The 72,089-nt window shown below is 40.4% G+C and overlaps 1 protein-coding gene across 3 annotated transcripts; it reads left to right on the top strand.

The window, feature by feature from the left end:
• The first annotated feature begins 26,455 nt into the window (after nt 1-26,455).
• Nucleotides 26,456-50,641, top strand: CD53 (CD53 molecule). 3 transcript variants are annotated; one of them, XM_017643432.3, is made up of 8 exons: nt 26,456-26,598; nt 37,486-37,565; nt 38,457-38,633; nt 40,028-40,102; nt 40,627-40,722; nt 47,306-47,380; nt 48,428-48,511; nt 49,389-50,641. In XM_017643432.3, exons 2-8 carry the CDS (start codon nt 37,503-37,505, stop codon nt 49,458-49,460), a joined length of 642 nt encoding a protein of 213 aa, XP_017498921.1. In that variant the 5' UTR covers nt 26,456-26,598; nt 37,486-37,502; the 3' UTR covers nt 49,461-50,641. The 3 variants fall into 3 exon arrangements, with proteins under 3 accessions (XP_017498921.1, XP_073090533.1, XP_017498922.1); XM_017643433.3 differs by lacking the exon at nt 26,456-26,598 and adding an exon at nt 29,297-29,366; XM_073234432.1 differs by lacking the exons at nt 26,456-26,598; nt 40,627-40,722; nt 47,306-47,380; nt 48,428-48,511; nt 49,389-50,641 and adding exons at nt 26,856-29,366; nt 40,353-40,620.
• Nucleotides 50,642-72,089: the final 21,448 nt, after the last annotated feature.

Genomic DNA, 72,089 nt, shown 5'->3' with positions numbered 1-72,089 from the left:
AGGCAGTGGCAGAAACTGGTGCTTGAGTATAGACACACCCCCTCCATAACTGTACATGTAAATGGCCCCATTTAAATTCTAGCCATGGCTCTATTCTATTGATCTCTCTTCATTGGAGGCAGTCTTCCTGAGGCTATGGCATTTCCTTATCTGCAGCCCGAGTGGACTGTGCTAAAGCCTGTGCAGAGAAACTAGGGTCTGGATCAGGACTCCCAGAGGTGTAAAGTAGGAGCACACTGGTGGTGTCCCCACTAGAGCCAGGGCTCTGAGGTGACTCTTGCTTAGTGTGGGAAGGCAAGAGAGAAATCAAGGCAAGATACAGGCCACAGTGGTAAGGAGTGGTTAAATCCAGTAGGCCTGGCAGAGGAGGTGATTGACCACTGTCACCCAGGCTCTAAGGTGAGGGGACACCCACACACAGAGAAAAGGCCAACAAGGTGTCACACATCTGTCTTTCTGTCTTCCAGGTGGGAGCTTCCTCTTTAAGTTTAAAACCAGACATGCCTCTGGCTTGCATTCTAAGGAACTGGGAGCAAATTTGATCCCCAGACCCCAAAAAAGAGCTTTATCTTCTGCACACAAGGCTAGCCTCAATACAAACTCTCTAATGTAAAGGCTTGGCCCCTGAGAGAAGTATACAATATAAGGTTATGCAGCTAAATTTATTTTAAAACAGGGGAGGAAAATAGTCAAAAGTTCCATGAACTACTACAATATGGAACTAGTTTTCTAAATTATTTTGGTAGAAATCTATTCTACTTATTGGGTTCATTATCTTCAAAAATTGGGAGGTTTTTAAACTAGACTCCCTGAAACAGAAGAAATTTATCTTCTGCAATACAGTCTGGTTTTAAATGACTGGTGCTAGAATTGTACTTGCATTTCATTTCCAGCCCCCTGGACACACACAGTCCCTATCAGTTCAGAGCCTTCATTGACCTTGTTAGTCTGGGGCCATCTAAACCTTAACCCAGTTATGTAAACTGCTCACCCGTAGAGTGTATTCTTGAAGACTGAAATACTTTTAGTCAAATAAGCTAAAAAGAAAGGCAATTGGATATCAGTAACTCAAATCTCTGTATCTTATGAAAAGTGTTGCTAACTGTAGTCATTATGTCTCAATCTGTATGTTTGTGTGTCTAAGCATGTAAACGAAAGATTTTTCTACCACTGGATGGTATTAATAAAATTGATTTAAAGACAAGCACTTGTGAAAATTTGGCATTCTAAAACTTCCAGAAAATTCTAATAGAAAATATTAAGCATTAATGCTAATTTAAGTTAAACTGAAACAGACATGTCCTTATGGTTATTAGCTGCCTAAGTTTACCTAAAGTCATTTAAATTGATGTTATCTGCTAAATCTTTGAAAAATAAAATGCTTCGAGGCTTAACTTTGTCTAATATTCAGTAAAGGTTTTGTAAGTAATCTAGCATAGTTGTTAAGAATGAGTAAACTAAGCGTAGCAAGTGAACATCTTAATAATTGTGTATTACAGTGTGTATACCTACAAACAACGTGAGAATCTTTGTAGTAACCTAAACCTAAAAGTTTTGCTAAGTTTTCTTAACTGTTAGTCTGCTCTTTGTAAGATAAATTCTAACCAAAATAAGCAGGCAATGAGAGGCAACAAAGGGCCAGGCAGTTTATTTGAGTGCAATCCTGGGTGATGTTCCCTGGTCTGGCTAGTCACAGGCCAGGGAAGTCACACTCAGCAGGGCAGGCAGTGAGTTTTTAAAGAAGGTAGGGGGAGGCAGAGCTTAGATTTACAGCAGCATGAGGATTGGCTAGCCTAAGGCACATTTTTCAGGTTGGGAGGGGACAGCAGCCAGGGACTTTGGCACGTTATCAGTGTCCAATATGCTCGCCCCTCCCTCCAGTGCCTCCAACCTTACATTCCAGCCTTTTGGTTATAATGGGTGCTGAATCAATCTGGCTACTTCTGGCTGAGGAGGGGTGGCATGGGTAGGGTTGAGGTTGGTGGGAGGCCAGAGGACGCTTGGATAAATAAGCCAAATTGGCCAAATACTTTCTCTAATGAGAAAAAATTCCTCTGACACGTTCCAGGGGCCCTCTGGAAAATATCAGAGTTAACTAGAGATAAAAGCACCTTTTTGAATTTGATTTTGGGAAGCTGTTAAAGTGTTTTTTAAGGCATTTGTTTAAATAGAAGCATAAATTTCTATGAAACAATACATATCTATTTAACTAGAATGACAATAAAAGATTTTAAAGGCAATACAGAAGGTTACACAGTTATTAGCAAAGCTTACTTTTAGTTTTTTCATATTAAGATCTCATTATCTTAAATATTCAGACAACTCATTGATATTTTAAGCATGAGAAACTGTTTTGATTAAACAATTAGAGAACTCTGCAATGTTTTAACATTAAGAATGGACTATCAGTTAAGAAAACTTTCTTTTTAACTGAAAATAAAATTCTAATTTTGCTGTGCTGTGCTCTTAAATAAATAGATTTAATTAGACCTCAAAACCATTAGGAACTTTAATTTTCAGTCAACACTGAGAAGAGGGCTATTGTAAACTATTGCACTAGCATTCTTTAGATTAATAAATTCATGAACACACTATAATTCCTGAAACCATGTGCTTTACACATAATTTCTAAGCACAAAATATGTTTACTTAAATTAGCAAAACTTTAAGATCCTAGGTCACTACAAAAATTTTCAAGCTGCAGGCAGGCACACACACTGCAATACACAATCACTAAGATGTTTACCTGCCATGCCCAGCTCACCCACTCCCAACAACCACACCAGACCACTTACAAAATGGCGGGTGTGGGGAGGGGTGTAGGGTCGGGAGAGAAAGGAGGCAGGTCTGTGCTGGGAGGAGTCTTGTATGTGGCTTCTGGAACAGGAGGGCAGGAGGAGCATGTTCCGGTGGGGGAAGAGGGCGGTGAAGGTGAAAGGAGAGGGGGAGGGGTGGTGCAGCCACCAGAAGAAGAGAGGAGCAGGAAGAAGGCATGGTTGAGAATGTAAGTCTATAAGATGGCAGCAGCACATGGGAGAACAAAGAACTTAAAGATGGTCACAGATAGGGGTGGGGGTAGTGAGCTGAGAGAGGTGAGAGACCAAGGTCCTCTGGTGGATCTGAAAAGGAAGAAGGACTGGGCAGAGTAAGAGGCTGACAATACTTAACTGGAGATTGGGCCAGGAGAACCTGGGTCATTGAACACTTAACATAAAGGTCTGGGTGGGAGTGAAAAGTCCAAAAAGCCTGCACATATGGGATTTCACCCCACTCTCTGCTCTGGTGGCAATAATTATTCAGGTTGGTGAGGAGGCCAATATCGAAAGTGCCCTCAGGGTGTCAGTGAGATTGGTTGTCCAAGGGATACTGAGGCCTGGCCTGAGAGCAAAGGAAGACCAGCTTCCATTTGTGAACTTCCTGGGACAAATATAGAGTAGCCAAATTAGAAATGAGACACTGCAGTGGGGTCTGAGCCTCTGCTTTTGAGGGCTGGTTCCTCATGTCTGCTCCACTTCCCAGCTAATCCTGCTGAGAGGAGCACCCAGCATCCCAAGTGCACCAAGTCAGGGGAGACAGCCTGGGAGCCTGGGTGAGGGCCAAAGGTGGGGTATCCCAGATGCCTGCAGCGTATGGGCTGGATGCCCAAGGGGCTAGATGCTCCAACCTGGATGTAGCTACAATTTTGGACAGACCAGGTGAAATGGAGTTAGGAAGGGAAACAGACTGGGGGAAACTGATGGACTCACCAGAAAATAGTCTACACAGCAGAGAGCAGGCTGAGGTCCCGGGTTGGAGAAGGAGGGGGCAGGGCCACCGATGGCTGGTCAGGGCCCAGCGCTCACACTCCTTCCAGGTTTTCAGCACCAAATGTAAGATAAATTCTAACCAAAATAAGCAGGCAACGAGAGGCAACAAAGGGCCAGGCAGTTTATTTGAGTGCAATCCTGGGCAATGTTCTGCAGTCTGGCTAGTCACAGGCCGGGGAAGTCACCCTCAGCAGGGCAGGCAGCGAGTTTTTAAAGAAGGTAGGGTGAGGTAGAGCTTAGATTTACAGTGGCATGAGGATTGGATAGCCTAGGGCATATTTTTCAGGTTGGGAGGTGGCAGCAGCCAGGGACTTTAGCACGTCATCAGTGTCCAATGTGCTCACCCCTTCCTCGGTGTCTCCAACCTTACACTCTTAATATGGAAAGATTGCAAAAGGTTCTCTAATTGTTTTATCAAAGCAATTTCTCATGCTTTAAGTCTCAGTGAGTTGTCAGAGTATTTAAGAAAATGAGATCTTAATATTAAAAGGACTAAAAGCTAAACTTTGCACAACTGTGTAACCTTTATTTGCCTTTGAGGTATTTTGTTGTCATTCTGGTTAAATGGATAAGTATTGCTTCATGGCAACCTATAATCCTATTTAAGCAAGTGCCAAAAGAAAAAAAGAAAAAGAAAAAAGTCAAATGCAAAAAGGTGCTTTTACCTCTAGTTAACTCTAATAATTTCCAGAGGGCCCCTAGAACATGTCAGAGGAATTTTTTCTCATTGGGGAAAGTATTTGGCTAATTTGGCTTATTTATCTGATATATAATCACCTGCTTAATTACCTGGAAAGCACTGTCAAAGGGAATGATACTAAACTTTGTTACTGAATGTTTTATGTTACAAAATATCTGAATTTCCTATGTCAACTGTCTTACAGTAAGGTCTCCTCAGATCTTTAGCCATTGTTATTTGTAAGTCTTTTGTCATTTATAGCCACTGTTTCATTACTCCTAAGCTAGTAAAGAACTAGATTGCAGCAGAACAGGTATTAGTTCATAGGATTAGATAAACTAAAGAAGATGATTTTGTGTCTTTTTGTTTCAAATGTTGCTGATAAAGTGTTTTAAGCTTGTTCTCTTAAGCTGAGAACAGTTTAGTAAATGACTATCTTTATAAGCAGAATTGAAACATTTATCTTTCTCTCTACCTGATCCCTTCAGAATTTAAAAACTCTCAGTAACTATTTTTATATTTCATGGCAGTATGTTTATTTGCATAAGTTCAATAAGAACCTGCTTTCCTTGTAAGAGGACCAATTAAAAATACAGGTTATACTACCAAGGCTTTGACTGGAATGTCATACCTGAGAGATATGCATAAACTCAAATATGAACAAGTTTAAAGAACTAAGGTTGACTTTATAAAGCCAACAAATCCCCTTGGAAGAACTTGCCTGGTACCTTGCTTACAGGGTTCCCAGCAGCCTTACCAGATGAGTAAGGAAGGTCACTTCCTAGCAGGTGCAGGAACCTCAGGATGTCTTAGGAACCTCGAGAAGAGAAGAATTCACCCAAATCTAAAGATACTGCAAGCAAAACCTGATGGCAAGTCTGGCTTGGCTGTCTGGTCTTAAAAGGCCTTTAAAAGTTCTGTTGTGCCCAAAGTTGCGAATCCCAGAAGACCACCAAGGAGCCAACACTGATGCAAAAGCGAAAAGCCTTTATTCCAGTTAGCTCGAGCGCAGTCTCTCATCTGCACCAATGCAGTGGCAAGATGCCAGAGAAAAAGAGCAAGTTTCAGAAGTACAAAGGTTTTATTGGGGATCTAGGGGTAGTTGGTGGGGTGAGAGGTGTGGCCTTGGCCGATTGGCTGGGTCTAGGGGTAATAGGTGGGGTGAGAGGTTGTGGCTCTGGTCGATTGGCAGGGTCTAAGGGTGGTTGGTGGGCTTCTTGCTGACTGGTGAGGAGAGAGTCCAAGCTCCGATTGGCTGAGGTAGGATACAGGACCTGATTGGCTGGAGTAGGATCTGGGTCCTGATTGGCTGAAGTAGGACCATTGAAATGGCAGCACTTATGCTAAGGGGGGGAGTCTAAAAATAAAATTGACTTCTGGGGGAAAAAACTAAGTCCCTTTCAGTTCAATCTGAAATTCCTTATAAAAAGTTCCAGCAAAGCATATTTAAAAGAGCCTATGTAATCAATTGCTCTTCTTGCTGCACTTATGCAAATAATAAAGACAAGTGTTAATTATTTTCTAAATCTGGTTACTTCTAATAAAAGTGAGGGTGATTTTTAGAGAAAAGTTTTGTTTCAATAATGCAGCGTTATCCATACTAAATCCTAAAACTAGTCATTAAGACATAAACTAGATCCAGAATTCTAGCTTCTTCAAAATATCTGGCTATGATTTTCCAGATGTTTCAGTTTTCTCCTATCATTTCAATTAAAGTTTTACTATCTCTAGTTCTCATATTCAACCATGCATTCTTAATCTCATCAAGTTTGTCCTTCCAGAATGGAAAATCCAACTCCAGATATTGCTACTTAACCTAATAACACAATTTGTTCTATCTTGCCTAGAAGCCATAAAACTGCAAATAGTAATAGAAATGGAACCTGGAATAAAAGTGGCCATCTTCTGAAGTGTTGGCAGCCGCGCTCAGAAAATGGCGCCCAATGCAGGGCAGCCAGAAAGCCCCGAACTTCCTAGTGACAAAACATCCCACGCCACTAAACCACATGCTAATTGCGCCTTGGCATAAGGACCAATGAGACCCACCAAATTGTTATGCTAATGAAGCGTATGGAGCCGCACCAACCAGGTCAGAGCATGAGAACTATATAAGCAAGCCTCTCCTTCCCCTCTGGGTCCTGCCCAACTCATTTGTTTCACAAAGAGCTGAAGAATAAAGCTTTCTGCAGAAGAATCCTGCTGTTGTTGCGTGCTGTTCTTGCCGGCGAGGACGGGGCGCGCGACACTGAAGACCTCTCAAATGACCACCGATAGAGACCTAGCTGCATCCTTTACTGCGCCCCTTCTCAACATGAAGCAGCCACAGTGGTCATCACCCCCTTTCCCTAGCAGTAGCTAGGGTCTCCGTCTGTAGAGGGGGGAATGAGACAGGGACTATGGGTGTAGTCAGAGTAGGGTGAGGTCCTCTGGGAAAAGCAGGGCAGAATATTTACAGTCAGAGCAATGTAACAATGGACGAAGAAGTCCCTATTAAAACTCTGTGCTAAGCATTATACAAAGTCAAAGTCACACTAATTCTCTAAAGTAAAGATATAGACATCTTCAGTGAGATCAGTTAAAGGTCAAAAGACCAGGAGCAACTTGGCCTGGAATGTTTGAGTGTTCTGCAAGGCTATCAGCATAACCCATGACTCCGCTGTCAGCCCTAACAATCAGACTGTGACCCAGCCCACCTTGAGGACAGGACAGGTGATGCAAGTCCACACGCTAAGTTTTTTCACGTTCCTGAAAAATCCTCAACTGCCTATGAAACCCCTTAGGCAACGCACCACTAAGGGCTCTCTTTTCCCCTCCTGGTGTGAGCCAGGAGCTCTATTCTCTCCTTTATCTCTAAATAAAAGCCTGTACCTTGCTCTCCTACCTTGAGTGTTTGTGAAGTTCATTCTTTAGCTTCGTGAACAACAACCCTGGCATCATAAGGCTCTGGAGTTGGAGAGAAGTTGCCTGATCTGAGAACTATTTAAGGCAACGGTATAATTTATAGGACTTGGTAGTTGATAATATATGGCAGTGTGTGAGAGAAAGAAGCCTAAAATGATGCCTGCTTTGTAAGTTGGGCCACTGAGAGGCTAGTCAAGCCATTCTTTGAGATGATGAATACCTCCTTAGGAGCAAGTTTAAGAGGGAGTGTTACCGAAAAAAAGGTAAACCTGGACTGGATCACTGACAGAAGAACCAGGTGGCACTCGGGTGTCTTGGAGGGTTGAGGTTTTATTTTACAGTGGCAGGCTCAGAGGAGAGTAAATCACCAAAGGTCTGAGCCCTGAACAAAGGCAAGGGGAGCAATTTATGTCTTTCTACTTTCACAAGCAGGCAGCAAGCAGGGTGAAAGAGAAGCCCAGAGGAGTGAAGGCCTGGGGAATGAGGATGAAAGGGACAAGGAACCATGAGTGTTTGAGTGTTTCTTTTGCTGACCTTGCCAAAGAAGAGAAGTGGAGGGAACCACCTGGACTGGATAGGTGAATTGAAAATGTTCCCTATCACTCCACCCTTTCAACACTTTGTTTTTAGGGGGTATCACCTTGATCTATGACAGACCGATAGCATTGCAGAGTGTAACTCTGGGGAGAAGAAATCTCAGGGCAAAATATCTCTAAACACTGAAATCAGTCAAAGGGAGAAATAAAGCTTAAAATCCATTTATAGCTTACAAACTGCAGTTTGGTGCCCTTTCTCTTTCCTACTTAAGCAGAAGCAAAAACCAGCCCTCCCCCTCACCTCTCAGGTAGAAATAAGCCTTCCAGTTACTCAGGTAATTATGCATTGTTATGGAGATGACTTCTCTCCACCCCTTAGAAATGATGCAAATGCTCTAAAGCCACACTTCTTTCTACCTCTTAATGCCTATTAATATGCAGATGTGCTAAAGCCAGGTGAGATACTCTGGAAATATTACAATTTTACCCACACAGAGCCAGTATATGAGTGGTGGCTCGATATGTAACCGTGTTTTCTGTGAGCTTTATGAGGGCATTTAGTGCACAGGGGCTAATAGTGATGAGGAGGAGGGGGGAGATGAGGGGCCCAGTCACTGGAAGTAAACAGAAGGACCACCAGCTAAGTCCTCACATCTCCCCTGTCTCTAATTCCTTTCTCTTTTTAATATTCTTTCTTTCAGTTCTTTGATTTTTGTGGTTACTATCCCTGATTGGTTCACATAATAACACACTCCTCCCTTAAGAACTCTAAGAATACACAGGTTCCTCCCTTTTCAGCTGTAGCTGGTCTAGGGCTCACCGGTTTTGGAGCGTGACTGCCACAAGCAAATTAATCTGACCTTGCAGGGAAAGGAGGGAGTCTGCGATCTTTTCCATGGCCTTGTTTAGTTCTTGAGAAAGTTTGCCATCCAAGTGGTGTGAGGAGCCTAAGCTAGCTGCCCCGGCTCCAATTCCTGCAAATGTTCTCACACTCAGCAAAACCATGCTTAGAGCTGCCTGCTTTTGTATCCTTGTAAAGGGGCCGAGAGCTTGCTCAACCTCTTGGTCAGACCAGACAAACATGTCGGGGATGAGGAAGACCGGCATGCATAAACCTGTCCAGATCATCTGGAGGCATTGGAAGGAGGTACTTCCACATAGGAGAAAAATTACTGGGGGAGGGCGGGCGGGTGGGGGGGGTACAGAATAAGATTTGACTGATTGATGGTGTGGTTTTTGGAATACAACCAGGTTGGGACAGAGCCATAGCTAATGCTATATGTCTTTGAGATGGTCAGGAATGTTATGCTGCCTGCGGTGGGTTGGAGCTAGATGTTGTAGGCTACTGGATTAATTAGGTCAGTCTGTTTCTGGACTTGAGTAGAGTGCCACTATGGGGGTTCCAATAGAGGCCTTGCTGGTTAAGGGTAAGCAAAGCCAGCAGGCTTGTATCTGGTTGTTGATGTTTCAAATTAACTTGTAGGCTGTTGTAATAACCCAGTTGACCTAGTGGATAGGGGCTATGGTCTGAGTTAATTGTTGGAGTCCTGAGAAGTCAATATTGAGGTAAGCTGGCCATTCATTCAGTGCCTTTAGGGCCTACTTGACATTTTCATCCCTGTCCCTCTGTGCCTGATTCTGGACTCCCCCTCATCACATTCCAATGTGGGTGAGGTAAGTCCAGCAGACAGTGGATCCTGTTCTTCCCCTAATTGCATAGTCTAGGTCCTGTTTACTTATTGTTCCAGTCCAGTACTTTTCCCTATCTTTAAGACAAAGGGCGGCCCTGTTATCATAATATTTGACAGGCATGTAGATATAGGTGCTGAACCTGGTCCCCCATTTGTCTGACTTTATGCAAACACACTGATGTTCCCTGGAAGTGAGGGGGAGGAAGGGAATGGATAGAACCTATGGCAATAGCATTATAGAGAGATACTTATAGAGAGATATGCAGGCTGAGGCTTGAGTATAATTAGGAAAGACAGGTAAGCACAGCAAAACAACCTATGATGACCCAATAGACAGTAGAAAGAGCAACTTTTTGAGGAGCAGTCCAGTCCAAGGGGGCAACAGCACAGAGTCCAATGCCCAGGACGAGAGATTCCACTCTGGCAAGGGCCAGGGTCCACTGTGTGCAGGTGTTCATTTGTCAGAGGGTAATTGTTAGATGCGGAGGTGGACAGGATTATGGAGGTCTGGTGGGTGTTCCACTGATGTATGTCTTCATCTGGATGATGGGCCCTTTTCACTCTGGAATGACAGACCCACGGAGTGATGCCTGCAACTTTGAGAGCAGTAGCAGCAGTTAGAACAACAATGTGGGGGCCAGTCCACCGAGATTTGAGGAGGTCCCTTTTCCAATCTTGTACCCACAGTGAGTCCCAAGCCTGGAAAGAATGTACTGGGGTCCCTCAGGAGGTTGGGGCTCTTTCTATGGTATACTGTTGCAGCTCACTTAGCATGGCTCCCAAGGCTTGGAGCTGTTCTCTTGCTCCCTTATCTCTTATCTGGTGTAGGTTCCCTGTGAGGCTCCCTAGACACGGGGCAGGGCATCCATACACTAATTCAGAAGGGGAAAAGCCCTGAGTCCCAGGCATGCAGTGAGCACACAGGAGAGCCTGGGGCAGTAGGTCCAGCTACAGGACGCCAGTTTCTTGACAAAATTTAGCTAGAGTTCCCTTGAGGGTGAGGTTCATTCACCTTACTTTCCCTGAACTTTGTGGCCTGTATGCAGTGTGGAGTTTCCAGGTAATGTTGAGAGATTTAGCTAAAATTTGTACTGCATCTGCTACAAATGCAGGTCCATTGTCACTGTGAATTGTAGACAGTAGACCAAACCAGGGCACAATTTCTCTGAGGAGGACTTTGGCTACCTCCTGGCTTCATTCTGTCCTGGTTGGTAAAGCTTTGACCCACCAGGAGTATGTGCACACTATTACTATGAGATATCTGAGTCTTCTGCTTGACTGGGCATCTGTGAAGTCTATCTCAAGGTCTTCAAAGGGGGCAACTCATGCTGTTGGACACCGGGTGGGGATCATAGTGCAGATCAAGCATTATTTCTGGAGCAAGTGAGACACTGCTCACTTACTACTCGGCATAATGCTGGCGACTGGCTGATGTAGTATTGTTTTTTGAGGAGGGCTTCCAGTGCAGTTTTACCAAGGTGGGTGAGCTGATGGTATTCACTGACTAAATGTCTTCCAGTTGCAGCTGGGACAAAGATACGTCTGTCAGGCAGCTCCCACCATCCTTTTTCAGTTAGGGTGGCTTCCTCAGCCATGGCGCAGTCCTTCTCCATTTCAGTGCACTTGGGTGGAGGGGCCTCCACCGGGGGTGTTGGGGCCATAGTGAAGGATGGAGCTTTACCTGTGTCCGTACTGGCTGCTGCTCTAGCCGCTTTATCTGCCAGCCGATTCCCCTGTGTTACAGGATCATTTCCCTCTTGGTGTGCCTTGCAATGTAGAATTGCTACATCTTTGGGGAGCCATACAGCCTTGAGGAGCTTTAGTACTTCTTCCTTGTTCTTGATTGATTTTCCTGCTACTTTGAGGAGAGCTCATTCCTTGTAGATTGCCCCATGTATGTGTACAGTGGCAAAGGCATATCGGGAATGGTGTAGATGTTGGCTCGTTTGCTCTCGCTGATGATGACGGCTCAAATCAAGGCATGCAGCTCAGCCCGTTGTTCTGACCATCTGGGTGGCAGGGTTTTGCTACTAAGACCTCAGTGGCAGTAGTTATTGCATAACTTCTTTCCATGTACCCTCTTGTAGGTAACTGCTGCCATCACTGAACAGTGTGAGTTCTGGCTATTGTATTGCTTGATCCCCCAAATCCAGATGACTTGCATAGACTTTGACAGTTACTTCAGAACAGTCATGATCTGGCTTTCCCCTTCAGTGGGGAGGAAAGTTGCTGGATTCAGTGTTGGTACTGTTTCAAGAGTGACTCATGGGTTATCACAGAGGAGCCCTTGATATTGTGCCAGCTACAATTTGGAGAGAAAGGGGTGTCCCTGTGCATTCATAAGGGACACAACAGCATGTGGAACATTGACATTTCTTGTCCCAGGGTATATTTATCTGCTTCCTTAATGAGTTGAACTGTGCCTGCCAGTACCCTGAGGCAGGTGGCCATACTGGTGCAACCGGTCCAGTTTCTTTGACAAGTATGTGACAGGCTGCTGCCAGGGCCCAATAGTCTGTGTGAGAATCCTGAGGGCCACCTTTCATTTTCATGTACAAAGAGATTGAAGGGCTTTTCTATATCTGGCAGGCCTAGGGCTAGTGCCTCTCCTAAAGCAGCCTTTATTTCCAGGAAGGTGGCTCTTGCCTCTTCTGTCCACACAGGGGGCTCTCGGTCTGGCTCCCCCAGGAGGCTGTAGAGGTTTCTTGCCATTGCCAAGAATCCGAGAATCCAGATTCTGCAGAACCCAGTGGTCCCAAGGAACTCTTGTATGCCTTTCTTTGTCTGGGGAAGCGATAAGGAGATAACGACCTTTTCCCTCTCTAACCCTAGTGCCCTTTCTCCCTGGGTGAGAAGGAAGCCTAAGTACCAGACTTGCTGCTGACAGATTTGTGCCTTTTTTCCATGAGGCTCAGTATCCTGAGTCTGACAGGAGTTGCAGGAGGTCTTTGTGCCTTTTGCACAATTTTCTTGGGTGTCACTTGCAAGGAGGAGGTTATCTACTTACTGCAGGAGGCTGTAGTGCGTGGCTTCCCTCAGAAACCTGGCAGGGTCTGCGGCCAATGCCTCTCCAAAGAGAGTGGTGAGTTCTTGAACCCTTGTGGAAGCCGCATCCCTGTTAAATGCATCTGCAGCCCCAGATCCAGTTCAGTCCATTTGAAGGCAAAGAGGAACTGGGTTTGTGGGGACAGCAGGAGGCAGAAAAAGGCATCTTTTATGTCTAGGCAAGTGAACCATTTGGCAGACTCCGAGATCTGGCTGAGGAGGGTGTACAGATTTATGCCGGGTGTAAAGAAACAGTCACTTTTTAATGGCTCACAGGTCTTGAAAAGGCCTGTACCGTCCTCCTTCCTCTTTGACTGGTAGAAGCAGGGTGTTCCAGGGTGATTGACACTCGATTAGAATGCCTGCCTCTTTGAGTCTGATCAGGTGTTCCTGGATGCCTGTTCTCATCTCTTCTGAGAGGGGTTACTGCCACTGTCTTTGTGGCTGGGCCCCCAAAGTCAATTGTACAATGACAGGGGCTCAGTTATGGGCAAGTCCAGGTGGGTTGTCTTCAGCCCATACTGAGGGGAAGGCAGCTCTGAATTCAGGTGGGCTACTTGAGAGGGTCTGGGCACAGAACAGCCTCCAGTCCTCTTCCCTAGGTGTGATTATTGCCAGTACAAGGGATCCTGACTCCTCCTGGCCTGGGTTTAGTTTGACGCTGGTGCATCCAGTTGGCTCAAAAGTTATTTGGGCTCTGAGCTTTGAGGGTATGTCCTGGCCAAGGAGGGGAATGGGGCACTCGGGCAGGTAGAGAAACTCATGTCGGACCTTGTGGCCTCCAAGTTCACACTGGCAGGCTTTTCAAAAGTGTTGCTGGACTGCTTTTGTCCCAGTGGCTCCGAGAATAGTTGCAGGCTTTTTACAGAGAGGGGCTACAGGGAGCGTGACCACAGAGTGTTCTGCCCCTGTGTCAACCATGAAAGTCATGTTTTGGTCCCCCACTTTCATTTTGACCGTGGGCTCATAGTTGCCAAGCATGAGAGAGACCAGTCCTGTCAGTCTGAGTCTGTCACTGCCAGACCAATGAGCCTTTCCCCCTGGGGCTCCTCCACACAGCCACAGGGCTTCGGAGCTTTGCCTCGGTTGGGACATTCGTTCTTCCCGTGCCCCTTCTCTTCACAGTAAGCACACTGATCCCTGGCTAGGGGTTCCTGGGCTTCCCCACTCTTGGTGGCTGGCTTTTCTCTGCCTTTTGGTCATCTTTCTTTCTTTTAGAGCAGCTGCCAGGAGGCTGGCCTTTTTCTTCATTCCTCTTTCAGCCTCTCTGTTGGCCTGAACTTCTCTGTTTAGATATACTTTGTTGGCGATTTCAATCAGTTGAGTGATAGTCATCCCGGCAAAGCCTTCAAGTTGTGGAGCTTTCGTCTGATGTCTCGGGTAGCTTGGACTACGAATGAAGTGTTGACCACTTGTTGGCTCTCTCGTGCTTCAGGGTCAAAAGGGATATAGATGTGATTAGCTTCACACAGCCTTTCATAATAGTCCCCAGGAGACTCTCCTGGTTGTTGAGTGACTGCAGATACTTTGGTCATGTTCATAGGCTTCTTGGACCTGGCTTTGATCCCTTGGAGGATGGTGTCCTGATATTGGAGGATCTCATGCTGTGCCTCAGGCGTGGTGAAGTCCCACTCAGGGCACTCCTCGGGGACAGCGATTTCAGCCCATGCATGCTGATCAAGGACTCTGGCTGGTGCATGTTCTTCCAGGTATTGGTGGGCCCCTTTTATAATCTGCTTCTTCTCTTCCGTGTGGGACAGGGTGCAGAGAAACTGTTGGCAGTCTTCCCATGGGTCAGCCAATGGGTTTGGAAGAGGGATTCCATAAGATCAACCAATGCTTGTGGCTTCTCCAAGTATGATGGGGTGTTGTGTTTCCAATTGAGGAGGTCAGTCATGGACAAGGGTTGACAATGAATCATGGACTGGCCTGGCTGGGTGGTCCCATCTTTATCACATCCCTCAGGCTCCCATATCTCTCACCCCAGCATATGAAGGCTGCCTGATCCCAGCTGAGGCACAGTCTGGCTGCTGGTCCAGGGGAGAGTGGGTCCACTGGCTCTGGAGCTGGTGGGGTGGCTGACAGCAGCAGGGTGTCCGGGACTGGGAAGCTGTGTGCTGATGGCCTTGGGGATGCATAAGGTGGGGGCAATATTAGCTCTCCCTCTGGGTCACCAGCAAGAATTTGTGGAGGCTCAGGCCTCTTCTGATTGTTTGTAGGCTTCTTTACTGGGGTAACTAAGACCCTACCCTGTCCCTGCCTGTTGCAAGTGAATCCCACCCAGGGGGGAAGGGTCTGGGCACTTCCTAACCAACAGTCAATATATGGAGACTGGTCAGGAAGACCTGGATCTCCAGTGATGACATGCCATGCCCGGCAGACTGTTGGGACATCTAGGGTCCCTTCTGGAGGCCACCCTACGCTAAAGGTGGGCCATTCAGATTCACACAGGGTTTTTAATCTGCTGGGAGTTCATTTTACTCTGTAGTCTCCTGAAATTCTCTTCCTGACATTTTTGATCATGGTGTCAATAACTGTGGGTTTCCCATGCCCTGACCCCTTAATGTGTCCGTGCAACTGTGCCACGACAAGGGACAAGGGAGGTGTGCCTCCTGTAGAGAGGAGACCAATCAGATGCCCGTCTGTTCATGCTCCTCTCCGAGGCTTTGATCAGCCTTGACTAAGGCACACCAGTAAATGTCCCAGGCCAGGTCAGCCGAAGCTGAGTCACCATTATGTCCTGGAGGCTGACCGTGAATATGACAAAGGACCATATTCACATTCCATAGCACAAGCCGTGGAATCACAGATTCAGTGCAGACTGAATGGCTTCAGCTGCCCTGTATGCTCACTCACACACTCAGACCAGAGTTTAAACATTCCCCTCTGGGAATGTCTACCTGTGAGACTTCTAAGAAGTCTCCGGGAGGTGATCCAGTTCCCCTTCCACCCCAAAGTGTGGGAGCTGGCTGGGTCAGGGGCCCCAGGGCCTTACCATAATCCGATATCAGAACCAGGTCCTCACCTGCCAAGCCTCCCAGAGTCCGGTGGGAACAGCGGAATGGGGCTGGCCCAGGATAACTGGGCAGAAAACTTCCAAAAGATCAGGCAGGGTGCCTCTTCTCCATTGCAATCGCCCATTCTGTCACAGCCCTGCCATTGCCCCAAACAGGTGGCAACAATGGGCCAGTGCAGTTGGGATTCCTGGTCAGGGAACCAAATGTTATGGAAAAACCTGTGAAACCTGGAGTGTATCACTGATAGAAGAACAAAGCAGCACTCGAATATCTTGGAGGGTTGAGGTTTATTTTACACTGGCAGGCTCAGAGGGGAGTAATTTCCCAAGGTCTGAGCCCTAAATAAAGGTGAAAGGAGCAATATATATCTTTCTGCTTCCATATCTGCAACATTTTCACGTGCACAACGAGCAAGGAAGGTGAAGTGAGTTTTGGTCATGAGTTCCTGGTAGAGTGGGGAGTGAAGGGGAGGGGGAAACTGGATTTTCTGATGTCTTTGCTAAAGAAGAGAAGCAGAAGGGAGCCACCTGGACCAGACTGATGACCTCGTAAATATTTCCCTATCAAATAAGCAACAATTTTTCATCTGACCAATGATATGACGATCTCCTTGAGTTAGAAATACACATCTGGGAAAATTAGCTCTGTCTTCCTTCACCCTGACATATTCAGATTCTGAAATAATCTCTGACCAGGGATGTCTCATGGGGAAAAGTAAGTTAAACAAAGAAGAAAGAGATCTTTACTGTCAAGTTTGTCAGTTCTTACTATTCTATAAGTGTAGGGTATAGTATGCAAATTTCCCAAAACTTATATGATCATGGAAATGTGTGTGTGTGTGTGTGTGTGTGTGTGTGGTGTGGGATTTTTCTCAGGAATAACTGCCCCCCACTTGGGACTGTTGTCATGATGACAAGTTCTTAAAGTGGAGGAACTAAGGAAAGACTTCTTACTTAATTCATATTTTCTGCTACCTTATTCATTCCCATGGCTTTGATTATTTTAATTCTCTCTGTCCCAAAGATTTGCAAATCTATATCTGCAACCTCATCTCTCACTGGAGCTCCACATAGGAACCTTAAATCCAGGATACAAAATTCAGCTTAGTAAACTATACATTTTCCTCATAGGGAAACATTTACAAGGTCAGCGATAAAGTCTAGGTGGCCCCCTCCACTTCTCCTCTTTGGCAAGGTCAGCAAAAGTAGCACTCAAACACTCCTGCTCCCCTGTCCCCTTCATCCTCACTCCCCAGGCCCTCACTCCTCTGGGCTTCTCTTTCACCTGACTTGCTGCCTGCTTGCTGAAGTAGAAAGACATAAATTTCTCCCCTTGCCTTTGTTCAGGGTTCAGACCTTTGGAGATTTACTCTATTTTGAGCCTGCCAGTGTAAAATAAAACCTTAACCCTCCAAGATATTCGAGTGCTGCTTTGTTCTTCTATCAGTGATACACTCCAGGTTTCACAGGTTTTTCCATAACATTTGGTTCCCTGACCAGGAATCCCAACTGCACTGGCCCATTGTTGCCACCTGTTTGGGGCAATGGCAGGGCTGTGACAGAATGGGCGATTGCAATGGAGAAGAGGCACCCTGCCTGATCTTTTGGAAGTTTTCTGCCCAGTCATCCTGGGCCAGCCCCATTCCGCTGTTCCCACCGGACTCTGGGAGGCTTGGCAGGTGAGGACCTGGTTCTGATATCGGATTATGGTAAGGCCCTGGGGCCCCTGACCCAGCCAGCTCCCACACTTTGGGGTGGAAGGGGAACTGGATCACCTCCCGGAGACTTCTTAGAAGTCTCACAGGTAGACATTCCCAGAGGGGAATGTTTAAACTCTGGTCTGAGTGTGTGAGTGAGCATACAGGGCAGCTGAAGCCATTCAGTCTGCACTGAATCTGTGATTCCACGGCTTGTGCTATGGAATGTGAATATGGTCCTTTGTCATATTCACGGTCAGCCTCCAGGACATAATGGTGACTCAGCTTCGGCTGACCTGGCCTGGGACATTTACTGGTGTGCCTTAGTCAAGGCTGATCAAAGCCTCGGAGAGGAGCATGAACAGACGGGCATCTGATTGGTCTCCTCTCTACAGGAGGCACACCTCCCTTGTCCCTTGTCGTGGCACAGTTGCACGGACACATTAAGGGGTCAGGGCATGGGAAACCCACAGTTATTGACACCATGATCAAAAATGTCAGGAAGAGAATTTCAGGAGACTACAGAGTAAAATGAACTCCCAGCAGATTAAAAACCCTGTGTGAATCTGAATGGCCCACCTTTAGCGTAGGGTGGCCTCCAGAAGGGACCCTAGATGTCCCAACAGTCTGCCGGGCATGGCATGTCATCACTGGAGATCCAGGTCTTCCTGACCAGTCTCCATATATTGACTGTTGGTTAGGAAGTGCCCAGACCCTTCCCCCCTGGGTGGGATTCACTTGCAACAGGCAGGGACAGGGTAGGGTCTTAGTTACCCCAGTAAAGAAGCCTACAAACAATCAGAAGAGGCCTGAGCCTCCACAAATTCTTGCTGGTGACCCAGAGGGAGAGCTAATATTGCCCCCACCTTATGCATCCCCAAGGCCATCAGCACACAGCTTCCCAGTCCCGGACACCCTGCTGCTGTCAGCCACCCCACCAGCTCCAGAGCCAGTGGACCCACTCTCCCCTGGACCAGCAGCCAGACTGTGCCTCAGCTGGGATCAGGCAGCCTTCATATGCTGGGGTGAGAGATATGGGAGCCTGAGGGATGTGATAAAGATGGGACCACCCAGCCAGGCCAGTCCATGATTCATTGTCAACCCTTGTCCATGACTGACCTCCTCAATTGGAAACACAACACCCCATCATACTTGGAGAAGCCACAAGCATTGGTTGATCTTATGGAATCCCTCTTCCAAACCCATTGGCCGACCCATGGGAAGACTGCCAACAGTTTCTCTGCACCCTGTCCCACACGGAAGAGAAGAAGCAGATTATAAAAGGGGCCCACCAATACCTGGAAGAACATGCACCAGCCAGAGTCCTTGATCAGCATGCATGGGCTGAAATCGCTGTCCCCGAGGAGTGCCCTGAGTGGGACTTCACCACGCCTGAGGCACAGCATGAGATCCTCCAATATCAGGACACCATCCTCCAAGGGATCAAAGCCAGGTCCAAGAAGCCTATGAACATGACCAAAGTATCTGCAGTCACTCAACAACCAGGAGAGTCTCCTGGGGACTATTATGAAAGGCTGTGTGAAGCTAATCACATCTATATCCCTTTTGACCCTGAAGCACGAGAGAGCCAACAAGTGGTCAACACTTCATTCGTAGTCCAAGCTACCCGAGACATCAGACGAAAGCTCCACAACTTGAAGGCTTTGCCGGGATGACTATCACTCAACTGATTGAAATCGCCAACAAAGTATATCTAAACAGAGAAGTTCAGGCCAACAGAGAGGCTGAAAGAGGAATGAAGAAAAAGGCCAGCCTCCTGGCAGCTGCTCTAAAAGAAAGAAAGATGACCAAAAGGCAGAGAAAAGCCAGCCACCAAGAGTGGGGAAGCCCAGGAACCCCTAGCCAGGGATCAGTGTGCTTACTGTGAAGAGAAGGGGCACGGGAAGAACGAATGTCCCAACCGAGGCAAAGCTCCGAAGCCCTGTGGCTGTGTGGAGGAGCCCCAGGGGGAAAGGCTCATTGGTCTGGCAGTGACAGACTCAGACTGACAGGACTGGTCTCTCTCATGCTTGGCAACTATGAGCCCACGGTCAAAATGAAAGTGGGGGACCAAAACATGACTTTCATGGTTGACACAGGGGCAGAACACTCTGTGGTCACGCTCCCTGTAGCCCCTCTCTGTAAAAAGCCTGCAACTATTCTCGGAGCCACTGGGACAAAAGCAGTCCAGCAACACTTTTGAAAAGCCTGCCAGTGTGAACTTGGAGGCCACAAGGTCCGACATGAGTTTCTCTACCTGCCCGAGTGCCCCATTCCCCTCCTTGGCCAGGACATACCCTCAAAGCTCAGAGCCCAAATAACTTTTGAGCCAACTGGATGCACCAGCGTCAAACTAAACCCAGGCCAGGAGGAGTCAGGATCCCTTGTACTGGCAATAACCACACCTAGGGAAGAGGACTGGAGGCTGTTCTGTGCCCAGACCCTCTCAAGTAGCCCACCTGAATTCAGAGCTGCCTTCCCCTCAGTATGGGCTGAAGACAACCCACCTGGACTTGCCCATAACTGAGCCCCTGTCATTGTACAATTGACTTTGGGGGCCCAGCCACAAAGACAGTGGCAGTAACCCCTCTCAGAAGAGATGAGAACAGGCATCCAGGAACACCTGATCAGACTCAAAGAGGCAGGCATTCTAATCGAGTGTCAATCACCCTGGAACACCCTGCTTCTACCAGTCAAAGAGGAAGGAGGACGGTACAGGCCTTTTCAAGACCTGTGAGCCATTAAAAAGTGACTGTTTCTTTACACCCGGCATAAATCTGTACACCCTCCTCAGCCAGATCTCGGAGTCTGCCAAATGGTTCACTTGCCTAGACATAAAAGATGCCTTTTTCTGCCTCCTGCTGTCCCCACAAACCCAGTTCCTCTTTGCCTTCAAATGGACTGAACTGGATCTGGGGCTGCAGATGCATTTAACAGGGATGCGGCTTCCACAAGGGTTCAAGAACTCACCACTCTCTTTGGAGAGGCATTGGCCGCAGACCCTGCCAGGTTTCTGAGGGAAGCCACGCACTACAGCCTCCTGCAGTAAGTAGATAACCTCCTCCTTGCAAGTGACACCCAAGAAAATTGTGCAAAAGGCACAAAGACCTCCTGCAACTCCTGTCAGACTCAGGATACTGAGCCTCATGGAAAAAAGGCACAAATCTGTCAGCAGCAAGTCTGGTACTTAGGCTTCCTTCTCACCCAGGGAGAAAGGGCACTAGGGTTAGAGAGGGAAAAGGTCGTTATCTCCTTATCGCTTCCCCAGACAAAGAAAGGCATACAAGAGTTCCTTGGGACCACTGGGTTCTGCAGAATCTGGATTCTCGGATTCTTGGCAATGGCAAGAAACCTCTACAGCCTCCTGGGGGAGCCAGACCGAGAGCCCCCTGTGTGGACAGAAGAGGCAAGAGCCACCTTCCTGGAAATAAAGGCTGCTTTAGGAGAGGCACTAGCCCTAGGCCTGCCAGATATAGAAAAGCCCTTCAATCTCTTTGTACATGAAAATGAAAGGTGGCCCTCAGGATTCTCACACAGACTATTGGGCCCTGGCAGCAGCCTGTCACATACTTGTCAAAGAAACTGGACCGGTTGCACCAGTATGGCCACCTGCCTCAGGGTACTGGCAGGCACAGTTCAACTCATTAAGGAAGCAGATAAATATACCCTGGGACAAGAAATGTCAATGTTCCACATGCTGTTGTGTCCCTTATGAATGCACAGGGACACCCCTTTCTCTCCAAATTGTAGCTGGCACAATATCAAGGGCTCCTCTGTGATAACCCATGAGTCACTCTTGAAACAGTACCAACACTGAATCCAGCAACTTTCCTCCCCACTGAAGGGGAAAGCCAGATCATGACTGTTCTGAAGTAACTGTCAAAGTCTATGCAAGTCATCTGGATTTGGGGGATCAAGCAATACAATAGCCAGAACTCACACTGTTCAGTGATGGCAGCAGTTACCTACAAGAGGGTACATGGAAAGAAGTTATGCAATAACTACTGCCACTGAGGTCTTAGTAGCAAAACCCTGCCACCCAGATGGTCAGAACAACGGGCTGAGCTGCATGCCTTGATTTGAGCCGTCATCATCAGCGAGAGCAAACGAGCCAACATCTACACCATTCCCGATATGCCTTTGCCACTGTACACATACATGGGGCAATCTACAAGGAATGAGCTCTCCTCAAAGTAGCAGGAAAATCAATCAAGAACAAGGAAGAAGTACTAAAGCTCCTCAAGGCTGTATGGCTCCCCAAAGATGTAGCAATTCTACATTGCAAGGCACACCAAGAGGGAAATGATCCTGTAACACAGGGGAATCGGCTGGCAGATAAAGCGGCTAGAGCAGCAGCCAGTACGGACACAGGTAAAGCTCCATCCTTCACTATGGCCCCAACACCCCCGGTGGAGGCCCCTCCACCCAAGTGCACTGAAATGGAGAAGGACTGCGCCATGGCTGAGGAAGCCACCCTAACTGAAAAAGGATGGTGGGAGCTGCCTGACAGACGTATCTTTGTCCCAGCTGCAACTGGAAGACATTTAGTCAGTGAATACCATCAGCTCACCCACCTTGGTAAAACTGCACTGGAAGCCCTCCTCAAAAAACAATACTACATCAGCCAGTCGCCAGCATTATGCCGAGTAGTAAGTGAGCAGTGTCTCACTTGCTCCAGAAATAATGCTTGATCTGCACTATGATCCCCACCCGGTGTCCAACAGCATGAGTTGCCCCCTTTGAAGACCTTGAGATAGACTTCACAGATGCCCAGTCAAGCAGAAGACTCAGATATCTCATAGTAATAGTGTGCACATACTCCTGGTGGGTCAAAGCTTTACCAACCAGGACAGAATGAAGCCAGGAGGTAGCCAAAGTCCTCCTCAGAGAAATTGTGCCCTGGTTTGGTCTACTGTCTACAATTCACAGTGACAATGGACCTGCATTTGTAGCAGATGCAGTACAAATTTTAGCTAAATCTCTCAACATTACCTGGAAACTCCACACTGCATACAGGCCACAAAGTTCAGGGAAAGTAAGGTGAATGAACCTCACCCTCAAGGGAACTCTAGCTAAATTTTGTCAAGAAACTGGCGTCCTGTAGCTGGACCTACTGCCCCAGGCTCTCCTGTGTGCTCACTGCATGCCTGGGACTCAGGGCTTTTCCCCTTCTGAATTAGTGTATGGATGCCCTGCCCCGTGTCTAGGGAGCCTCACAGGGAACCTACACCAGATAAGAGATAAGGGAGCAAGAGAACAGCTCCAAGCCTTGGGAGCCATGCTAAGTGAGCTGCAACAGTATACCATAGAAAGAGCCCCAACCTCCTGAGGGACCCCAGTACATTCTTTCCAGGCTTGGGACTCACTGTGGGTACAAGATTGGAAAAGGGACCTCCTCAAATCTCGGTGGACTGGCCCCCACATTGTTGTTCTAACTGCTGCTACTGCTCTCAAAGTTGCAGGCATCACTCCGTGGGTCTGTCATTCCAGAGTGAAAAGGGCCCATCATCCAGATGAAGACATACATCAGTGGAACACCCACCAGACCTCCATAATCCTGTCCACCTCCGCATCTAACAATTACCCTCTGACAAATGAACACCTGCACACAGTGGACCCTGGCCCTTGCCAGAGTGGAATCTCTCGTCCTGGGCATTGGACTCTGTGCTGTTGCCCCCTTGGACTGGACTGCTCCTCAAAAAGTTGCTCTTTCTACTGTCTATTGGGTCATCATAGGTTGTTTTGCTGTGCTTACCTGTCTTTCCTAATTATACTCAAGCCTCAGCCTGCATATCTCTCTATAAGTATCTCTCTATAATGCTGTTGCCATAGCTTCTTTCCATTCCCTTCCTCCCCCTCACTTCCAGGGAACATCAGTGTGGTTGCATAAAGTCAGGCAAGTGGAGAACCAGTTTCAGCGCTGTCTTGTCAATGGGTTTCAGCCCAGGGAAGTTCACTATGGATTCAGTGTGACCATAGAAAATGACAGCAAATCTTTTTTGGAGTGAAAGGGTCATACACAAATTTATTTCCAGGTGGCAGGTCAGTCACTAAAATCCCGTTCACTCAGAGGGAGTTTGCATGCAACAAGCTGGTCTCTGCCTCTGGGCCCCTCTGTCCTCACAGTCATCCCACACAGCCGTCCTCTGGGCCTCTGTCCTCGGTGCTGCCACCACTCAAGCCTCTGCTGTGCTCTCCTGAAACCTTGCAGCCCTGCCACTGTGTCATGCCCAGAGCACCGGGCGGAGCTCTTTTTTAGAGTCAACAGCCATGTATTGCCTACAGGTGAGCAGTGAGCTAGTCAACCACAGCAGGTGAGAATCCTGGCCACAGGAACTCTCATTTTATCCACAAGCCCCTATACCTACATGCCTGCCAAATGTTATGATAAAAACAGGGCCACCCTTTGCCTTAAAGATGTAAAAAAGTACTGAAATGGAACAATGAGTAAACAGGTCCTAGACTGTCCAATTAGGGGAAGAACAGGATCCACTGTCTGCTGGACCTACCTCACCTGGACCTACCTCACCCGCATTGAAATGTCTGATGAGGGGGAGTCCAGAATCAGGCACAGAGGGACAGGGCTGAAAAGGTCAAGCAGTCCCTAAAGGCTCTGAATGAAGGGCCAGTTTACCACAATATTGACCTCTCAGGACTCCAACAATTATGTCTGGCCCTAGCCCCTATCCACTAGGTCAACTGGGTTATTACAACAGCCTACAAGTTAATTTGAAACATCAACAACCAAATACAAGCCTGCTGGCTTTGCTTGCCCTTAACCATTAAGTCCTCTATTGGAACCCCAAGACCCCCATACTGGTGCTCTACTCAGGCCCAGAACCAGACTGAACTAATTGGTCCAGTAGCCTACATCATTCAGCTCCAACCCACCGCAGGCAGCAAAACATTCTTGACCGACTCAAAGACATATAGCATTATCTATGGCTCTGTCCCAACCTGGTTGTGTTCCAAAAAATGACACCACCAGTCAGTAAATACTTATTGTGCCCCCACCAGGAATTTTTCTCCTGTTTAGAAGTACTGCCTTCTGATGCCTCCAGATGAGCTGGACAGGTTTATGCATGCCGGTCTTCCTCACCGCTGACATATTTGTCCAGTCTGACCAAGAGGTTGAGCAAGCTCTGGGCCCCTTTACAAGGATACAGAAGTGGGCAGCTCTAAGCATGGTTTTGTTGGGTGCAGGAACACTTGCAGGAATTGGAGCCGGGGCAGCCAGCTTAGGTTCCTCACTCCTCTTGTATCACAAACTTTCTCAAGAACTAAACAAGGACATGGAAAAGGTTGCAGACTCCCTCCTTTCCCTGCCAGGTCAGATTAATTCACCTGGGGCAGTCACGCTCCAAAACCAGTGAGCCCTAGACCAGCTACAGCTGAGAAGGGAGGAACCTGTGTATTCTTAGGGGAGGAGTGTGTTATTATGTAACCCAGTCAGGGATAGCAACCACAAAAATCAAAGAACTGAAAGAAAGAAAATTAAGACGGAGCAAGATATGTGAGACAGGGGAGATGTGGGGACTTAGCTGGTGGTCCTCCTGGTTACTTCCAGTGGCTGGGCCCCTCATTCATCTCCATTCTCCTCCTCATCACTATTGGTCCCTATGTACTAAATGCCCTCATAAAGTTTCTAGAAAACACTTACACGTCGAGCCACCACGCATATACTGGCTCTGCAAGGCTACTGGTCTGCCATAAATCAGGATAATGCCTCCTGAAAACCAAGTGTTTAAAGGGACATCAGAGGAGAGAGTCATAAGGAGATATTTACAAGGCCAGCAATCTAGTCCAGGTGGCTCCCTTCTGCTTTGTTTCTTTACAAAGACAGTGGAAACTCCCGTTTCCCCTCCCCTTCACTCCCCACTCCACCAGGCACTCACCCCCAAAACTCACTCCCCTTGCTTCCTTGCTGTGCAGGTAGAAATATTGTGGATACGGAACCAGAAACATACATATTGTTCCCTTTGCCTTTGTTCAGGGCTCAGACTTGGGAGATTACTCCCCTCTGAGCCCACCGGTGTAAAATAAACCTCAACACTCCAAGATTTCCAAGTGCTGCTTGGTTCTTCCATCAGCGATCCAGTCCAGGTTTTTCAGGTTTTTCCATAATACAGTGATTGCTTCTATGTTTCACAGAAAGTGGTTATCACTTTGTCCCTTGATGATTTCAATCCAAGAAAATCCCAGTAGACACAGCAGAGTGAAAAACGGAAATGTTTTTCAAAATCTACTGGTCATAGTGTTTGTAAAAGAGTATTCTCTGTGACTTTAAATTTGAGTCCCAGCTTTGCTGTTTCATTGTTGTGCAGTCTTCGGCAAATTATCTAACCTCTTTGAGCTTCAATTTTCTCATCTATAAATGGGAACATAATAATAGGACTATTATTAGATGCTGAGAGGTTGAGATTTACTGGGTATCTCAGAGCTAACAGAGATAAATCTGGGGTAAACCTAGATCTTTGGGTTCTAAATCTGGATCTCCCTCTAATGATCAAATCATTTCTACCAGTTTCTCTTGGATTGTGCCTTGAGGTCTGCCCCCAACAATGCATTTACTTAAAGACAGTCCAGCTTCTGAGATACAGAAATTTGAACATGGTGGCCCCATCAAACTAGAGATGAGAGATCTTCTGGAAGGCAGCTGGAGGGAGGGTGGGGAGCAGGCAGAGTGGCTTGAATGACTTTATTGTCTCAGTCCTAGAAGGTTTGTAAAAATATTTACTTTTTGGTTCCATACCAGTCTCAGTCTACCTAAATGGGAAACTCTGGTGGTGGAGCCAGGCATACTCATTCTTGAACAGATCCACAGGTAATTCTGAGGTACCACCTTGACTGAGAAGCACTACCCTTTTCTAGACAAAAACCACTCCAGAACCTATCAGTGCTCACAAATTAGGTCCCAAACCAATTTATCTTTGATTTTTCCTGTTTCATCGAAAACCAGTTTAGGTACTGGGTGGGTCATGGGAGTAAGCTTCTAAAAAGCCACAGGGGAAGGACTGCATCTCTGAGACTAAGAGGCGGGCCTAGCCTCACTTCCTCTCTCTCCTCAAATGGGCTTCCTGTCGTTACAGTGTGATCATATTTATTCTCCCTTCACTTCTCCTTTTACACAAATAACCCCGGACATCCTTATTACCAGCCCTGTTGCAGCCACCTCAGGGATAATCACCAGTCCTGCCCAAAGCATTTGGGGAAAGTGCCTACAAAAGGTAAGATTGGTGACATTTTAATTGAGTTTGAGAGCAAAGACCTGAACCATACACATTATGTGGGATTGGGTATCTTCTTAGGGGTCTCCATATATATATATATATATATATATATAGATAGATAGATAGATAGAGAGATATAGATATAGATATAGATATAGATATAGATATAGATATAGATATAGATATAGATATAGATATAGATATATATGCTCTCTAGTAACCCTAAAATTTCCTGCAACTTTAATTTCACAAATGGTTAGTGCGGAGAAAGTAAAAAGATCAGTCAGATCATAGTAACCCTCAAACACAATCAGGCCAGAAGGACTTTTAATTAATAGGTTCTTATTATCTGTTATCTCTTTGGGTCAGGGCATTCATGTGCTTAAATTGCTTTAGAACTTAAATTTCTGTGTGTAGTAATTTCTTTTACCTAAAATCTTCTGTATGAGATGAAGCTGGGGAGATTTCATAAATGCTCTGGTCTTCAGAAGATGGGTCTTACGCTTTTAAAGTAAGGAGAAAACCAACAGCTGGAACCATTTAGAAAGACAGCTAGGACATGCAATTCTTCACTTAAGAAATTTTCAAAAGTCAAGTTAGTTACTCCCGCTGTGGTTCCTCAGAGCCATTAAGTAGAATAACAGCTACAAATGACAACACCCAGTTTAGCCAGGAACCCAGAACATGTCCACTACATGTATTTTGAAAAGTGAAAACTCTAAGAGGTGCTTAGATTGATTGGTTTCAAAGGGCAGGGATCCCCAGGGTTCCTCCCAAAAAAACTTATCTTTAGTCTACAAATCATAAATACTGATAAATATAATGACATGTACCAACCAACAAAACTTGATATTGTTGATTTCTAATTCATTGCCCATAACTAATAATTGAGGGCTCATGGACTCTGAAAGTTATAGCAAATCTTTGATCCTTGCATTCTGTGATCACCATAGTAGTTACTGGAGGTCAGCTCACCACAGAAAACTCAGAGCTTTTTCCTTCCAAAACCTGCAAAAGTCTCAACTGATTGTGCCCTGGAGGGGAGAGAAAATTCCCCTTAAGACCACATACCCCTACTTAACAACAAGGGGTGGGGATGCCACTGAGAACTCTAGATTACCAAGACACCTGTTGGGCTATTTAGCCATGAATTTAAAAATAAAGACAAACTTTTTAATGAATTCATTTAACAAACAGGCATTAAGTGCTTCCTGGGGCCAGGCACTGTGCTTTGGAGATGCTGGTGAGGAGGGAGAGTGGCAGGGTAGAAAGAAGATATTTGTCTAACAAATAGTACTGCTCTTAAGGAACTCCCAGGCAGATAAGAGATATCAGATGTGTATGCAAGTGCTTTAGAAGAGAATTGAGCAAAAGCAGAATCTTAGCTGCTGCTAAACAAAGTTTTGCTTTCTCAATCTCCATGAGAATCTGAAGTTTTGTAATTGTGGTTGAACTGGAGTAGAGACTGAGCTGAAACATGACTTCCTGTGATGTTTCCTGTGTGGGCCAGTTAAGAGTATTTAGCTTTAAATGAAAGGATTGGACACCTTTACACCCATGGGTAATGATTCAAAGCCCATTCCATCACAGTTACTACCTCTTAAGCAAAACCACCTTTGGCAATTAATGAGAAGCACAAATTGGAAAGGTCAAATTTTCTTGGTCTTTACTTTATGTCATCAGGTTGACCTCTAACTACCCAGAGGGCTTCAGACTAGACCTGAGGCCTGTTCCTCTGATTCACTCCCACCCTACCATATATCAGCATCTAGGAATTGTGCCACAGTGCTGGAGACACAAGGATAATTGCTGTGGTTCTTAATGTCAAAGCATTTCTAGAGTCTAGTGTAGGGGACAGACACAGCAATACACAAATACAATTCAAGGTAATCTTTTCTATAATGGAGGGAGAATTAGCACAAATGTAGGAGTTGCTGAGGAGTGTGCCAAGGACTCCCTTGGAGCCCTACACTCCATGTTAGAATGTTGCTACTTAAAGAGAATTTAGAGATTATTTGGGCTGAAGTAGAATGTCCAATTCATAGTGAGAGCCTACTAAATATTAGATATTATTATAACATTTCAATCTTCTTATTTTTCAGGTAAGGTGACTTGTCCAAAGTCATAAAATTACTTAGCTAGTAATCCCTGCTTAGGTTGATTTCAAAGATGGAGTTTTCTATGAGGACTGGAGGTAATGGCATTCCAGGCAGGGCACAGTATAAGCAAACTCAAAGAAGTATAAACCCCTAGGCATTCTATCCTTACTGTTAGAAATGACAGTAAGCAATTGAGACTCTAATAGAACAAGCCATGGTTGCTGGACCACAGAAAGTGATAATCTTTTCTCCTACTTGGTTTTGGAATTCCAGCACCTGAAAGTAAAAGACGAGATCAACAAAACATCTGAGTCCTAAGCTTAGCCCTGGACAGGGCCATGCCTGAGAAGTCCTCATGACAGAAATTATGAAATACGGCTTGAAATGAGGGTGAAGAAGCCTATTTCTTTCCCCTCAATCTAGAGTTTCTCCTAGATTAGAGAGAAGGGTGGAGCTTTTTGCAAAACTACAGCCACTCTCTTTCTGTCAGCTTTGTTCCAGGAAATGCTATGTTGATTTAGTTACAGTGGTTTGGTTTATGTTCCAATATGAGTCAGCCCATAGCACTTCCTGTACTGAGTGAGCATCCAGTGTGTGCAGATCACCACGGACCTAGAGACTGGGCACCTGCCCTCAGGGAGCTGCAGGACCCAGCTGCCATTGCAGGTAGAGAGCACTTACGCAAAGTAACACAGAGAAATTAGATTGCTGTGCGGAGCAGGCCTCCTGGGGCTGCTGGGGCGGAGGAGGAGGAAATTGCAGCTGGAGTTCGGGAAGGCTGTCTGAAAGTAGGCTTTGATAAAGAGGAGGATAATGCATTTTCAAGGCCAGTGGGTGGGCACTCAAAGTGGAAGCCATGGATCTCTGGGCTGGGGTATTGAGACAAGTTTTCTATGCATTCATTTCCCATTTCACCAGCACACAGTAGAGTTCCTATCCAAGCAATAGCATCAATGAATCAAAGCTATGGCCAGGAATTGTTGTAAAAGAAAAGATGTCACAAGGATACATTTTTATAATCATTTAAAATAAGAGCACTATATGAAAGTGCTAGAATATTGCTACTTAAAAGGAATTTAGAAATTGTTTAGGTTCAAATAAGGTGTCCAACTCATAGTAAGAGCCCAATAAATGTTAGCTACAATTATAATATTTCAATCTGCTTATTTTTTAGGTAAGGTGACTTGTCCAAAGTCATAAAATTCCTTAGCTGGTAATTCTTGATTGTCTGTGGATGCTCTTTCCTCCATACTACATTACAATCCCTTTTCTTACAGACTTCTTATTAAATAGGCATCATTAGACTATGTTCTTTGTTTACACAAAGAAATTTCTAGTGCATTTTAACATAAGCAAACATAAAAATACAGCTTGATTATAAATTTAGTCAATCTAAAATCAATATGCCAGCATATCAAATACTTAATATATATTTAATATGTCAAACTTTTGTTTGGTATTTTATATTTCAGGAGACCTGGATTGAAGAATGGGATGAGAAATGATTTTGATACCTCACATCTTTTAAAATTTATTCAGATAATTCATATAAACTTATGTCTTAATATTTACTCTGTATCAGGACCAAATAGAGGCCTTAAAGAATTATCCCATGGTTTGTTTTTCTAAAAGTAGCTATTGTAGACTCTCAATATCATACCATCAAGGACTTAAGTTGTAATGATTTTGAGATCAGAATCCTTTAGATAATTTACTCATATTCAACTTTCTCTCTCTCTTTTTTTATTTTGACAATTCAGACTTACAGAGAAGTCACAAAAATATTATCAAGAATTTCTGGACCTGCTTCACCCAGATTTCCTAAATATTAACATTTTACCACAATTCCTTTATCCTTCCCTGGCTTTCTTATTTGAAAGTAACTTCTGGCATGACATCTTTTCCTACTAAGTGCTTTTCCAAAAACAAAATCATTCTCTTACATAACCACTTTACAATGATCAAATTCAGGAATTAACATAATGCAATACTATTAACAATCAAAAGGTTTTATTCAGATTCCACCAATTGCTCCGTTATTTTTTTTATAGCAAAAGGAAATCTCTGATAATGCATTGCTTTTAACATGTCTCTTGAGTCTCCCTGTGTGTGGAACAGATGCTGAGTCTTTCTTTGTCTTTCATGGCATTGATATTCTTGAAGAGCACAAGGAAGTTTTTTTCTAGAATATCTCTATTTGGGTTTGTCTGACATTTCCTCATGACTAGATTTAGGTTATTCAAACTTTTCATAGAAATACCAAAGAAGTGGCATTCGTTACCCTGCAGAAATCTTTGCTCACGCTGGGCAGAGCTTACCTGTACACACCATGGGCAGGTCTCTAGAATAGGGATACTCCACAGCAAAATGCAACATAATTTTAGGGTAAGGAAAGAGATTCTCTAGTCTACTGACTCTGTAACAGCTGTTTTCTGAAACTGTTCCTGATATGGATATTGGCCTTGTTATCAAGGTCCCATCTCAGCTTGGTTGTTAGTAGCAGCTGTGATTTTTCTGTCGGGGGAATTATATTGTCGGCTCCCTAAAGGAAGGAAATATGCCTCCAAGATCATCTGGGTTTGTTTTTCCTCATTTTTTGTCTCCTCTCTGCTTCTTCCTTCTGTCTTTCTTCTATAAGTCACCAGTTCCTCTTCCCTGAGAGCAGCCTCAAAGGAAAAACTTTTCACCAGGCCGCAGTTTCTGGGATGAGTAAGATGACAGACACATTCCTTTGATGAAGCAATGGAGAGATGAGAACACACTAATGCACAATGATAGATTACCACAGTGATGGTTTGGTTTGGTTTTGGTTTGGTTCAGTATTGCCTCTCCCCTTACAATTGCTTATTACTCCCTCAAAGAGACACATGCATGTGCCATCCCTCCTCAGTCACTGCTCACAGGAGTTCAAACTGTGGAAGATGCAAGGATTCCTTCTGGAGGCTCATTACATTGCAGGGAGAGAGTTGAGTTGGGAAATGTAAGGCACAAAACTGGAACTGAAACAAGAGAGGTCACGTTTCTGATATGTTGCACTGCCAGTAGACCTGTCTGATTCCATTGCCAGTGTTTTTCAAACTGGGTTCCAAGTACTTTATTCTCTGATCTGTTAATAAGTAATCTTCAGTATGAGAATAGGTTTGTAGTTATATAAGTAGACTCTTCTCTTAGAGACCTGTAATGTATATTAGCATGTAACAAGTTCCTCCAAAGTTATTCACTAAAAACACTGCCAATTATTTTATCTTTTATTTTATTTAATCCCACTTGCTTCCAAAGTTATTTGACCATGGATTCTTTTCACTCCTTATAGTTTTGTTTATTCATTTTTGTTTCAGGAACCCTGATTAACATCTCATAAATAAGATAGTCTGTATAACATCAAACCTGTCTTGCTGAAGCTCCAGATTAGTCTCTAAGATTGGACCAGATAGGGCTGGAAATCAAGAACTGATATTTTCTTGAAGCTTCTGTCCAACCCTAACCACTATGAAGCTCGATTAAATTCAAGATTAATTAGGTAGCACTGCCAGTATGGGTCAAAGAAAGGAATTGAACCAGAAGACCACAAGACTGTTCACCAGCCCAAACTCTGCTTGGAGAATGTTCAAGGGTGAACTTCATCTCGTCCTCGATGTCAGGCTGTGGGAGGTGGCTGAGCTAACCAGTTCAGTCACGGAGGTTTCCTGGAAGCTGACGTCAGGACTTTCTTCACAAAGCCATGAGTCATGGGGCTGGGAGGCCCAGCTTTATGGAGTGGTGTCAGTTCTTCCAGACAGTGGGTTGGAAGGGGTCCGTGCTCAGTGACTGGCCAGTCATAATGAAGAAGGGAAAGGGGAAATGGAGAGGCCTTCTCTCTGGGTTTTATGAAAATAGGGACCACTATTACTTGTGGTAAAAGTAGTGACATTGTTCAACAAATAGGCAGCTTTTCTTCTTCAGTTTCATGACAGTTGGAATAGTGGAAAATAAGAAAAGGAACAGAAAAGGTTCTTCTTCCTGTCTGTGAAGGAAGGAATCAGTGGGGATAGCTTCAGGTTAGTGGACACCTGGTTAGTTGGTGCTCTGTGAACAATTAGATTGCAAGAGCCTGAAGCATCTTTCCCAGGGTCCCAGGATGTTGTGAGGATGGGAGGCACCTGGCCCATCGCTTCCTGTTTAAGTTATTTGCTCATGTCCAAAAGATTAGTTTATTTATTGGCAGAATAAATCTCAAGCCTAAGGCTCCTTGTGCTACAGCATCATGCTCATTCGGTTGTCAGAAAATCCAGTCTGGAGAGATCGCCCTGTGTAGTAGGTGAGACCTCAACCTGGGAGAGAGTTCTTGACTCTGAATGAGAAAGAATTCATGAGCAGGCTGAGCAGGTCCAAGCAAAGGGTAGTTCAATAAGGCAAAAGTACACACTCAAGGAATGAGTACGAGTGTGCTCCAGAGGCGAGCAACCCAGTGGGGTGTGGGTTGGGTGGTCTTATAGGGAGATACCCTATTTTTGTCCTTAGACTGTCTGCTTCAGAACTGTCATGGCACAAAGGGGTGTGATTTTTAGTATGCTAATGAGCATACAATGTATTTTGAGGTGAGATCAGGGTCAAATTCTCCTCCGTGTTGGAACCAGCCAGTTTTGGTGGGTCTATTATCTATATTCTGACTCCCCACACCTCTTGAGAATAGTTTACATGGAATGTATAGAAAGTAAACAGCATCTAGCCTAATGTAAACACCAGCCAAACTCCCCAACTCCCTTGCTGCTCATGTCTGGCTATCTACCTACTATAACAAGTCCACTAAACCAGATTATTTAGAGTTAATGAGTAAAAGTCCAATCATTTGTTCATTCAACAATCTTATTTCATGTATATAATATATAATATATATAACCTCGAGAATTCAAAGATGAATAAACTAGCTGCTACCCTCAAGGAGCTCATGTTCTAGTGAGGGAAGAGATAATTATAAAACAATTTGGTTAGCATAATAGCAGAGATGCACAGGCATTAAAGGCACTCCTTGTGGGTTATGGGAATGGGATATGAACAACTGAACACAATTAGAGTTTTCCTGGAAAAGTCACACTGGAACTGTCTCAGGATGATTAGTAGTTAACCAAATTTAGGAGTCAGAGGGAATGAAAGGGGCAAATTCCAGCAAAGAACCACATGAGCAAAGGTAAGAAAGCAGTCACAATGTTGCTTGCTATTTTGAAAGTATAAGGCAGGGAATGTTGCCATCAGTTTGAAGCAAATTAGGAGAGGCCTTTTGACATGTATACATGAATAAAACCATCACTACCATCAAGATCACAAACATATTCATAATTCCCAAAAGGTTATTCATGGTCTTTTGTAATCCCTTTCTCCTGCCCTTCATTAGTCCCCCTCTATGCACATTCCCCCCACTGTTCTCTACCCCTGTGCCTAGGCAATCATTGATCTGCTTCTGTTGCTATAGATTAATTTTCATTTCCTAAAATTTTATACAGCTGGAATCATACACTATGTACTCTCTTTTTAATCTTGCTTTTTTAATCTCTTCATAAATATTTTGAGATTCATCTAGGCTGTAGCATGTATCAATAGTTTATTCCTTTTTATTCCTGAGTAGTATACCATCAATATGCTCTTCCTGAATAGTATACAGCTATATCACAATTTATTTATCCATTCACCTGTTGATAGACCTTGGGGTTGTTTCCAGTATTTGGCTACTACAAATTAATCTGCAATGAGTATTCCTGTACAAGTCTTTGTATGGACATGTGTGTTCATTTCTCTTGGGTAAATACCTTGGAGTAGAATGTCTGGATCATATGATGTCATGTTTAATATTTTACAAAACTGGCAAATTGTTTTTCAAACTGGATGTACCTTTCTACATTCTCACCAACGGTATATGAAAGTTCCAGTTCTACCACATCCTCATCAACCTTCAGTATGGTCAGTTGTGCTTTTGTTTTTTAAATTTTAACTATTCTAGGAAGTGAACAGTGTTTTCTCATTGTGGTTTTAATTAACATTTCCCTAATGATTAATGAAGTAGGGTACTTTTTCATGAACTTATTTGACATCCATGTACATTCACTTTAGTGAATATGTGTTCAGATATTTTGCCCATTTTTAAACGGAGTTGTTGATTTTCTTACCATTGACTTTGAGGGTTCTTTTTGTGCTCTGGATACAAACCTTTGTTGATCAATGTGTCTGTTTTCATACCCAAATCATACTGTTTTGATTTCTATAGTTTTGCAATCGACTTTGAATTCAGGAAGTATGATTCCTCCCATTTTGTTTTTCTTGCTCTAAATTCCTTTGGATATTTGGGTTCTTCTGTGGTTCTACACAAATTTTAGGATTGTTTTTTCTATATCTGTGAAAAACACTGAAATTTGTTTGCATTAATCTGTAGATGACTTTGGGTGGTATGGACATTTTAGCAATATTAATTCTTCCAGCCCAAAAGCATGGAATATCTTCCCATTTATTTGTGTCTTCCATTTCTTTCACTAATCTCTTTTCATTTTCAGTGTCTAGATCTCTCACCTCCTTGGTTAAACTTATTCCTATGTATATTATTCTTTTTGAAGTAATTGTAAATAGGGTTGTTTTCTTAACTTCTCTTTCTGATAGTTCATTATTAGTGTATGGAGATGGAACTGATTATTGCATGTTGATTTTACATCCTGCAATTTTGCTGAATTCATTTTTTAGTTCTAACAGTTTTTTGGAATAACGTTTAGGGTTTCTTATATATAACATCATGTCATCTGCAAATAGAAGCAGTTTTACTTCCTCCTTTCCAGTTTGGATGCCTTTTATTTCTTTTTCATTTACAATTTTATTTTGAATCCTCTCAATTTCTTTCCTGTTAAGTCTAACTAAGGGTTTGTGTTTTATTTTCTCAAAAAACCAGCTCTTGGTTTTATCTTTTTATTCTCTATTTTGTTTATTTCAACTCTGACCTTTGTTATTTCCTTCCTGCTATTCACTTTGAGTTTGGTTTGTTCTTTTCTAGTTTCTTAAGCTGCAAAATTGGGTTGTTTATTCGAGACCTTTTTTTCTTAATGTTGGCATTTATCACTGTGAACTTTTCTCTTAGAACTGCTTCTGCTTTAGCTCATAATTTTTCAAATGTATTTACATTTTCATTTATTCAAGTTATTTTTTATTTCTTTTTAAATTTTTTCTCAAGCCCATTTGTTGTTCAGGATCATATTTTTAAATCTTCACATATGTGAGTTCAGTTCTCTTCTTATAATTGTTTCATAGTTTCATACCATTGTGGTCAGAAAATGTACTTGATATGATTTCAATCATCTTAAATTTATTAAGATTTGTTTTATGACCTAACAAATGACCTATCCTGGAGAATGTCCAGGTGAGCTTGAATGTGTATTGTGTTGCTTTTGCTAGAATGTTCTGTGAGTGTCTGTTAAGTTCATCTGTTCTACTGTGTAGTTTAAGACCAAAGTTTTCTTACTGATTTTCTGTCTGGAGGATGTATCCATCATTGAAAGTGGGTGTTAAAGTTCCTTACTATAACTGTAATTCTATTTCTCCCTTCAGGTTCATAAATATAAGCTTTAAATGTTCCTATATTAGGCAATAAATATTTACAAATGTTATAGCCTCCTATTAGATTGACCCCTTTGTCATTATATAATGACCTTTGTCTCTTAGGACCAGTGCTTGACTTAAAAGCTATTTTGTTTGCTATAAGGACAGTTACTCCTGCTTTCTTTTGTTTTCCATTTGAATGAAATGTTTTTCCATCCCTTCACTTCCAGTCTGTGTGTGTCCTTATAGCTGGAGTCTTCCAGGCGGCATATGGTAGGATCTTATATTTTTTATCCATTCAGCCCGTTCATTTTTATGATTGAAGAGTTTTATAGGAAGCTTTTTAAACTACAAATCAATTTATTATTTGATATAGAACTATTCAGATTATTTCCTATTGAGTGAGCCTTGGTACTTTGTATCCTTCAAGGAATTTATCTCACTTCATCTAAGCTGTCAAATTTATTGGTAAAAGTTCTAGATAATATTCACTTATCATTTTGCTTTCTGTAGATCTAGTGTCATTACCGCATTCTTAATGTTGATACTTTCTTTCTTTCTTTTTTTAAAATTATCTGGGTAAAGTTTATCAGCTGTATCAATCTTTTAAAAGAACCAGCTTCTGGTTTCATTGATTTTCTTGATTATTTTTCTGATTTCTATTTAATTGATTTCACCACTTATAGTCATTATTTTCTTCCTTCTATTATGGGTTTAATTTGCTCTTCTTTTCTTATTTCTCAATATGAAAGCTGAGCTCATTGATTTGAGGCCATTCTCCCTTCTAATGTACACGTTTTATGCCATAAAATTTCCTTTAAGTACAGCTTTTGTTACACCCAAAATTTTTGACATGTTGGTTTTGATGGGGTGGAGGGGAAGGGTTGTTCAAAATTCTAATTTCATTTTTGATCTTTTTTGATCCATGGACTATTTAGAAATATGTTAGATTTCAAATACTGGGGATTTTCTAGAGATATTTCTATGGTTGGTTTCTCATTTCTTTCCTTTTAAACTTACTGAATTTTGGTTTATGTCCCAGAATGTTCTATTTGGTAAATGTTTTATGTACTCTTGAAAAGAGTGTATATTCTGTTGTCATTGGGTAGAATGTTCTGTCACCCAAGATGATGCAAGAGATTCTTAAGCCCTAAATATTTGTGCCCTCTGACCTCTGGTGCCACCTTGCAAAGCCAGGTAACTTACTTCCTCTGTTTTTCCTTCTACTTTTTAGGGCAAGAATATCCCTGCATGAGCATGAGTAGCTTGAAATTGCTGAAGTATGTTCTGTTTTTCTTCAACTTGCTCTTCTGGGTAAGTGTGTCTCTTCTGACCTTGGCTGAGCTCACCTCTTCCTAGCTACTTTCTCTCTACTGAGGAGCCTAGAATGACATACCACCCATGCATGCCTGGGTCATGGGTAGCATGCCCAGCCTAAGAACAAGGAAGTAATTATTTCCTCCACTTTTACCAACCAGCCATAGCATAAGCCTGTAAAAGTGAAAGGTACCAGTGTAGCTATTTATGGGGATGCTTTTTCTAATTCTGGAGACTTTAAGCTACTACTGCTCACTGCTGACATCTATGGGTGAGAAATCTAATGTTCTGCATTCTGTGTGTTGAATGCCTCTTTTTTTCTCACTTCCTCTTCCCTTTCCTCCCCACCCCCACACCCCCAGACTGGGCCCCTTGGAAAAATAGCTGATTAAAAAGGAAGTCACTTTTCCTGGGGACATTTCACTGTCAAATTCAACAATTAAATTTCATATATAAATGGGTTGGTGCTTATATATCCATAAGAAGTTCTTGAGTTGTAGCTTCACTAGTTTTCTGCCTACCAAGATGAACTTCTCAACCAGGGCATCCCTTCTATATGGCTGTAGTTTTCAGAGGGAAGACCACATGTAAGCAGTTGAGGGAACTATGGGTAGGGGATCTGAAGCATGAAGATGCTGTGTTACTCACAGGTGTGAGTTTCCCCTGATGTCTGACATGGTAGGATCAAGTGTGAGTGGGACATTACAGCAGGAAGTGGGCATCACTTTTTTTCTAGGTGCATGAGGAAAGCTAGGTAAACAGGTTGTTAATGGGTGTCATGACAGTGCCAGTGGAGAAAGGTAATTGGGATTTCAAGTTGAGTGAGACTAGAAGAGACATTCAAGAACCATGTTTTACCTCAGAATGTGGTGGGATTCTTCTTTACAGTTCTGTGGCTGCTGCATTTTGGGCTTTGGAATTTACCTCCTGGTCCACAACAACTTCAGGGTGCTCCCCTCCCTCACATTGGGCAATGTGCTCGTCATCGTGGGATCCATTATCATGGTGCTTGCCTTCCTGGGCTGCATGGGCTCCATCAAGGAGAACAAGTGCCTGCTTATGTCGGTGAGTCCCTCACAGCAGATGTGATGTCCTTAGGCTCCAGGCAAGGTGTTTCTTGGCAGCTAACCTAAGGGCACAGGAAAATCATAGGGACATAGGATTGGCACTCCAGGTCAGCCAAGTCTGTGTAGACCAACAAAATTTTGTTTCTGACTGGGTTTCCAAGGATAGGTGGTAGAGGGCATTGCTATCCTCCTTGGCATCCATTTTATACCATTACTAATGACACTTGTCATTATATTTCCCACCATACCTTTTATTTCATGTCTGGTTGAAATCAAGTGTCATCTGTATGCCTACATTCTCCTCACAATAGTGTGTATTTTCATGATCTGATTCAGAGTCATTAACTGATGGAAATCACCTCTAGATTCTTTTGTGTTCTGGGGTCCTCCTAAATGTGAGAAGATGCTTCCCTATTTCATATTTGCAAAAGATACACCCTACTGTGAGTGACCCATCTTAAGTGAGGGTCTAGGCTTCAGCCACTGAAGTCTACCCTAAAAGATGCTAGAACTTTTCAGTTGTTCCCTGTCAATTTACTGTCCTGAGAAGCACCTGTAGGCTTAGGTTTTGCCTGTAAGCTCTATGAAAGAAGAGCTCCTCATTTATCTAGTGTACCTAGCACAGAGCTTTGTATAACAGTGCCACTCTCTCCATAAGTATAGGTTCCTCTCACCTAATTCATTTGGTAATCTTTCCCTTATGCCTCAACACTTAAACTAAATCCAAGACATAGAATAAGAAAACCTTGTTCTCAGGTCATTCTTGGATTAATGGCAAAAAATGGGAGATAACAGGCATGGAGAAAATGTTTTAAGCAGTCAAAATTAATGTTGGGATAAGAAGGTGAAGGAGAGGGAATAAATGATTTTCTGTTGTATATGATTAGATAAATGGAGTAAGCGTCTACACTTGGAGATAGATTGAGTTAGGGCCTTGATAAGAGATCCTCTTCTCCCCATCTATATAAGGCCTTTCCCAACCTCCACCATCAAATTACCCTGATTTTGCAGAAAGGACCAGGCATCAAACTCAGAAGACACATGATTTTGCTTACTCATCTTTTGCTCAACTCTTTTAATAGGCTGATGCCAAAATTGCTTCATTGATTCAATAAATGCTATTGTATATACATTATATATGTGGAGCTCAATAGGCACAATGGGAAAGAGAGTGCAATGTCAGAAGGCAGTTGATCTGCCCTCTACAGTCTTGGAGTTAGCTGTAGAAAAAAAACATATTCCTCACAAACAAAACAAGGCTTATGAAGGCCTGAGCATGCAGAAACAGGAGGCTTTGCACATGGGCAGAGCCATGCCTGGATGCTCCAGGGTAGAGTGGGAATGGGGAAGAACTGGAATCAGTGCTATTAGCATGTCTCTGCTTTGTGCTAGTTCTTTGTCCTGCTGCTGATTATCCTTCTTGCTGAGGTGACCTTGGCCATCTTGCTCTTCGTGTATGAACAGAAGGTAAGTTATAAAGGACACAATTCATTGTTGTATTGCTGACAGGTAGAAGCTGGCACAAAATAAGACCTCTAACAGAGGTAGAAATGAAGGGGGATGTTGGAGGAAAGAGAGATTAACTGCAATTGGGGAGAGAAAAACATTTCATGAAAGAGATTGCATTTGAATAGTACTTTGAAGAATGAATGGGAAGTACAGTAAAAACAGGTTTGTTTTCCTCCACCTTAATTTTCTCCATGTGTTTTCTCCTAAGACAGCCCATGCTTTGATTGTCCTTTTTCCTCCTTTGGGAAAACCAGAGCCCTGGAAGGACAAGAGACCACTGTGTACAAATCTTCCCTCAATGCCGTCTCACCCTCAGCACTTCTTCTTACATATAAACTCCCTCTCCTCCCTTCCTTAGCCCTGAGGAGGCCATTTGGAAGGGAGTAGCAAATGGAAACCGCTACTTAATTCTATAAATTCTTTGTTCCTTGAACTCACCTGCTTTTTACAATATCTCCTTTGCTGGAATGTGTCCTTCCCAGTTGGATAAGTATGTGTCTGAGAGTCTGACTGACAGCATCAAGAGATATCACTCAGACAACAGCACCAAGGACGCATGGGACTCCATCCAGTCATTCGTGAGTATTTGAGTATTGATAGACTCCTCCCCAGCTCAGCCCAGACTTAATTTCCCAACCCAAGTACCTGGGGGTTAGAAAGGACTTCCTTTCCTGAAAGTTTCAAAATCTTAAGATCCAGACCCCCTAGGTTCAGAATAATGATTGGCTGTCACAAACAGGAGAGCACAGGAATCAGTGCAGTTGGTATACAGTTGTCTACATTCTGTCTTTCATCCTTCATCAACTCAGTTGGCTCATTGTTTAAGCCCTATTAAGATGTGAGGAAGACTCAAACATGTCACACTGAATTAGTTTATATATTTTCCTATCTTTTTCTGAAAACATAGATTGTATAATACCAGAAATTTCTATTGAATTCCTTCCTGTACCCAAATCATGCTTATTGCCTAGCTCACCAGCAGCCCACTCCTCATGCCCCTTTCCTGCCACAAACATACATATTAATTCTTTATTCTTATCTTGGTGTGTTGGTGGATAAAGAAGGGTCAGGGAGCCAGCACAGCACTGGCATAGTCTGTGCGTCAGACAATACTACTGTGTGGAGCTGCCTGTGGCCCTGGGATGCTTGCTTAGTGTGAAGTAGAAATAATAGGACAGGAATTAGAACCCAGAGACCAGGATTAATTGGCTTTGGAAAATTCACGTAACCTCTCTAGATCCCATATGCTTTCTCTTTCTCTTTTTTTAGTTTGGTTTTTGAAGCCTTTTTATTACAGAATTTTCAGACATATGCAAAAATAAAAATAACTGCAAATGAATCTCTGGGTACATGTCACCCAGCTTTGACAGTTAACATTTTGCCAATGTCATTTCAGCTAATCCATGATTTTTTTGCTAGAATGTATTAAAGCAAATACTAGGCATTATATCATTTCCCTTACTGAATATAAGGATAGTGACTTCTTTTTTAAAAAAGGCTTAATTTTTTTTTTTTTTTGAGAGGGCATCTCTCATATTTATTGATCAAATGGTTGTTAACAACAATAAAATTCAGTATAGGGGGGTCAATGCTCAATGTACAATCATTAATCCATCTCAAGCCTAATTCTCGTCAGTCTCCAATCTTCTGAAGCATAACAAACAAGTTCTTACATGGTGAACGAATTCTTGCACAGTGAATAAATTCTTACATGGTGAACAGTACAAGGGCATTCATCACAGAAACTTTCGGTTTTGATCATGCATTATGACCTATAAACAATCAGGTCAAATATGAATATTCGTTTGATTTTTGTACTTGATTTATATGTTGATCCCACATTTCTCCTATTATTATTATTATTTTTATTTTTAATAAAATGCTGAAGTGGTAGGTAGATGCAAGATAAAGGTAGAAAACATAGTTTAGTGCTGTAAGAGGGCAAATGTAGATGATCAGATGATCAGGTGTGTGCCTATGGACCAAGTATTAATCCAGGCTAGACAAGGGCAGCAAGACATCCACGGATGCAGAAGATTTCTCTCAAAGCAGGGGGGGTGAGGTTCTGAGCCTCACCTCTGTTGATCCCCAAATTCTCACCTGATGGCCCCCCTGCGACTGTGAAAAGGCTTAATTTTTTAAGAGCAGTTTTAAGTTTACACTAGAACTGAGAGGAAAGTACAGAGATTTCTCTATCTGTTTGCACACAAGCATAGTCTCCCCATTATTAACATCAATCACCAGAATGACACATTTTTTACTAAGGATGGACCTACATTGACACATAATTATACCCAAAGTCTACAGTTTACACTAGGGTTAACTCTTGGTGTTGTGCATTCTATGGGTTTGGACAAATGTATAATGACATGTATCCATTATTATAAATGTCATACAGAGTATTTTTACTACCCTAGAAATCCTCTGTGCTCTGCCTATTCATCTCTCTTCCTTTCCACATCCCTGGCAACCATTAATTTTTAAAAATTGCCCCCATAGTTTTGCCTTTTCAAGAATGTCATGTAATTGAGATCATAGAGCATGTAGTTTTTTTCAAGTTGGCTTTTTTCACTTAGTAATATGCATTTATGATTTCTCCCTGTCTTTTCATAACTTCATAGCTGCTCTTTTTTTGCTAATTAATATTCCATTATCTGGATATACCAGTTTATTTATCCATTCACCTATTGAAAGATATCTTGGTTGCTTCAAAGTTTTGGTAATTATAAACAAAACTACTATAAACATCCATGTGCAGTTTTTTGTGTGTGCATAAGCTTTCAATTCCTTTGGGTAAGTATCAAATGGCATGACTGCTGCATCATGTGGTAAGAATATGTTTGGCTTTGTAAGAAACTTCCAAACTGTCTGCCATAGTTGCAGTACATAGTACTGTTTTTCATTCTTATCAGCCGTGTATGAGAGTTCCTGTTGCTCCACCTCCTCTCCAGCATTTAGCATCAGTATTCCAGATTTTAACCATTCTGTTAGGTGTTTAGTGGTAGCTCATTGTTTTAATTTTTATTTCCCTGATGACATATGATGTGGAGCATCTTTTCATATGTTTATTTGCCAACTATCTTCTTTGGTGATGTATCTGTTAAGGTTTTGGCTTGTTTTCTAATCAGATTGTTTTCTTATTGTCAAGTTGTAAGAGTTCTTTGTATATTTGGGGTAATAGTCCTTTATCAGATGTGTCTTTTGAAAATATTTTCTACCGGTCTGTGGCTTGTCTTCTAATTCTTTTGATTTGTCTTTTGAAGAACAGTAGTTTTTAATGTTAATGAAGTCCAGCTTATCATTTGTTTCATGATCCATGCTTTTGGTACTGTTTCTTAAAAGCTATCAGCATTATCAAGGTCATCTAGGTTTTCTCCTATATTATCTTCTGGTAGTTTTACAGTTTTGTGTTTTACATGTAGGCCTGTGAACCATTTTGAGTGAATTTTTGTGGTGGGTATAAGGTCTCTATATAGATTCTTTTTTTTTGCATGAGGATGTCCAGTTGTTCCAGCACCATTTGTTGAAGAGACTATCTTTTCTCTCTTGTATTGCCTTTGCTCCTTTGCAAATCAAGTTGACTATTTATGTGGGGCTTTTCTGGGCTCTCTATTCTGTTCCATTGGTCTATGGGCCTATTCTTTCACTAATACAATATTGTCTTGATTACTATAGCTTATGGTAAGTCCTGAATTTGGGTAGCTGCAGTCCTCTAACTTGTTCTTCAACTGCAATAATATGTTGGCTATTCTGGGTCCTTGGCCTCTTCATATAAACTTTAGAATCAGTTAGTTAATAACCATACAATAACTTGCTGGGATTTTAATTGGGATTGCATTGAATCTATAGATCAAGTGGGGAATAACTGACACTTGGACAGTATTGAGTCTTCCTATCCTTGACCATGGAATATCTCTCCATTACTTAGTTCTTTGCTTTTGCTCATGAGAGTTTTGTAGTTTTCCTCATATAGATCTTGCACATATTTTGTTAAACTTATACATAGGTATTTCATTTTTGGGGGTGCTAATATAAATAATTCAGTGTGTTTTTAAAACTTTTTGTTTTTAGGTACATACAGTAAAATGCACAAATCATAGTGTAGAGCTGATTAATTTTATTACCCAGATCAAGATATCATTCTCACTCATTTTTTCCCCCTTTCACTTATTTCACCTATGGAATGGTGCTTTTTAATTCCAAATTCCACTTACTATTGTTGGCATATAAGAAAGCAATTGACTTCTATATGTTAACTTGTGTCCTGCAAACTTCCGACAATTATTAGTTCCAGAAGTTTTTTGTCAGTTCTTTCAGATTTTCTTTATAATCATCTCATCTTTGAGAAAAAATAGTTTTATGTTTTTCTCCCCAATCTGTATACATTTGTTTATTTTTCTTTATTTATTGCATTAGCAAGGACTTCCAGTATGATGTTTAAAGGAAGATATCTTGCCTAGCACCTGATCTTAGTGGGAAGGCTTCAAGTTTCTTAGCATTAAGTATGATGCTAACTGTAGGTTTTTCTGTGGATTTCTTTTTATCAAGTTAAGCAAATTCCTTTCTATTTCTCATATTAGTAATTTGTGTCTCTTTTTTTCCTTACTTAGTCTGGCTAGAAGTTGATCAATTTTATTGACCTTTTCAAAGAACCACCTTTTTGTTTTGTTGTTTTTTTTCTCTATTGATTTCCTATTTTCCATTTCATCAATTTCTGCTTTAATCCCTTCTTGTTCTTGTTCTTCTTTCTTCTTCTTTTCACTTTGCACTGAACTTGCTCTTCTTTTTCTAGTTTTTAGGGTGGACACAGATTGTTGATTTTAGATCTTTCTTCTTTTCTAATATTTGCATTCGATGCTATAAACTTTCCTGTAAGAACTGCCTTTGTTGCATCCCCCCAATTTTTATAAGCTGTTTTCATTTTCATGTACTTCAAAATATTTCAAAGTCTCTCTTGATATTTATTCTTTGATTATATGTTATTTAGAAGTGTTTTGTTTAATGCTTAGGTAAAATAACTTATTTTTATTTAGTTTTATTATTTATCATTTTTATTGAAATATAGTTTATATACAATATTATATTGGTTTCAAATAAATCACTTAATGATTCATCAATTATATACATTGTTACATGCTCACTGTGATAAGTATAGTTACCATCTATCACTACAGTACAAAGATACTACAATATTATTAGCTGTATTTCCTATGCTATACCTCCAGCCCTGTGACTAAATTATTATATAAGTTTGTACCTCTTTATCTTTTACCTATTTCACCCATCTCTCACCATAGTAACCAACCATCCATTCTCTGTGTAAAACAACTTATTTTTAATGCACCTAAAATTTTATAATACTTCCTTAATATCACTAATAGGTGGTCTATAATCAAATTTCCCTAATTTCTCAAAAAGTTTGTTTCAATTGCTTTCCTCAAGTAAAGATCCAAGCAAGATCCACATATTACATTTGGATGATATGTCTCTCTAAATCTCTTTATTTGTTTGTTTGTTTTTATTTTGTTGTCATTACTCTACAATTATGTGAAGAACATTATGTTTACTAGGGTCCCCCTTTCACCAAGTCCCCCCCACGAACCCCATTACAGTCACTGTCCATCAGCATAGTAAGATGCTGTAGAATCACTACTTGTCTTCACTGTGTTGCACAGCCCTCCCCATGCCCCCCTCCCACATTATACATGCTAATCATAATACCCTGTTTCTTTTTTCCCCACCCTTATCCCTCCCTTCCCTCCCATTCTCCCCAGTCCCTTTCCCTTTGGTAACTGTTAGTCCATTCTTGGGTTCTGTGATTCTGCTGCTGTTTTATTCCTTCAGTCTTTCTTTGTTCCTATACTCCACATATGAGTGAAATCATCTGGTGTTTGTCTTTCTCCACCTGACTTATTTATACCCTCTAGCTCCATCCATGTTGTTGCATATGGCAGGATTTGTTTTCTTCTTATGGCTAAATAATATTCCATTGTGTATATATACCACATCTTCTTTATCCATTCATCCACTGATGGATACTTAGGTTGCTTCCATTTCTTGGCTATTGTAAATAATGGCTTTTGAACGTAGAGTTCTATAAATGTCTATTAGGTCCATCTGTTCTAGTGTGCTGTTGAGTACCTCTGTGTCCTTACTTATTTTCTGTCTGGTGGATCTGTCCTTTGGAGTGAGTGGTGTGTTGAAGTCTCCTAAAATGAGTGCATTGTGTTCTCTTTCCTCCTTTAGTCATATGTTGGTGCTCCTGTGTTGAGTGCATATATATTTATAATGGTTATATCCTCTTGTTGGACTGAGCCCTTTATCATTATGTAATGTCCTTCTTTATCTTTTGTTACTTTCTTTGTTTTGAGGTCTATTTTGTCTGATACTACTGCATAACCTGCTTTTTTCCCCCTGTTGTTTGCATGAAATATCTTTTTCCATCCCTTGGCTTTTAGTCTGTGCAGGTCTTTGGGTTTGAGGTGAGTCTCTTGTAAGCAGCATAGAGATGGGTCTTGCTTTTTATCCATTCTATTACCCTGTGTCTTTTGATTGGTGCATTCAGTCCATTTACATCTAAATCTCTTTTAATCTATATAGTATACCTCTTTGTTCATACTATTTATATTTGGAAAGATTAGTTTGTTCTGTGGAATCCCTCACTTTCTGGGTCCATGTAGTTGATTCCTCAAGGTATTTTAGCATCAGGGAAACTTTATCTCCCATAGTCATAAATCTGGACATTTGATGTAGGTTCCATTTGTGGTGAGACTAACAGCTGACATTTCTCATTGCATTATGTAAGCAGGCACATAATATCTGGTTGCCCTACTTTTGTGATCTTAAGACTGGTTGGTAGGTTTAGGTGTAATCAGCCTGATTCCTCCATTATAAAGTCCCCTGTATGTCTACTTTTTGGTCTGTAAAATATGAATAAGTTAAACGTGCCCTCTCTACTTCAAGGATTCTTATGTGAATGAAATGGTATAACAGATTTGAAAACATTTTCTTCTATGAAGCCATGATATTCAGGCCCATTCCAGATTTTCTGCTATAGAGTCAGATCTGAAGTTTTTTCCCAAGGCCCGTCTTTTCCCCAAGGCCCACAATTTTCTCTCTGTTGAGTTTCTAACCATCACTTTTTTTGGGTTTGTTTTTTAGCTGCAATGTTGTGGTGTAAATGGCACAAAAGATTGGGGAAATAACCCACCAGCATCTTGCCCTTCAGAGCCACAGGTAATTTTTTGGCAATTTTTCTGTTATTTGCCTCTTTGGTTAAACTTGCAATTACCTAGAAACTCCAACCAAACAGGACTTATTCCTCCCAGAAAGAAAAAGGGAATCTTGAACAAAATAGAGACTAGGGGAATAACCTAGGTAACTAGACAAATAAAAAATATCAAAGGAACAAGCTCACTTAGACTAGAGATACCATTAAGAATCTTGCTACCCTGAAAGAACATTAAAAGGGAAAAGTTTTATGTGGTAGTGGCAGAGTATTATGTCTAGATTTTTCTTGAGCAAAATGTAGGTCTCCTTATGTTTGAAAGTGAAGTTTGTAAGGTTGAAGTAGAAAAGCTTCTTCTACTATTTATTTGCCCTCCTTCCTTGGAGATTGCAGTTTCTAGCTCCTTAGTGAAATGAATTTTAAGTGAAGGAGTGAGGAATTGGGGGAGAGTCGAAGGAACTGCTGAAAAAATTGTCCACTTAATTTTGACCTCCAGACTAGGCCCAGAGAAGAAGTCAAAATCATCTTCCAAGTAGACCAAGTCCCTAAGGTCTTATTACCCCATGTTATTCATTCTTGGTGTTTAGAAATCTCCAGAAATTTTGAGGTCTGTGAAGAAAACTGCGACACCCACCAATCAGCAATAGCCATAGAGCTTGGTAAGCCATGATAGGTTTACTGGTTGTTGAAACAGAAGCAGAAATACAACCAATCCTAGAATTACATAGCCTATATTCCCATTTGTTAATCCCAAATCAGCAGTTAACGTTCAAAGAACATAAGGACATCTGTTGCTCATATGCCTCTTGGGAATTATTGTCACTCAGTGTGTAAGGAACTAGGACCTCTATATTAGGTGCCACTGTAACTCCAGAAAAGTCTCTAGCTTAATATCTCTACTTTATGCTTGTTTCTTTTGTCCATAGAAAGAAAACAAAAGTATAATACCTGGCCTAAGTCTTCTGGCATAAGGGAAAATATAAATTATCTTCCCAAATAAACTTGATGAAGTTGAGTAATATAGTAGTATCATGTGTACTTGAAATTTTTTCTAGGGTTGCTATGAAAAAGCAAAACTGTGGTATCACTCCAATTTCCTGTATATTGGAATCATCATTATCTGTGTATGTGTGATCCAGGTAAGAGCTTAACCACAGGATTATTGTGAAGTGCTGTACAAGTCAGTACTTGGATTAAATGTGAAGATTAAATTAGTTAAATCATCTAAGGTTTTAAAACAGTACCAAGTATATAGTGTGTGCTCAATAAATATGACCACCCCCAGTCAAGTAGCAAATGATGTTATTACCAATTTAAGGCATATAGAAAATATGCTGTAACATATATTTGGTAAACTTATCCCTAAGAAACATGAGTACTTCACAGTCAAATTAAGAACCTCCAGAAAGACCCCTACTTTGGTTCTCACTTAGCTGGTCTGGAAAAGCTTGTTATGTATAATATAATAATACAAAGCTGAGCTTTGCTCAGTAGATGTTAATAATGAAAATTATCATCATTTTCCTCATTTCTCCACTTAGTTTGACAAGTCATGGGTAAATTGGGGATAGTACTGTGTTCTTTTTATTAAGTGATACTCTATTTTTATACCCAAGTGTTTGGGTATTTCACAGGTTAGTTAAGATTTAATTAAGAAGCTCAGAGAGAAAAAAATCTTTCTCTGCTTGGAAACCAAGGAGTTCTAGGGTATGGGTACAGATGACTCATTGCATGAAGTGCTGACTTGTACAGAACTTGATTGTACCAGCCCCAGAGCTTCAGAGGACAAAAGATGTCCCAACACTTTATAATCTCCTGCTTTGCCATCATCACCCCATACTCATCTTGCCCCTGCCATTCTGGAAAAAGAAAAATTAGAAAGAATTGGAAGTGATAGCAGAAAAGGTGGCTTCAGCATGATGGGACACTTTTTTTTCCTCTGGAGCTGATCCCAGGGGTTGTAGGAGGGATAGCTTCTCTGGTGAAGACCTCACATTTTCCTAACTCTTTTCTCAGGTATTGGGGATGTCTTTTGCACTGACCCTGAACTGCCAGATTGATAAAACCAGCCAGACTCTAGGGCTGTGACCTGCTACAGCTTTGTGTTGGAGAGGTTTGATTCATCTCTGGAAATCCAAAAGCACTTAGAGTGTGAAGCCCTAAATGATCACCTCCTGGACTGGCATCTTTGTTCCCTTCCCATCTCTTCCCTGTTTTGGTCCCTGTCTCATACAACCAGAGAAGAGGGTGTTGTTCAGGCATGTTCCATCTCAGGCAGTAAGACAATCATTCACCCCTCATGGAAGCATCCATGTCCCTTGAGGTGGTGACAGTAATTCCTGAGCATTTTTCAGACATGAGAGGTCAGGGGAACCTGTGGCACTACTGGTTCAAGATCAAAGGATGTGTCTGGGACTTGAAGTTTCTGGTTTCTAAATCATGCCCAGTCCACTCTCCAAAGTCAAGCAAAAGACAAGCTGAAGGGAGCTTTGGGGCCAGTTATTGAATCACTGTCACCCCTATTGTTTCCTTTTGACTGGGAGTCATGGCTATAGGAATTACAGAGGATTATCTCCAAAGGGTGATATTTCATTTCAATTTCCTAATTAAAGGGCCTTATTGATTCATTCTGTCTTTCCAGAAGAAATTATCCAGTGATTCATATCCTGACTTAAGCAAATGTCTTAGCCTTTGATTTGCAGAGCTATGGACAAACTCAGTAGGACTGCTGTCTCTGGTAGTTTAGGTGGAAATCACATTCAGAAGAGTTCTGGTGGTATTTCTCTATCAGATAACTCTTCAATAAATAAAATAGCTTATGATTTCAATCACTACATTCCCATTCTTATATCTCAAATACACTTTCCATGACTTAATCTTATAGCCTAGCCAGCAAGCCAGGCATAATAGTTACCTATTGCTGCATAACAAGTTACTGCAAAACTTAGTGGCTGAGATAACAAATATTATCTCACATTTTTTATGTGTGATGAAATGGGAGCAACTTAGCTGAGTGACTCTGGTTCATGGTTTCTCACATGACTACAAGCAATATATCAGTCAGGGCTGTGGTCATCTCAAGCCTCAACTAGAAGAGGATCCACTTCCAAGCTCTTTCACATGGCTTTGGTAGGTGTCAGTTCTTGCTTCATACAACTTTCCTCAGGGCTGCCTTACAACATCCCAGCTGGTATTCCCCGTACCAAAACATGTAAGAGAGAGCATTAAATATAGCACCTCAAATAAACTATAGTCCTTTTATAATCCGACTCACAAGTGCCATCACATCAATTCTGCCATGTTATATTACTTAGAAGAGAGTCAAAAAGTTAAGCCCACACTCAAAAGGAGGAGATTACACAAGGGTGTGAATACTAGGAAGCGGAGATCTTTGGGGACCATTTTAGAAGTTTCCAACCACATTATGTTTTTTGAGTCAGAAGAAATTAAATTGGATTGTTGTCTGTAAGACAAGTGAAATTATCTGTATGATAACCATATTTTGTAAATTATAAAATCAGAACATATCTAATACAGAACCAAATGTTGAGAAGTCAGAGAAAGGGAAGAATTGGTTTTTGTTCTTGAAGTTTTGTGTAAGATCTCCCACTCCATTTAAGGCAAATTGGTCATTTAAGTGGTAGTCTATAGGAAAACCTACACCTTTTGCACTTTCTTGAAGTGAATAAGGACCAGAGGAGATATTCATTTGAGTATTCAACATGTACAAAATGAAACATCATTGTATCTTCTAAACTGCTCCTCTTTTTTGTTCCCCATATCAGTGAGTGATAATACCACCCATCCAGTTGCCCTACCTAGAAACCTGAGTTTTTTCCTTAACTCTAGCCTGCCCTTCACTCCCAGTATCTGGTAAGTCATAACATTCAAAGGATTCATTCACCAAATATCAGTTTATCCATTCTCCCCATTTCATTTCTTGCCTGTATTTCTTTAATAGCCACTATCTCTTCTCCTAGTATCCAGAATTGGCCCCATCTAGGTTATTTTCCATATAGCACTCAAAATAATATCTCTAAAACATAAATGTAAACAGATACTTTCCTGCTTAAAATTCTTTAATACTATGTTTCTCTTAGAATAAAGTCTAGATTCCTTATTACGTCCACCAGGCCTGACATATGTCCTACACTTAGCTCTCCAGCCTCACCTCTTACCATTCTCACATTTTTATTCTATGCTTTAGTTATATTAACATTTATTTAGTTGCTCTTGTCTGTATCTGTACTAACCAAATTTTTTTCCCAGTCATCCACTGATCCCCTTTGTCTGGATAAATCCTAGGCTCTCTTTTCTCTAATAAAGGTTTCCTTGATACTAGGAAGCTTAATGTCTATTGAGGTATTCCCAAATATGAGTCAATGTGCTAAGAGCTTTACATACATTTCCCCATTTAAATCTTGCCAAATATCTCATGTGTGTACCTCCTAATACACTCATAGAAACTTTGTAGACCTTATCACATTGTGTTTTAATTGCCTAGTGATTTGTCCTTATTAATTATTGGCCTGACCAAGTTAGAAAAATAAATAAAAGGTACAAATTAATTATAAATAAAAATTGGGTCATAACCACAGATGTAGTAAAGATTTTAAAGTCCATGAGGCAACATGATTTTTTTAAATGTAGGGCAATCATTTTGAAAAAAAAATGTGTTACTATTTTCTAAAATAATAGAAACCATCCACATTGACTCAAAAAGAAAAAATGGATTTGTTTCTGATAAATAGTAGACAATATTACTAGACTAAACTTCCCATTAAAAACAACAAAAGTGCTAGACAAAGCTTTAAAACATTTTATTAAGAGCACTATTGAGCTGGAAGGAAAGAAATACTCAAGCCCATGACCTAGTGATGGTAGAAACCAGAGAAATAAGAGGAATTTGATGTCATTTTCCAAACTAGGTGAACTTAGATTTCTGTTTTCATGGCATCATGGCACATGGGGAATGGGAGGCAAATGACAGGGTCCTGCCTAACAGGAAGTGTAAGCAGAGATCCTTCTTCTTTTAAGTCAGAAACACAAAAGTACTGTACCTTAGTGTAAGAGTAATCTAGAAAGACTACTCACTTTCATTAAAGGTTAAATGAAGATCTGACCGAAACTTGGCAACTTAGTTGAAGAATGAAACATTACTGAAGAGTTGAATCCATAATCTGTATATAATATTGACTAAAGTGCAAATTTAGAGTGTCTGAGCCAAAATTTCAAACTAAAAATTTAGTTTATAGTTTTCCCAAACAAGAAGTTATCCCAGACTCTGGCAGAGGCAAAATGCACACACTTTCTGAAGGAGCCCATATTAATACCAGGTCTCTATGAGTCACAAAAGGTAATTTTTCAATGAAATTGAACTACCCACAGTCAAAATTTGCAAAATAGATGAGAAAACAAGGCACTATGACTCAAGAGAAACATCAAATAATAGGAATAGACCCACTTAAGTTCAGATATTGGAGTTACTTGACAGCAAATATAAATAGCCATGTTTTTCTATATTGAAGAAAATTAAGAGCAACTTTAAAATATGTGCAGAAATAAAACTAAAGAAAAACTAAGAATTTTTAAATGAAAGTATAAAAAATTAAATTTTGAAAGCAATATGTTTAAGAGCAGATTTGGTACAACTAAAGCCAGATTAATAAAAAAGAAGTTAATCAGAATGTAGGTGTAGTAGATTGAGTTGCAACCCCCAAAAAGATATGTCCAAATCTTTACCACCAATACCAGTGAATATGGCCTTGTTCAGAAATAATTTTGTGACTGATTAAATTAATAAATCTGAGATTAAATTATCCTAGATTTAGGGCGGGACCTAACTTCGATGTCTGGTGTACTTGTAAGTGAAAGGAGAGGGAGATTTGAAAAGCAAATACAGAGAAGGCACATAAAGTAAGGTCATGTGAACACAAAGGCAGAGTTCGAAGTGGTGTGGCTCACTGAAAACCAACAGGAGGGAGGAGAGTGACACAGAACAGAGTCTTCTTTAGAGCACCAGAAGGAATCAACACTGAAGATACCTTGATTTTGGACTTCTGGCTTTCAGAACTGTAAGAAAATAAATCTATGTTGTTTAAAGCCAACAAATTTGTGGTAATTTATTCTAGCAATTCTAAGAAACTAATATAGTAGCACATAGAAAGAGTGGAAAATATGAAAGCTAGGTTAGAAAATGATGGCAGAGAGAGTATAACATAAGTGTAACTGTAGTTCCAGAAAGAGGAGATACCAAGCATAGCAGACACCATACTTGAAGCTATAATAGTTGAGAATATTCCAGAACTGATGAAAGATACATTCCACAAATAAGAAGCCCAATGAATTACTTTTATGAGGGAAAAATGAAAATCACACCTAGACATATCATGGTAAATCTGGGTAAAAACAAAGAAAATTTAAAAACAGCCATAGAAGTCATGGTTATAGAGGGCAAGCAGAAGTGGAATATTGGAACACCAAAACTGCCTATGTCCCGAAGGTATGAACTAATATCACAAATACTTGTGTTTTGGTTCTTTGACATGATCCATCATTATAGGCTGAGTGGGTGGAATAATGTGGGAGATCTTCATATTGAACTACCAAATCAGAGCTTGACTTACTATATTTCCTTCAAACTCCACTCCAATAACTGGAATAGGCTGTTGTGGTTTTGAACCAATTTGGAGAAGAAAAATGACAGAAAAATCAAAAGGAAACCTCTTTGTGTGGTTATAAGGAGAGACCAAGTCTCCCATATATTTGCACACCAGCTAAGCAAGATATAGGTGGATTAGTGACTCTCAGAACTTAAATTTGGTTTAAAGTCATTCCAACTAAACATACATCAGAGACATGAGAGGTCAAACTAAAAACCTCTCCAGAGGATGGAAAAATCCATCTTATTCCTCAGAAAATGCCCAAAAATAATTTTTCAAGGACAATGGCCATCAGGCAAAGTTTATGAGCCATAAAAGAAAACAACAATGTAACATGAGCAAGAAATAACATAAACCAGAGTTAGCAAAGACAAACCTGCATAGATTACAGATATTGGACTTTTCAAAGCCACATCTTAATTAACTATTCTTACCGCATTATAAAATTAAGTCACAAACTTTAAAATTTCTACCAGGAATAGGAAACCATAAAAAATAGACTTTAGAAAAAATCAAATAACATCTAGAAATGAAAAAAGCAACAACTGGAAATAAAAACCTTAATACCTGTGTTTGGCAAAAGATTGAATACAAATAAAATAATTTGTGACCAATTTGGAATATAAAGTAGAAAAAGTATATTGAGGATGCAGGGAAGATATATAAAAAGTGTAGAAAATGTAGATACAACCAAAGATGTAGAAAATACAGCTTGAATCCATTTGATTAGAGTCGTGGAATGAAGGGAGAGAATAAATGGGCCAAAGGAAATATTTGAAGAGAATTTGACTAAGAATTGGTGAAAGACCTCAACGAATATTTTCAAAAGGACTGTTTAATCTCATGAAGGATAAATACAAATAAATCAACATTCATAAGCATCACAGGAAAACTGAAGAAAACTAGACATAGAAAAATCTTAAAAGCAATCAGAGGGAAAAGAAAGATTATTTTGGAAGAAATGACAGTTAGATTGACCATTGACTTACCAGTAGTAACTCTTTTTAGAAAAGTGGACTTCAAAATGCTTAAGTTGAAATAAGAACTGTCTTAGAAAATAATAACCGAAAGAATTTTTTCATCAGTAGACATTCACTAAGAATTCCAAAGGATAAATTTTAGGTAAATAATGATCCCAAATGAAAGATTTTGAATACAAGAAGAATCAAGGAGAAAAAAAGCATGGTAAGTATGTGGGAAACTGTAAATAGCCAATGATTCCATAAAACAATTATATTAATGTATTGTTTGGATAAAAACATGAGATAGATTTCAAACACTAGAAACAGGAAGGCCAGAAGAGGATAAATGGACTTAAAATATTTATTATACATCTAGGAGGTGTGTAAATGTTTTTTTAAATTCAGATTTAGAAAGGTAAAGTGTACATGTTATAGTTTCTAGGGTAGACACCACAAGAAAAGAAAGAATATTTTAAAACTTTCAAAAGAAATGGACAAATGATAAAGATAATATTTAGCCAGTTAAAGAAAAGGCAGGGAAGGAAAGAAAACACAGTGAACATATACAATAAATGTGAAGAACAGAAAAAGATGTTAGAAAGAAATAATAAGTTATTGGTAACTAAATGCAAATGGATGGTATTAACTAGTCAAAGAAATCACACTGGATTAAAATGTCAAATTATATATTGTTTATGAGAAATATCTAAAATTTCAAAACACTGAAGTTATATAGAACATGTTCTTTGTTCATAATTCATTTAGATTGGAAACCTACTTTAAAAAGATAACAAAAATTCTCCACTGATTTAGAAATTAGGAAATACATTTCCTAGAAATACATAGATCACAGGAGAAATCATAATATGTATTATAAAATATCTTTAATGGAATGACAACAAATATTACTTATCAAGATCTATGAGAAGAAGCTGAATCTTGGAGAGAAATTATAGCTAAAGCCTAAACATTTTTTTAAAAAGGAAAGAGAGGAAAATTAAAGAAGTAGAGAATGTAAAACAAACATAAGCAAAGACAAAGTTTGTTGTTTAAAGTGAGTAACAAGATTGAAGTACATTTGATAGTGATGTTGGGAGATGGGAGGGATGGAAGCAGGAATACAGGGACAAAGTGAAGCAGGGAGTGGGGAGAGAGGGAGAAGATGGGGAGAGAGAGAGTAGAAGAGCAAATATAAGGAATGAAAAGGGGGAGATCATTCAGATGCTGCAATGACATTAAACAGATAATAGATTAATCTATCACAGCAAGCTAGATGATACTGTAGAAAACACAGATCTATTTCTTGGTTGTGTTATATGTCTACTGTTGGCAGAGGGCCTCTTTTCACTGAAGTCACTAAGACACCCTGACTAATGGAGAAGATACCATATAAAATGTTGCCATTTGCTGTACCAGAGGAAAGGGGGAGCTTGGGAAGTTCTTGCATTAATTAAATGCTCCAGCCCAGAAGTGATATATGTCACTTTAGCTCATAGTTCATTAGCCACATGGTCCCACACAACAACAAAAGATTCAGTAAGTACAATCGACCATGTATTAAGCAGATAAAATGAACACATATATCTGGCAAACAGCTCTAATTTCTACAAGAAGAAATGTTATAAAGAAATTATGCCAACTAATCTGAATATTTAGGTAAGATTAATCTGAAAATTGGACCTAAGAAAAACTGACTCAAGAAAAATTTGACTCAAATAGACATAATTTTATAAATTTATAATTTATAATCTCACAAGTGAGTTAGTGGCTAAAAATCTATTTTTTAATTCATCAAGCCAAATGATTTCACTGTTATGTTGTACCAAACATTCAAGGGAAAATTATTCCAATCTTATACAAATTCTTCTTCTAGGGAAGCATGCCTTAACTCAACTGTAAGGTTAGCATGAATTTGGTAGAAAAACTGAACAAAGGAAAGATAACAGAAGAAAATTACAGGTCAAACTCACTTTAAAGAAACAAGGGGGAAAAAAGGAAAGAAATCACTTTTGTAAAGTACCTGTCAGAAAGAAACTGGTTATGATTGTGAGGGAATATATGAGGAACTTCTGGGAGGCCACTAATGTTCCATTCTTGATCTGACTGTTGTGTACAAGGCCAATATTTCCTTAACCACCATATGTTAAATTGCACATGTGTTATTTTCAATATGTTATGTTTTGTAATTTTCTACAGTTAAAAAAAGTAAAAGCATGTGTTGGAAAGGCTGTGTAGAAAAGGGAAACCTCTTACACTGTTAGTGGGAATGGTGAAGCCACTATGGAAAGCAATGGAGGTTTCTCACAAAAAAATAAAAATGGAAATACCATTATGAACCAGAAACTCCACTTCTGGGAATTTACCCAAAGAAAACAAAATCCCTGACTTAAAAAGGTATATATACCCCTATGTTTATTGCTGCATTATTTACAATAGCCAAGATTTGGAAGCAACCAAAGTATTCATAAATAAATGAATGGATAAAGATGATGCGGTACATATATACACAGACTATTACAAACACATAAAAAGTACTGAAATTTTGCCATTTGTGACAACATGGATAGACCTATTCTCTGAAATAAGTCAGAGAAAGACAAAACCATATGATTTCATTTATATGTAGGAGCTAAAAAACAAGATACATGAACAAACAAACAAAACGGAAATAGACTCATAGTCACAGAGAACATTTAGGTGGTTGCCAAAGTGGAAGGGGCTGGGGAGGTGGCTGAAATAGGTAAAAAAGAAAAAATGAGTTAGAATGTTTGATATCTTGCTCTGAGTGATGGTCACAAGTACATACACATGCCAAGATTCATCAAGTTGAATACTAAGAAGTGAGAAGTGAGGCAAAAATCTCCCCTCCAAACCACATATAACATGGAAATACAGCAAATACAACTAATCCTGAAAGAGTGACCAGACAGAATAAAGTAGCAAAGTCACATTCTGGGAGAATCCAAGCCTTCTCCCAACCCTAGCTCACAAGTGGGAGAAAGAGAAACGGAGTGGGGAGGGAGTAGAAGCCTAGGACTGCTAAATACCCACCCCTAGAGACCTACTACAGGAGCACGAACCCACATTACATGGTGCTTTGGGGATTAGAGGGGTTGAAAAGCAAAGAGAGGTGGAATACTCAGAGAGACTGAGATTCTAGACACTTGTGGAGAGCAGGTACCCACAGCTGGCTGCTCTGGGACAAAAGAAAGGTGGGTGCTTTGAAAGACTTCCCAGAAGTGAGAGGGCTGCTAAAGGGGCAAGGATTACACAGAGATTGCAGATCAGGAGGAAGGACAGGTGAACAAAATCATCCTACCACACTCAACCTAGCAGGTTGGGAACTTTCAGGAGCTACAGGTGCTCCATCCCTCTGGCTGGCAATGCAGACCAAGGGCCCCATACTGTGATACTCAGCATGCTGTTTCTTCCTCCCAGCTGGCACCGGCTCATAAAATTGCTCCCCTGACATCACACCAGGCCAGCTGGAGGACAGCGCGGCCTATGGCAGTTACAGTGCTGCAATGCAGAGGCTGCCCCCTGTGCACTTGGCCCACTGGCCCTGGAAGTGGAGGCAGGCACTGCAGCTGGGAAGCAGGAAAGAGCTCTTTACTCCCGACGGGACCAGCACCGCTCACCTCCATCCCAGCCCTAAATCAAGGGGCTGGGAAGCTCCAGAGTACAGCTACAAGGCACTAGAGGGCGCCACATAAACAGTTATTGTTCCTTATTATTCAGTAGGAATATGAAGAGGCAAAAGAACCATGTTCAATCCAAAGACCCTCAAACACCAGAAAGAGGGCTCAATGAAACTGAAATCACCAATCTTCTTGATAAATATTTCAAAATAAAAGTCATAAATATGTCCACAGAGCTACAGAAAATACTCAAGACCTCAGGATGACTTCAAGAGAGATAGAAATTTTGAAAAATACGGCATCTGAAATGAACCATACAATGGATGGATTTAAAAGTAGACTAAGAGAGGTAGAGGAGATGGTAAATAGAATAGAAATTAGAGAACAAGAACACAAAGAATCTGAGGCACAGAGAGAGAAAAGGATCTCTAGGAAAGAAAGACTAATAAGACAACTCTGTAACCAATACAAATGGGCCAATATTTGCATTATAAGGGTACCAGAAGAAGAAGAAGAGAGAAAAAGTGATAGAAAGAGTCTTTGAGGAAATAATTGCTGAAAACTTCTCCAAATTTGGGAAGGGAATTGTCTCTAAGGCCATGGAAGTGTACAGATCTACCAACAAAAGAGACTCAAAGAACACAACACCAAGACATATAATAATTAAAGTGGCAAAGATCAAGGACAAGGACAGAGTATAAAAGCAGCCAGAGATAGAAAATAGATCACATACAAAGGAAAACCCATCAGGGTATCATCAGACATCTCAGCAGAAATATTATAGGCCAGAAAGCAGTGGCATGATATATTTAATGCAATGAAACAGAAGGTCCTCCAGTCAAGAACATTCTACATGGCAAGATTACCATTTAAATTTGAAGGAGGGATTAAACAATTTCCAGATAAGCAAAAGTCGAGACAATTTACCTCCCACAAACCATCTCTACAGTGTACTTTAAAGGGATTTCTCTAGATGACCATACTCCTAAAGCAAAATAGCTGTCACCAGAGAAAATAAAACTACAATAAAGGGAGTAGACCAATTAATTACTAAGCAAAGGAGAAATAAAATCACCTACTGAAAAGGCAGTCAAGGGATACACAAAGAATACAGAGAATGACACCTAATATATGAAGAATGGAGGAGGAGGAAAAAGAAGGGTGATAAAAAATAACCTTTAGATTGTGCTTCTAATAGCATAATAAGTGAGTTAAGTTAGACTGTTAGATAGTAAAGAAGCTTCCTTTGAACTTTTGGTAACCATGACTCTAAAGCCTTCAATGACAATAAGTATGTATCTATTGATTATCACCTTAAATGTAAATGGACTAAATGAAACAATCAAAAGACATAGCATTACAGAATGGATAAAAAAGCAAGATCCATCCATATGCTGCCTACAAGAGACTCACTTCAAATGCAAAGACATACACACACTGAAAGTGAATGGATGGAAAAAGATACTGCATGAAAACAGTACAGAGTAAAAAGCAGGAGTTTCAGTACTTGTATCAGGTAAAGTAGACTACAAAACAAAGAAAGTAACAAGACAAAGAACATTATATAGTCATAAAGGGGTCAGTGCAACAAGAGGACACAACAATTATAAATATCTTTGGGCCCAACATAGGATCACCTACATATGTGAAACAAATACTAACAGAATTAAAGAGGGAAAGATAATACAAATGCATTCATTTTTGGAGACTTCAACACACCACTCACTCCAAAGAACAGATCAACCAGACAGAAAATAGTAAAGAGACAGAGGCATGGAACAACATGTTAGAACAGATGGACCTAACAGACATCTACAGAACTCTCCACTGAAAAGCAGCAGGAGACACATTCTTCTCAAGTGCATGTGGAACATTTTCCAGAATAGATAACATAGCAGGCCACAAAAAGTGCCTCAGGAAACTCATAAGGATTGAAATTATGCCAGCCAACTTCTCTGACCACAAAGGTATGAAACTAGAAATAAGTTACACAAAGAAAACAAAAGCACCCCCAAACACATGGAGGCTTAACAACATGCTCCTAAGTAATCAATGGATCAATGACCAAATAAAAACAGAGATCAAGCAATGTATGGAAACAAATGAAAACAATATCTCAACACCCCAACTTCTGTGGGATGCAGTGAAGGCAGTTCTAAGAGGAAAGTATTTAACAATACAGGCTTATTTCCAGAAAGAACAAAAAATCCCATATAAACAGTCTAAACTCACAATTAATGAAACTAGAAAAAGAAGAACAAATAAGGACCCAAATCAGTAATAGGAGGGGCATAATTCAGATTAGAGAAGACATAAATAAAATTGAGAAGAATAAAGTAATAGAAAATATCAATGAAACCAGGGGCTGGCTCTTTGAGTAAATAAACAAAATAGATAAACCCCTAGCCATACTTATCAAGAAAAAAAGACAGTGTACACATATAAACAGAATCATAAATGAGAATGGAAAATAGCTATGGACATCACAGAAATAAAAATAATTATTAGAGAATTCTTTGGAAGATTATATGCTAACAAATTGGATAACCTAGAAGAAATAGACAACTTTCTAGAGAAATACAATTTTCCAAGGCTGACACAAGAAAAAAAAAACAAACAAAATCTGAACAGGCCAACACCAGCAATAAAATTGAATTGGTAATCATAAAACTACCTAAGAGCAAAACCCTCGAGGGAAGCAGATGGCTTCACCACTGAATTTTATCAAACACTTACTGAAGACTTAATACCCATCCTTCTTAAAGTTTTCCAAAAAGTAGAAGAGGAGAGAACACTTCCAAAGTCATTCTATGAGGCCAGCATCACTCTAATACCAAAAACAGGCAAAGACACTACAGAAAAAGAAAATTATACACCAATATCCCTGATGAACAAAGACGCAAAAATACTCAACAAAATATTAGTAAACCTAATTCAAAAATACATCAAAGAGATCATCCACCATGATTAAGTGGGATTTATTCCAGGGATGCAAGGATGGCACCATATTAAAAAATCCATCAGCATCACACACCACATCAACAAAAAGAAGGAGAAAAACAACATGATCATCTCCATAGATGGTGAAAAAGCATTGGACAAAATTCAACATCCATTCATGATAAAAACTCTTAACAAAATGCATATAGAGGGCAAGTACCTCAACATAAAAAAGGCCATATAAGACAAAACCACAGACAACATACTTAACAGTGAAAAGCTGAAATCTTTTCCTTTAAGACTGGGAAGAATATGAGGATGCCCACTCTCTCCACTTTTATTCAACATAGTACTGGAGGTCCTAGCCACAGCAATCAGAAAACACAAAGAAATAAAAGGCATCCAGATTGGTAAGGAAGAAGGTAAACTGCCATTGTTTGCAGATGACATGATACTGTACATAAAAACCCTAAAGAATCCACCAGAAAATGACTAGAACTAGTAACAATTCAGCAAAGTTGCAGGATACAAAATTAATACACAGAAATCTGCTGCATTTCTATATACTAATGATAAACTAGAAGAAAGAGAAAACAGTTCCATCCACAATTGCATCAAAAAGAAAAAAATACCTAGGAATAAACTTAACCAAGGAGGTGAAATAACCTGAAAACTACAAGACACTCATGAGAAAAATTAAAGAAGACACCAATAAATGGAAACACATCCCATACTCATGGATAGGAAGAATTAATATTGTCAAAATGGCCATCCTGCCTAAAGCAATCTACAGATTTAACACAAACCCTATCAAAATACCAACAGCATTCTTCAGTGAACTAGAGCAAATAGTTCTAAAATTCATATGGAACCACAAAAGACCCCAAAGAGCCAAAGCAATCCTGAAAAGGAGAATAAAGCTGGGGAGATTATGTGCCCCAACTTCAAGCTCTACTACAAAGCCACAGCAATCAAGATAATTTGGTACTGGCACAAGAATGGACCCATAGATCAGTGAAATAGAATAGAGGGTCCAGATAAAAATCCACACATACATGGTCAATTAATATATGATAAAGGAGCCATGGACATACAATGGGGAAATGACAGCCTCTTTAAAAGCTGGCGTTGGCAAAACCAGACAGTTACATGAAAGAGAATGAAACTGGATTATTGTCTAACTCCATACACAAAAGTAAACCCAAAATGGATCAAAGACCTTAATGTAAGTCATGAAACTGTAAAACTCTTAGAAGAAAACATAGGCAAAAATCTCTTGTATATAAAGGAGCAAATTTTTCCTGGACACATCTCCTCAGGCAAGGAAAATGAAAGCAAAAATGAACACATGGGACTACATCAAAGTAAAAAGCTTCTGTACAGCAAAGGACACCATCAGCAGAACAAAAAAGCATCCTACAGTATGGGAGAATATATTTGTAAATGACATATCCAACAAGGGGTTAACATCCAAAATATATAAAGAGCTCACATGTGTCAAAACCCAAAAAGCAAGTAACCTGATTAACAAATGGGCAGAGGATCTGAATAACACCTCTCCAAAGAAGAAATTCAGATGGCCAACAGGCACATGAAAAGATGCTCCACATTGCTAATTATCAGGGAAATGCAAATTAAAACCAAAATAAGATATCACCTCACACCAGTTAAGATGGCCAACATCGAAAAGACTAGGAACAAATCCTGGCAAGGATGTGGAAAAAGAGGAACCCTCCTACACTGTTGGTTGGAAGGTAAATTTGTTCAACCATTGTTGAAAGCAATATTGAAGTTTCTGAAAATTAAAATAAATACCTTTAGACCCAAAAATTCCACTCCTAAGAATTTATTCAAAGAAAACAAGTTCACAAATTCAAAAAGACATATGCACCATTTTTATCTCAGCACTATTTACAATAGCCAAGACATGGAAGCAACCTAAGTGTCTATCAATAAATGAATGGATAAAGAAGATGTGGTACATATACACAATGGAATATTATTCAGCCATAAGAGGGAAAAAAATCCTACCTTTTGCAACAACATGGTTGGAGCTAGATGATATTATGCTCAGTGAAATAAGCCAGACAGAGAAAGACATATATGAAATGATTTCTCTCATTTGTGGAGTATAAGAAAAAAGGAATCCTGAAGGAACAAAACAGCAGCAGACTCACAGACTCCAAGAAGGGGCTAGCAATTACCAAAGTGAAGGGTGTGGGAAGGGTGCACAGGGAGGGAGTAAGAAGAGAATTAAGCAGCATTATGACCAGCTCACATAATGTAGGGGGATAACAGGGAAGGCAATGTAGCACAGAGAAAACAAGTAGTGACTCTATAGCAATGGGGTGTGTGGGGTGGACTTGATTATATGGGTAAATTTAATAACCACAATGTTGCTCATGTGAAACCTTCATAAAATTGTATATATCAATGATACTTTAATTAAAAAGTAGTTAACTTGTCAAAGGCTAAAGACAAGGAAAGAATCTTAAAATCAGCACGTGTAAAGCAGCTTGTCACACACAAGGGGACCCTGATAAGACTGTCAACAGATTGTTTTTCATCAGAAACTTTCTTGGCCAAAAGGAGCAAGAAGACATACTCAAAGTGTTGAAAGAACAAAACTGCCAACCAAGAATACACTCCCCAACAGTTTTCCTTCTCAACTAAGAGAGAAAGAGAGTTTTCCAGGCAAACACTAAAGGAGTTCATCAACACTGACAAACTTTACAGGAAATGTTTAAGGAAGTTCTCCAAGCTGAAATGAAAGGGCTCTAATTAATAACAGGAAAACACGAAACTGTAACATTTATAGATAGGTAAAGGTAGATATATAATTAAATTCAAATGACTTTAATGTTATAATTGTGGTGGTAAATCATTTATAATCTAGTATGAAAGTGAATAGGCAAAGTATTAAAATAACTATAACTACAATAATTTATTAAGGGATGCAAAATATAAAAAGGTGTAAATTGTGGCATCATAGCATACAATGTGGGAAGGGACAGTATAAAAATATAGAGCTTTTATATGCATTTTAAATTTGAATCAGCTTAAAAGAGTCTGTTTTCAATATAAGATATTGTATGCAAGACTTATGATAATCACAAAGTGAAAACTTACAGTAGGTGCACAAAAGAGAAAGAGAAAGGGATCAAAGCATACCACTACAGAAAATCATTGAATCACAAGGGAAGATAACCAGAGAGGAGAAAAGGAGTTTCAGAACAACAAGAAAACAATGAACAAAGTAACAATAATAAGTCCATACCTTTCATTAATTACTTTAAATGTAAATGGACTAAATTCTCCAATTGAAATATATAGAGTGGCATAGTCCAAATTATGATGTATTATGAGTGTAATATTCTTAAGCTTTTGAAGATTTAACACCAAAAAGTAAAATATCTCATTAATGACTTTTATATTGTTATATCTTAAAATGATATTTTTTATATATTGTGTTAATAAAACATATTAGTTTTTTAAAACAAGGTGATAAATAGCTAAATTGATAAACAAAAAACAAGACCCAACTCTGTGTTGCATATCAGAGACTCACCTCAGATTTTAGGACACATACAGAACAAAAGTGAAGGGATGGAAAAAGATATTCCATGAAAATAGAAACTAAAAGAAAGCAGGTGAAGGTGCATAAAAAGGTGCTAAAGATCATTGATCATCAGAGAAATGAAATCAAAACCACATAAGATATTATCACACCTATTAGGATGGCTATTATCAAAAGACAAGAGATATCAAATACTATCAAGGATGTGTAGAAAATGAAATTCTTATACAATGTTGGTGAGAATATAAATTTGTTTAGCCAGTGTGGAAAACAATATGGACATTCCTCAAGAAATTAAAATTAGAAATACCATGTGATCCAGCAATCCCACTTCTGGATCTATATCCAAAAAAATCCCCAAATGATTATCTTGAAGAGATATCTGCACTCCCATGTTCACTGCAGCATTGTTCACAAGAGCTAAGGTATATAAATAATCTAAGTGTCTGTTGATGGATGAATGGATAAAGAAAATGTCACATACACACACAAGTATTATTGTTATTAAAAAGAAAGAAATTGACATATCAAAAAAGATGGCAGAGTAGGAAGGCAAGGCAGAAGCCTTCGACCACACACACATCAAGGAAGCAACTACAGCAAATAAAACTAAACCTGAAAATGACATGAACACTGCAAAACAGACCACCTGCACCTGGCAAAAAGGAGAAGACCACACAGAGAAGGGTAAAGTGGCAGAACCACAGTCAACTTGTACCCAAGCCCTTCCCCCATCCAAGAACACAGGTGGAAGGCAGAGTAACAGAGCAAGGGTGGGATAGGAACTCAGGAATCCTGAACACCTGGCCATGGAAATCTCTAGAAACAGAAGTCCACATTCCATGGGGTTCTAGTGATTAGTGGGGCTGGACACCAGGGACAGTTGGAACACTCTGGGAGGCTGAGACTCCAGCCAACTGTGGAGGACAGGCATGCTCCACCAGTCTCAATGACACCCAAAACAGGTAGTGGTTTGAAAGATTTTCCAAGAGCAGGAGTGCCAAAAGAGTGAGGGGTAGATGGAGCTCTCTCTACAGGAGAAAGGGCAGGTAGATGACATTTACTCAACCCTCCCTCATCCCAAGAGGTAGGGGAGTCTCAAGAACCCCAGACACTCTGTCCCCTTCCATGGTGGCTCAGCCCGGAGGTGCTTCCCTGTGCAACACCAGCATGCTAGACTACTCAGCCCAGCAGCATCAGACTTTGCTGCTTGGCAGGCAGAGGGAGGCTTTCCCAGCATTTTTGTCCCTGTCTTAGCACAGTTAGAGAGGCATGTTCAGGATATAGCTCTGAATGGTCCTTTCTTCTTGGGTGGCCAAGCCCAGTGCTGTGAGACTTACCACCATCAGGGTACACCCACACCACTTGACACTGCTGCACACCTGCACACCCTGTCACCACACAACTGAACTTGCAATGCACCTGGTCCAGAGCCATGTTATCACTCTGCCTACCCTGTTAACCAGAAGCCCTAACATCGTGGCAGTGCAGGCAGGGGGTGGGCTACCCACAATGATCCCAGCAGAAGCCATTTCTCTGATCACAAAGGAATAGGTGAGGCAAACTGCTGACTTCAGCAGACAGAGAAAGACCACTGTCATCAGACAGAAAGGCGGCCCAACCCATTGCCTACCAACAGCAACTGGGGCTCCACTGCAAAGGAGAATCAGCACTGGAGAGTAAAATGTCTTGAGCTTTTGGGCACCACAGGATACCTTCTACATAGAGCCACTAGTCTCTAGACCAGGAAGCATAGCAGATACGTCTAATATAAAGGAAGAAACACAGAAACCTGACAAGATGAGATAGAGGAATATGTTCCTAAAAAATGTATAGAAAAAAGACACCAGAAAGAGGGCTAAATGAGAGATCACCAACTTCTTGATAGAGATTTCAAAGTAGCAGTCATAAGTGTTCTCACTGATCTATGGGAAATTATTGAATATCTCAGGGAGGACTTGAACACAGAGATAGCAAAGGTTAAAAAGAGCCACTCAGTGCTGAAGAATACAGTAACTGAAATGAAATATACAATTTCAGGTAGTAAATAATAGATTGCTACAAGTATAGAAGACATTCAATGACATGGAGAACAGGAACACAATGAACCTGAGGAACAGAGAGAAAAAAGAATTTGTAGTAATGAAAGAAGGATAAGAGAGCTATGTGACAAATCCAAACAAAACAGTATTTGCATAATAAGGGTACCAGAAGGAGAAGAGAGAGACAAATGGATAGAAAGTCTCTTTTAGGAAATAATTGCTGAAAATCTCCCAATCTGGGGAATGAAATAGACACTTGGGCCATGGAAACTCAGAGTGCCCCTAACAAAAAGAGCCCCAGGAAGACAACATCAAGACATATAATAATTAAAATGGCAAAGATTAAGGATAAGGAGAGAGTATTGAAAGCAGACAGAGAGAAAAAGATTACTTATAAGGGAAAACCCATGAGGCTATCAGTAGACTTCTCAGCAGAAGTTTTACAGTGGCATGAAATATTTAATGTATTGAAACAGAAGGACCTTCAACCAAGAATTCTATACCCAGAAAAGATTATCATTCAAATTTGAAGGAGAAGGAGAGATTCAATACTTCCCAGATAAACAAAGTCTGAAGGAATTTATTAATGCTTAATCACATTACACGATATATTAAAGTGACTTCTACAGATGGAAATATTCTTAAGCCTAAAAAGTTTTTAGAAATAAAGATAAACCTACAGTAAAAGTAGTAGATCAATTACCTTCCAAGCAAGTAAGAAATAAAAGAAAAATCAAAACAAAAGTGATACAACCAACTATACACAAAATCAGTCAAGGAATACACAAAAATGCAGATTATGATATCTAATACATAACGTGTGGAGAAGGAATAAGAAGAAAAAAGATGTACTTTTAGACAGTTTGAAATGGAGCCATCATCAACTTAATATAGATTGTTATATAGTTAGGAAGCTATCTTTGAATATTATGGTAACCATGAACCTAAGCCCTATAATAAATGCACAAAAAATTAAAAATGAGAAATCCAATCACAACACTATATAAAAACATCAGATAAGAAGAAAAGAATATAAGAGAGGAAGAAAGGAGAGAGAAGAACTACAAAAACAACAAAAAAATTTAATAAAATGGCAATAAGTACATATGTATCAACAATTACCTTAAATGTAAATGGACTGAATGCATCAATCAAAAAACATAGAGTGGCAGTATTATAGAAGCAACACCTGTCTATATGCTGTCTACAAGAAACTCATTTCAGACCCAAACACACAGAGACTGAAAATGAAGGGATGGAAGATGTTTCATGCAAATGATGGGGAGAAAAAAGCAGGAGTAGCAGTACTTATATCAGACAAAATAGACTTCAAAACAAAGAAAGTAACAGTAGACAAAAAGGGACATTACATAATGATGAAAGGGTCAGTCCAACAAGAGAATACAACTATTATAAATATCTATGCACCCAACACAGAAGCACCTAAATATGTAAAACAAATACTAACATTATTAAAGGGGGAAAGAGACTGCAACTCATTCATTTTAAGAGATTTTAACACACCACATACACCAATAGACAGATCAACCAGACAGAAAATAAATAAACAGAGCACTGAACAACACATTAGATCAGATGTACTTAACAGATACCAACAGAACATGCCACCAAAAAGCAGCAGGAAACACATTTTTGCAACTGTCCATGGAATGTTCTCCAGAATAGATCACATTCTAGGCCACTTAAAGAACTTCAATAAATTTAAAAAGATTGAAATTGTATCAAGTAGCTTCTCAGACCAAAATGGTATGAAACTAGAAATAAATCACACAAAGAGAAAAGCCTACAAACAAATGTAGCCTAAACAATATGTGTCTAAATAATAGATGGATCAATGAACAAATTAAAACAGAAATCAAGCAATACATGGAGACAAATGAAAACAAAAATACAACAGTGCAAAATTTGTGGGATGCTGAAAAAATGATACTAATAAGGAATTCATAGCAATATAGGACTACCTCAAGAAAAAAAAACAATCCCAAAGAAACAGGCTAAACCCACAATTAAAGAAACAAGGAAAAGAACAAATGAAACCCAAGGTTAGTAGGAAGGATGTAACAAAGATCAGAGCAGAAATAAATAAAATAGATAATAATAAATCAATAGAAAATATCAATGAAACCAAAAGCTGGTTCTTAGAGGAAGTAAACAAGATACACAAACCCCTAGCTATACAAGGGGTTTCTTGATAATAAGAAAAAAGGAGAGAGTACACAAATAAACATATCAGAGGCCAAAAAGGAATACACTCAATAGATACCACAGAAATACAAAACATTATTGAAGAATTTTATGAAAAATCATATGCCAATAAATTGGACAACCAAGAAGAAATGAACAAATTCCTATAAAAATAGAACTTTCCAAGACTTAGCCTGAAAGAAATACAAGATCTTAATAGAAAAATTACCAGCAAGAAATAGAATTGGCAATCAAAAAACTCCCAACAAACAAAACTGCAGGACCATATGGCTTCACAGCTGAATTCTATAAAAAGTTTAAAGAAGATCTAATATTAAAGTATTCCAAAAAGTAGAAGAGGAGGGAATATTTCCAAATACAGTCTATGAGACCGGGATCACTCTAATACCAAAACCAGACAAAGATACTACAAAATAGAGAATTATAGACGAATATCCCTGATGAACATAGATGCCAAAGTCAACAAAATCTTAGCACACTAAATTCAAACTCTACATTAACAAGTGGGATTTATCCCAGGAATGCAAGGATGGTATAACATTTATGGATCAGTGTCATGTAACATACATTAACAAGAAGGATGAAAACCACATGATCATCTCAACAGATGAAAAATCATTTGACAAAATTCAACATCCATTCATTCAAAAACTCTCAACAAAAATGGGAATAGAGGCTTTCTGCCCCAGCATAGTAAAGGCAATATATGGCAAACCCACAGCCAACATCATACTTAATGGTGAAAAGCTGAAATATTTCCCTCTAAGATCAGGTACAAAACAAGAATGTTCATTCTCACCACTTTTAGTCAACATGGTATTGGAGGTCCTAGCCACAACAATCAGAAAAAACAAAGAGATAAAAGGCATACAAATAGGTAAGGAAGAAGTTAAACTGTCACTATTTTCAGATAAAATGATATAATACATAGAAAACCCTACAAACTCCATGAAAAACTATTGTAACTAATAACCAGGTCCAGCAATGTTGTGGGACACAAACTTAATATGCACAAATTTGTTGCATTCCTACATACTAATAATGAAGTAGCAGAAAAATAAGAACACAATTTCATTTACAATTGAATCAAAAAGAATAAAATATCTAGTAACAAACCTAACCACAGAGGTGACAGACCTGTACTCTGAAAATTACAAGACACTCATGAAAGAAATTTAAGAAGACACAAATAAATAAAAATCTATCCCATGTTTATGGATAGAAAGGATTAATATTGTCAAAATGGCTAACCTGCCCAAAGCAATTTACAGATTCAGTGCAATCCCTATCAAAATACCAATGATATTTTTCAATGAACTAGAATAAATAATCTTAAAACTCATATGGAACTACACACACAAAAAAAAAATCATATGGAACAAACACCAAAGCTATTTGTAATCAAAGTAGTATGATACTGACACCAAAAGAACAGACCCAGAAATTAATGGAACAGAATAGAGAGCCCAGATATAAACTCATACACATATGGTCAATTAATATGTGATAAAGGAGCCATGAATATATAGTGGGGAAAAGTCAGTCTCTTCAATAACTGGTGTTGGAAAAATTGGACAGCTACATGCAGGGGAGTGAAACTGGATTACTGTCTAACTCCATATACAAAAGTAAACTCAGAATGGGTTGAAGACATGAAACCATAAACTCTTATAAGAAAAGATAGGCAAAAATCTCTTGAACATAAACATGAGTAATTTTTCCATGGACACATTAGCTTGGGCAAGGGAAATGAAATAAAAAATCAACAAGTGGGATTACATCAAACTAAAAACCTGTACAGAAAAGGACACTATCAGCAGAACAGAAAGGCAGCCTATCGTACAGGAGACTACATTCATAAATGATTTATCTGATAAGAGGTTAACATAAAAATATATAAAGAACTTATATGCCTCAACACACACACAAAAAAAACAAATAACCTGATTAAAGAATGGGTGGAGGGTCTAAGCAGACATTTCTCCAAATAAGAAATACAAATGTCCCATAGGCACGTGAAAAGATGTTCCACATTACTAATCATGCTATGAGATGATCACCTCAAATCAGTTAGAATGGTCACTATCCAAAAGACAAGAAATAAGTGTTGGTGAGGATGTGGAGAAATGGGAACACTTCTGCACTATTGGTGGGAATGTAAATTGGTGCAGCTTTGGAGACCAGCATGGAGTTTCCTCAAGAAAACTAAAAATACAAATACCATTCACCCAGTAATTCCACTTCTAGGAATTTGCTCAAGAAAATAAAATCCCTGATTTGAAAAAATATATGCACCCCTATGTTTATCACCACATTATGTACACTAACTAAGATATGCAAGCAACTTAAGTGCCTATCAATAAATGAATGGATAAAGAAGATGTGGCATGTATACAGAATGGAATGTTATACAGCCATAAAAAAGAAATCCTGCCATTTGCAACATAGATGGATCTAGAGGATATTATTCTTAAGTGAAATAAGACAGGCAGAGAAAGACAAATAGCATATGATTTCACCTATTTGTGGAATATAAAAACAAAACAAAACAAAACTAACAAATAGCAGTAGACTCAGACACTGAGAAGTGACTGGTGGTTACAATGGGGAGGAGTTGGGGTGGGAGGATGAGCAGGGTGAGGAGAAGAAAGAAACACAAAAATTCTCAAT

Source organism: Manis javanica, chromosome 4 (assembly GCF_040802235.1).
Source record: "Manis javanica isolate MJ-LG chromosome 4, MJ_LKY, whole genome shotgun sequence".
In the NCBI taxonomy this organism is placed as follows: Eukaryota; Metazoa; Chordata; class Mammalia; order Pholidota; family Manidae; genus Manis; species Manis javanica.
Note: the sequence above shows the minus strand (reverse complement) of the source record. Positions and strands in the feature narration are given on the sequence as shown.

Excerpts from the sequence above, each read along its gene's own strand:
- CD53 (XM_017643432.3), top strand. The coding sequence starts at position 37,503 with ATGAGCATGAGTAGCTTGAAATTGCTGAAGTATGTTCTGTTTTTCTTC. Across the intron at positions 37,566-38,456 it reads TCTTCAACTTGCTCTTCTGG|TTCTGTGGCTGCTGCATTTT; the intron begins GTAAGTGTGTCT and ends TCTTCTTTACAG. Across the intron at positions 48,512-49,388 it reads TCTGTGTATGTGTGATCCAG|GTATTGGGGATGTCTTTTGC; the intron begins GTAAGAGCTTAA and ends CTCTTTTCTCAG.